The following is a 60,948-nucleotide window of genomic DNA, read 5'->3' on the forward strand; positions in this document are numbered from 1 at the left end:
TTAAAAAAAAGACAGGTCTCTTTCTGTAAAGACACCTGGTTGCTTGTGCCTTCAAAAGGAGAGACTTGAGGTGAAAATTTCTTTCCTTCTTAATATCTCAGGGCACTGCATTCTAAAAATTTATTCCTTCCCTAGTCATCTACACTTTCCCCCAGCAAGCTGGGTACTCATTTTACTGACTTCAGAAGGATGGAAGGCTGAGTCAACCTCGAGCCAGCTACCTGATCCCAGCTTCCACCAGGATTGAACTCAGGTCATGAGCAGAGCTTAGGACTGCAGTACTGCAGCTCTAACACTCTGTGCCATGGTGTTCTTGTGGGGTGAGGGCAGAAAGACTGCAAATTTGCAATCTTTAACTTCCTATGCCAGGCTTCAATTTGGGGCTGATTTAGGCACTCTCTGTACATAGAGGCCTTTCCTTGAGCTTGAAATTTATAGAACTAAAGCAGTAAATATTTAACAAAACTAGTTTAATCTCTCTTTCTCAGAGGTATTTGGTTCTGGCATTTAAAAGGTGAAAATAAAGGTACAACTCTAAATCTCCTTCTCAGTCATGGCAATAAATTGTATTTATTTAATTTGCATCCTGGCTGCATTTTAAAGGAGCTGAACCTAAGTTCTTTTGTGCTAACTGTAATGCAGTAGCCATGCACCACTGAATTTTAATACTGAGATAGCTGAATAGCCTTAACTGGATACACCACGAGGGTCTGGGAGGCATAAAAATAACATAAGTACATTTCTTTTTCTAGCCTAACCTAGACTAGAGTCTATTTTGCTAAACAGCCTCCTGACATAATTCCATTCGAGGAAACCCTTGGATTCCATCTGGACATTTGAACTCTGTATGATAATATCTAGCTCACTGAATTTATACCCAGTTAGCTAGTTACATTGAACACTCACTAAAACCAATGCTTTCAGGGCCACCACAATCTGAGACAAATTTACCCACTAGCCTTTGGAAGTACCTACTATCAATTTGTGAAAACTGACTTGGGGAACCCCTTGCTGCAGTGGTGTGGCTTGGTTTTCTCTAGAGTTTTCCTAATAGGCAGAGGCTTGACCAGGGCCTCTGTGCTAAAGGATTTATCCAGTCTGGTGGCAACCTACCTTTCTGGTGTTTCTGGGGGAAATACCAGACTTTGGACCTGTGTTGGACTATCAGTTGGCAAGTCTGCTGACCCACCTTGGCCAGACGGGTGGCAGACTTTGTCACACTAACAAAGACCTCATCTTTTGGGCAAGGCCACATTCTCTACAGTTAATTTTATTTCCTGAATGGGGTTGCCACGTCCAGACAGGACAGATTGCTAGAGATCTAAAATGGAAGTCTAAAGAAAGATGACATCCCAAGGGAACCAGGCTCTGAGCTCTCACTCACACCAAACTTCCATTACCCTGCAGAGAAAACTGAGTCTGCAGCCTGGAATCTTGTGCTGTGATTCCAGGAGATCTCCAGGCCTTCCGTTGAGAACTGGCCTCATCTAATTTTAATCCAAATCATTGCTCTTCTGTTCTTTTTTTTATTAAGGGGAGAGAGGTCCTTGCTACCTTACAAAGCCAGGTCTCTCCATTCTAAAAGACATTCAAATCCAAAAGTTAGATTTTTCTTGAAGGGGAGGTTTAGGGACAAAGGAGCCTTGCCTGCCCATGTGGAACTACCATTCTTTAACATTTCCCAGAATTATGGCTTCTAAGTTCCCCATGGCACCAAACATTTAGACAAGACAATTCTAGGGAAAAGAGAAGAAAAAGAAGAAGACATTGGATTTATATTCCACTCAAGAGTCTCAGAGCAGCTCACAATCTCCTTTATCTCCCTCCCCCACAATAAACACCCTGTGAGGTGGGTGGGGCTGAGAGGGCTCTCCTAGAAGCTGCCCTTTCAAGGACAAGCTCTGTAATAACTATGACTGACCCATGGCCATTTCAGCAGGTGCAAGTGGAGGAGTGGGGAATCAAACCCGGTTCTCCCGGATAAGAGTCTGCACACTTAACCACTCCACCAAACTGGCTCTCAAACAGAAAACAGGAGCTGCCAGTAAGGGGTCTGGCAGCCACGGAGCCCTGAGGGTTTACACTCCCTTTCTCTTGTGACCCAGCAAGATCTCCCTACTGGGAACTACACAAGAGAAAATCCCTCTCACTTAGAGGCTTCGTCTCTCATTCACACACACACCCCACAGAAATCCTCCCAGTTCCTAGCCTTTGTGCTTCAGCACCAGAATGGAGCCTACTGAACAAGGCTTAAGGGATGATCAGGCACTTCTTCCCTCCTAAGGAGAGGTAATCCGATTTCCCAAACAATTCATACTCACAATCCTGAAGATCTTCCAATTCCCTACACACGTTGGTTCAACCAGGCTCGGGTTCTTGATTGACTGACCGGGCACCCCCCCCCCCAAGGCAGAGAGAGCTGGACTCAGTCAAAAATGTGACCTTGGCGCCTAGTCCGTTCTTTCTGCCATGAGGGTAGAGGGCAGACGGTTATGCAGTCATCCAAGGGAAGGAAAAATCCTTACCTCGTCATTCTCCGGCCAATAGCAACCATTTTATGTAGCAGGTAAATAACGAAGCCCCACACATTGCTTGGTTTGAAGCGAGGTATTTTACTTTGATGTCAAAGTAGAACTTGTCAGCATATGCTCAAAATGACTAAGTTAAAATCATCAGCCTTCTGACCATTTTTATTCATCCCCAAAACAAGCAGACAAGCCCCCTCTTATCTAATTCAAATGCTCCACCTCCTGCTTTCCTTCCAATAATTTCTTGTAGTTTTCCCCTGCTCTGTCCCTCTGTGTTATCAGCAAGAAGCTCCTTCTCTGTGGGGCCCCTGTTATCTTGGATTCACACCCTTAGCCTGTCTGGTTTTAACAGTTTAGCAGAAGCTCCTCTGAGGGGCCTCTTAACAGTCACTCTAAATGTTGCATCAGACATTCTCTTTTGAAGGCACAACCATATTTTCCATTATTATTATTATTGAGGTATTCATTAATTATTCAGGGGTCCCTCTTCAATAACATGAGGTGGCTAATGCTACAGGTCTATCAGAGCAACAGTTTAAAAAATGAGCAACAATGTGACCATACAGCAGTGGTCCCCAGCCTTTCTTAGCTTGTAGCACCAAAGGAATTTTGGGAGGGGCGTGGAGAGCGCCACCACAAAATGGCTGCCACAGGAGTCAGAGCCAAAGACTAAAATGGTTTCCACAAATAATGAAACTGAATGCACTATGAGAGTCAGTTTGGTGTAGTAAAGTGCGCAGACTCTAATCTGGGAGAACTGGGTTTGATTCCCCACTCCTCTACGTGCAGCTGCTGGGTGAACTTGGGCCAGTCACGAGTTCTCTCAGAGCTATTTTCTCAACAGCAGTTCTCTCAGAGCTCTCTCAGCCCCACCTGCCTCACAGGTTGTCTGTTGTGGTAAAGGAAAGGAGATCGTAAGCCACTCTGAGTGAAGGGTAAAGTATAAATCCAATTCTTCTTCTTCTCCTCCTCCCCGCACTTTGCAGCCATGGGAAACCATGTCATTTGAGAGAAAGGAACCTGGAACAAGCCCTGCCTTAAAATGGCTGCACTCACTTTCTGAAAAGCTTGGTGGGAACCAAGGGAAGTATTGATTGTTACAATGGTGCCTCTGGGCACCACCTTTAAGACCATAGATTTATACCCCACCCTTCTCTTTGAATCAGAATCTCAGAGTGGCTCACAATCTCCTTTCTCTTCCTCCCCCACAACAGACACCCTGTGAGGTAGGTGGGGCTGAGAGGGCCCTCACAGCAGCTGCCCTGTCAAGGACAATCTCTGCGAGAGAGCTATGGCTGACCCAAGGCCATTCCAGCATCTGCAAGCGGAGGAGGGGGGGATGCCCACATTGGGGAGCCCCCTTACAGAGTATAAATATATATAACAGTGGAACAGAACAATGTGATAGGAGTAGGAATACCAAATGACAGTGTGAACAGCCGGCTGCCCAGTGGAAACAATTTAGGACTTCATGACATTATATCCTGATTGAGGTCTTTCGCCTCTATAAACCTCATCCTCCCCGGGTCTCACCCGCAAATCTCCAGGAATTTCCAAACCCAGAGTTGGCACCCTCCCGATAGCATATTATACACTGTTGGAAAAGAGAGAGGGCAAGAAGGATGGTCTGATTTGGTTGCCTGGCAGAGGCTGACTGGATGGGAGGCTGGCAAAAGAAAAACAAAATGGAAGACCAGAAGCAGTGCAAGCAGCTCTAAGCTGTGGAGTCCTGTGAGCAAAAGTTGTGAGATACTGGCATTTAAAGTTGTGAGCTCCTGCATAAATTAGTGTGCTCTGGGGTCATCCTTCCTGAGCTAAGACAAAAATGTGTGAGCTGGAGGCTAAAAATCTGTGAGCTAGCTCACACTAACTCAGCTTAGACGGAACTCTGGAGCAGGCGAGCAAGATAACGATTTTCTTCTACCCCCAACAGACCACCTGAGAAGACGACCTCAGTTTACCTACCAGTAGAGCCATCTTGCCTGTAAACAAACTGCTGAAGAGTCCAGGTTGTTTTTTCCCCTTCTTCTGACCTTGTGTGCAAGTCAGGATAGAATGCGTCTATTTTTACACTTGGAGATTAGTGATTGGCGATATCAACTTGGCAGGCTGCTGAGGAGACAAGAAGAAAATACCTTCGCAGTCTGAAGAACCAGAAAGATCTGCCTCAACAGCCATGAGCCGTTTCATTCGGCTTTAGACAGAACAAAATTGTCTTCTTGATTTGCTGGCTGTACTTTGAATGAAAACCCAAACATAGCTGGTATTTCTATATCAGGATATGAGTTTTAATAACCTAGTAAGGCTGCCAAACTTCTGAGCTTTGTGGCCTAAAGTTTCTGCTTTATTCGAAGCTCAGGAGATTCTGAGAATAGCGAATCACTAGATACTGGAAAGTAACTGTGACATTTACCACAGAGAAGGAAGAGACAGTGATATAAAGACACCATGGCAATAAGTATCTTCAAATGCCATTTTCTTGAGAGATCTCTGTCGTGCTCTTCCATTTGAACATAACCTTTCTAAAAATTTGTTTAGATTTATTATGCCCCACTTTTCTCTCCAGTGGGGACGCAAAATGACTTATCTACTCTGCCTCAGTTTTAGCCTCACAACAGCCAACCTGTGAGTTAGATCAGGCTGAGATAGAGCGACTAAGCCAAAGCCATCCAGAGAGCTTCCATGGTAGAGCAGGGATTTGAACCCAGGTCTTTCAAGTTGTATGCCAACAGTCTAAACCAGGGGTGTCAAACACACGGCCCACAGGACGCATCCAGCCCTCACAGGGTTCAAATCTGGCCCCTGAGTAACTTTCTTCTTCTGCTTTCCAGTTTTAACCTCCCAAATAGCTAGAGCATCCGGGAAAACCATAGAGTTTCCCCGGAAACACCTAGAGCAGCCCCACACGGGTGCCGCCATTTTGATGACGTCACTTCCGGGTGATGTCATTTCGCCACGCATGCGAATGTCCTCCACCAGGGGATGAAGAGGACTTGGCAACCCTATTCAAAACCACCCTGATCAGGTATTAGAACACTTGGATTGGTCCTTGGTGGAGTGATTTCAGATGACAAATGATAATAGCGCGCATTGGAAAAATAGCTCGCAGTTCAGTCCTGGAGGACGCATTGTCTTCTTGGGCTTCATTATCAACTGCAGTTGAGCAGTCTCTCTTTCGGATCTCCCTTTGAAATTCCTTTGTAAGAGCACCGCTCCTCTTAGGCCAGCAACTGAATGTTGTGATTTCTAATGACAAACTTATGTCCATTTATCCTTTGCATCCTCCTGAACTGAATCCTCCTGGACTTAATTGAGCCCTAGTTTTGCTGTCTCATTACCAACACTGGTATATCCATGTCTGCTATCCCTCTGCATATCACGCCTAATCACAGATATAAAAAAAAACAATCCAATCAAGCCTGCTATTGTCATTCACCTGCTATTGCCATTTGACATCTGAAATAACCTTTGTAAAGTTTATATCTCCAGTACCTCATGTTGCATTTTATGATGGCCCAGCCCAACAAAATAATATTTATGTCCAATCCAGCCATCATAACCAGAGCTTTTTTTGTTGCAGGAACTCCTTTGCATATTAGGCTACACCCCCCCCTGATGTACCCAATCCTCCAAGAGCTTACAGTAGGCCCTTTACTAAGAGCCCTGTAAGCTTTTGGAGGATTGGCCACATCAAGGGGGAGGGGGTGTAGTGTAATATGCAAAGGAGTTCCTGCTACAAAAAAAAAAAAAAGCCCTGCTCATTACAAATGAGTCCAACACCTTTGCTCTGAACTCTACACCGTGGTGGCTCTTAATGTATGGACACTTGCTGTCTAATTAGCAGCATCTTTATTAAACTGCATAGCAGCCTAATAACTCACACCAGCCTGATCTTGCCAGAGCCTAGAAGTTAAGCACAGTAGACCACAGGTAATGCTTGGATGGGAGACGACCAAGGAAGGTTGGGGTTGTTATGCAGGGGCAGGCACAGTCGGGCATTCGATTGGTAGAATAATAGAATCATAGAGTTGGAAGGGGTCATCTAGTTCTGCAGTCTGAGATCTAGCCAAGTTCTTGGGAATTGCAGATGGATCTCTGCATAATTCTCGCTGCTCCAAGCAATCGTGTCTTCTGGAGTTGAGCTGGTGTTATTTGCTCAGTGCCCAGAATGTCCAGATGTTTCTTAAGACTTCTAGGCACTGCTCCAAAGGCTCCGATGACAACTGGTGCGACAGTAACATTTCTCTCCCAGAGGCACTCTTATTCATAGGTTTTGATATTTCGTAATTTTCTCCTGTTCTTTCTTGTCTGTTCTGCTGTCTCCTGGGATTGCAATGTCAATGGTCCAAACCTTATTTCGCATTCCCCCACCCCTACAATTACGATATCAGGGGTGTTATGGTCTAGGTGTTTATCTGTTTGCAATCCAAAGTGCCAAAGAATCTTTGTTTCATCCTTCTCCATGATTTCACCTGGTTTGTACTCCTGCAGTCCCTTTAAATGCCCTTTGTTTGTCTATCCAGTAGTTTAATATTTTCGGGATTTTCAGGGCTTGTCCATTTTGGATAATCGAACAATATTTGAAATCTAAACCCAACTTAATCGAGAACCCCAAAATACTGATAAGGTATTTTCCAGGTATTTATTCAGCTTGGATTTAGCCAAATGCACACCTTTAGTTAGCTCTGATCACAGATAACTCTGGTCCAATTCCTGCTTGATTTTTTGTACAGGATATAACCAATGTTCCCTCTAAGTTGTGGAGTCCTGTGAGCAAAAATTCTACTTTGTGAGCTACTGGCATTAAAGGTTATACGCTACTGCATAAATTAGTTTGCTCTAGGGCCATTTTTCATGAACTGGAAGCTAAAAAATTGTGAGCTAGCTTGAGGGAACTTGGATATAACTCAGAGGTGGCCAAACTTGCTTAATGTAAGAGTCACATAGAATAAATATCAGATGTTTGAGAGCAGGCAGGCAGGAAGGAAGGAAAATAGATGAGGGAGGGAGGAGGGAGAGGTAGAAAAAAGCAACTTTAAATGCATTCTTCAAGTTGCCAGCTGGCTTGGCTTGAAGAATTGATTTAAAGAGAGAAATGTCTTCTCCAAGCCAGCCGATGGGGCAGTGAAGAAGAAGACTGCAGATTTATACCCTGCCCTTCTCTCTGAATCAGACTCAGAGCACCTTACAGTCTCCTTTATCTTCTCCCCCCACAGCAGACGCTCTGTGAGGTGGGTGGGGCTGAGAGGACTCTCACAGCAGCTGTCCTTTCAAGGAAAACTCCTACAAGAGCCATGGCTGACCCAAGGCCATTCCAGCAGCTGCAAGTGGAGGAGTGGGGAATCAAACCTGGTTCTCCCAGGTAAGAGTCCACTCACTTAACCACTACACCAAACTGGCTCTCTGGGGGGGGGGGCGTTGAGAGCCACACAATATGTGTGAAAGAGGCCTGGTTAGTACTTGGATGGGAGAAGTCAAGGGTCACGATTCAGAGGCAGGTGATGGCAAACCACCTCTGTTCCTCTTTTGCCTTGACAATCCTACGGGGTCACCATAAATTGGCTGTGACTTGACAGCACTTTCCACCACCAGAAGTTCATCTCTTGCTGCCTCTAGTTCTTCCAATGTTCTCTCCCCCCTGCCCACAAACCAGCTCAAGATTGGGGACCTCCCCAGCATCTCACCAACAAAAAGACAATTTGATGTCGTTTTTGATCTCCCAAACCAGCTTCAATAACCTTTTCACACCTTTGTTCATCTAATAGTCCAACAACAAGCAAGTGTTAGGCCCATGGAAATGGCTATTTATTTCTCCTCAAGCGGAGACACATGTCGGCTTATAGAGGGGCTGGTAAAAGGACCCTATTCTGAAAAGCCCCGGATTGGTGAATGCGGCAAATGCAGCAAAGGCAGTCATTATCCCTTTACAGCCTGAATGTTGAGTCACAATGACCAGAGCGCCAAGGGAAACCATTAAACTTGGTATTTCCAATCCTAGACATTTCATCAAGCAGTTTATAGGACGAATACAAAGGTAAGCGAGGCCAGCCATGACATTACCGAAGCACAACAAGGGACATTTGATCAATCTGTTTTAAAACGGAGCCATGATTACAGAGCGCTAGTGGACTCATTGTGAGCAGTCCGGTGCCTTCTGGAGATGGCGCTTGCTATGGCAATTGCTGAGGAGGTCTAAACAATCCATCCAAACTCTTCTTTTATATCCTTCGGGGCTAGAGAGTGTTATTTGCAATACACATGTCACGGAGGCCGTGTCGTGAAGAGCAGCAATATTTGCTTTCTCTCCGAGTTCTTTGTGTGGCAATCTGTCGGGTGCGGGTGTGTGTCCAGATGAAAGAAAACTCAAGCCACCTTTCTGTTAGCATCGCACCTAGCAAAATTCACTGCATGGGGCCGCTGGGTATTAACAGAGCAATTCTTCCCGCCCCGAAAGCAATCGATAACTGAGCCGTGATTACAGAGCCTTAGTGTACTTATCGTGAGCGGTTTCTGGCACATTCTGGAGCTGGCTCTTGCTATGGCAATTGCCAAGGAGGTCTAAATGATCTGCCCAAACTCCTCTTTTATATCTCTCAGGGCAGGAAAAGTGCTGTTTGTAATATACATGTCCCCAAGGCCGTGTTGTGAAAAGCAGAGATATTTGCTTCCTTTGCAAGCTCTTTGTCTGGCAATCTGTCGACTGTAGGTGTGCCCGAATGAAAGAAAACTGAAGCCACCTTCCTGATAGCATCACACCTAGCAAAATTCACTTCATGGGGCCGTTGGGTATAATAGAGCACTTCTTCCCACCCCCAAAGCAATCAGTAACATTTGTTCATAGCCTTGCTGTATCCTAATTACAGTATGAAAAGTAGAATCATTGGAAATTTGGCACCCAGCGTCTGTTTATAGAAGTGGATGTTGTGAAGGACCAGTGTGGCAAGTCCGGTGGACTGGCCTAAGAGGTTTTGCAAACAATAAATCACGCCCCCTTGAAATCAATATTTTCACAGGTTTCATTTCCTGACAACCTCCCATTGTCTCGCCCTTTAACATCTGACAATGATCGAAACTGTCAAGTGTCCGTCGTTTTTAGAGGTGATCAAAGTAGGGCGCATAGAGCTGGCGTGGGCATTGCCCCTGGCTGCCCGTAGGGAAGGGAGGGGGGGCTCTAAAGAGAAATTGAAATCAAAAGGAATGAGCAAAGTGCATCGGTGGAGCTGTCGACAGGAAGGAGAACAAATGATGGGTACTCATTGCAATCTCTTTTCTTGCTTGGTTTGCGGTCCAAAACTGCCTTAGCGTGGCAGAGTGTCGAACTAGGATCCGGGAGACCAAGATGCAGATCAGCACCCTGCTATGGAAGCTTGCTGGGTGACCTTGGGCCAGTCGCATGCTCTCAACCTAGCCTAACTTACAGGGTTGTCGTGAGGAATAAAACTGAAGAGAGGCGAATGATGTAAGTTGGGTCCCGGAGGAGAGATTAGATTTATACCCCCCCTTCACTCAGAGTGGTCTCCTTTCCCTTTCCCTCCCCACAACAGACACCCTATAACACAGGTAGGGCTGAGAGAGCTCTGAGAGAACTGCTCTTGAGAGAACAGCTCTGAGAGAACTGTGGCTGGTCAAGGTTACCCAGCTGGCTGCATGTGGAGGAGGGGTGAGTCTCCCATATCAGAGTCCTGGCTCTTAACCACTACACCAAACTGGCTCTCAAACTGAGAAGTAAGGCAGGGTATAAATGAAATTAAAAATACATGTAAATGGAAGTTTAAAATTACATGGTGCCTTGGTGTGCTGCTTTCAGAGTTTATGGATGGTAGCATTGCTTTGCAGTGGTTCTGCTGTACCTATGGGGTAAGCTTCAAAAGGAAAAAGGAAATACTACTAGTAGTAGTAACAGTAGTAAGGTATTGGATTTATATCTTGCCCTCCATTCTGAATCTCAGAGGGGTCACAATCTCCTTTCCCTTCCTCCCCCACAACAGACACCCTGTGAGGTGGGTGGGGCTGAGAGGGCTCTCACAGCAGCTGCCCTTTCAAGGACAACCCCTGCGATAGCTATGGCTGACCCAAGGCCATTTCAGCAGGTGCAAGTGGAGGAGTGGGGAATCAAACCTGGTTCTCCCAGATAAGAGTCTGCACACTTAACCACTACACCAAACTGGAGGAATGGGGTGCCTATTCTTTCCTGAAGGGTGTCAAAGAATTCTGGCCTTAGTGCCCTGACTTTGCTGGCCCAGGCTTGCCTGATCTCATTGGATCTCGGAAGCTAAGCAGGGTCATCCCTGGCTAGTCCTTGGATGGGAGACCGCTGAGGAAGTCCAGGGCTGATATGCAGGCAATGGCAAGCCAGCTCTGCTCATCTCTTGCTTTCAAAACCCCATAAGGAATCACCATAAATCAGCTAACCCCTATGCTATCATTAATAAAAGCAAACTGCTGAAGCAGCAGTATCAACTACCACTCTGGACCATCATCCTAGCCAGGGCTTGTTCTGTAGAAGCAGCCCAGCAAGAACTCATTTGCATATTTGGACACACCCCCTGAACATCACTGTTGTTTCACGCAGGGCTTTTTTGAAGAAGCCCAGCAGGAACTCATTTGCATATTTGGCCACACCCCCTGACATCACTGTTGTTTCACGCAGGGCTTTTTTGTAGAAGAAGCCTGGCAGGAACTCATTTGCATATTAGGCCACACCCCCTGATACCAAGCCAGCCAGAACTGCCTTCCTGTGTGTTCCAGCTCAAAAAAAGCCCTGCATACATCCCCAGTGACCTCTGCTCCATGCTCAGAAGATGGCAAAAACCTCCAGGATCCCCGACCAAACTGGCCTGGAGAAAAATTTCTACACCCCTTTCTCCATGAACTGCCTTCGTCTCTTTAAGGATGCCTTGCCCTTCGTGCTGAGAAGGACTACTCAACTTGTTCTTCAGTTTGGTGTGCTTCTCTTGTTTCTATGACATTATTTTTAGCCAGCTACCTTAATCCACCAATTTAATTTGCAGCAATTCCCTCCCTCCTTTTAATCTTGGCGCTAAATCAGATTTCAAGTGTCAAGTAAAAGGAATTGGGAAACTAGGACTAATCAGCCTTCATCTCCTGAAGACGAATGGATGCGTACGCACTTCCAAAAATGGCTCCAAGGTTAATGTCACTAAAGAGACTCCCTCTAGCATGTCAAGCAAACGAAAAATGCAGTTGTACGGCACCCATCCTTTTGTTACCGTGTTGAGCAGTTTCTAAGGCAGAGATAAGGTTGCGGTCCAAACCCAGCTGGTGTCTGAAAAGCAAGAGGACAGCTTGCGACCACACAGGGGTCCCTCCCTTCCCCCCACCCCCGCCCTCAGCTCTTTCCAATAAATGTTCTGGGACTCTTTGTTTTTCTGTGTCCTGGCATAACCTTACAAAGAACATGAAACTCACATGGTTAAGAGATGACTGCAAGATACTACCATTTTCAACCCAATATGTTGTTGGTTTCGGTGGGCTGGAAACTGTGCAGTTCTGTGGCTTTTTGCTACACACCTTGAGACTGGAGTCAGAGGAGGAGGGCTACGAAGAGGAGGAGGAGGAGGAGGATGGTGAGAGCGACGAGGAGGGTGAGGGGTCTGGAGACCAAGTCCTATGAAGAAAGGTTGAAGGAGCTGGTCATGTTTAGCCTGGAGAGGAGACGGCTGAGAGGTGATAGGATCACCGCCTTCAAGTACTTGAAGGGCTATCATATAGAGGATGGTGTGGCCCCAGAAGATAGGACCAGAACCAAGGGGAATTAAATCAAAAGTTTCCAGCTAAACATGAGGAAGAACTTCCTGAACATTACAGCGGTTCCTCAGTGGAACAGGCTTCCTCGGGAGGTAGTGGGCTCTCCTTCCTTGGAGGTTTTTAAACAGAGACTAGATGGCCATCTGACAGCAATGAAGATCCTGTGAATTTAGGGGGAGGTATTTGTGAGTTTCCTGCATTGTGCAGGGGGTTGGACTAGATGACCCTGGTGGTCCCTTCCAACTTATGATTCTACTGTATGGCAGCTGGACCTGGTGAAGCTCTTTTTATAGGTGCATGTGTGTGTGTGTGTGCATCTTGAAGTCATGGCAACCTCTGGTGACTGACTGCTACTGGGGGCCTGGAGGCTATTCAGAGAGGTGGCTGACTAAAGCCTGCCTTCACCTCCCAGCTGCTGGTATTCCAAGGAGGTCTCCCATCCAAGTACTTGCCAGAGCTGACCCTGCTTAGCTTCTGAGATCTGACAAGATTGGGCTTGCCTGGGCTATCCAGGTCAGGACAAGCTGGTGAAACCTTGAGCATATAAATCTGCCTGACATCAGGTTGGATCATTGGCCCTTCCAGCTTCACATTGGCTACTGAGACCGGCAATGGCTCTTCAGTCTCCCACATAGAGAAAATCTCTCCCTACCCCCACTACCTCAGACTTTTACCTGGAGCCAGGGGTGGCCAAATTTGCTTTAACGTAAGAGCCACATAGAATTAAAGTCAGATTTTTGAGAGCAGCAAGACGTGAACATCAGATGCTTGAGAGCTGCAAGACAGGAAGGCAGGCAAATAGAGGGAGGGAGAAGTGGAAAAAAACAACTTTTTAACTTTAAATACATTCTCCAAGCCACTGGCCTGGTTTGGAGAAGTGATTTAAAGAGGCAAACGCCTTCTCCAAGCCAGCTGATAGGGTACTGATGGCTTTGAGCCACACAACATGTGTGAAAGAGCCACATGTAGCTCTCGAGCCTCAGTTTGCCCTCCCCTGTTCTATATGCAAAGCAGAGGCTCTCTCGTGAAGCTTTTGCTCCTGAGCACATCACACTACCTCCTGTGATGGACAGGGGGCTGTCCTGTCTCAGAAGAGAAAAACAGCCACTCAGCTGAGAGTGCTGCTCCAGCGTCCAATCGCCTTTTGCAGTGGGGAAGGATGGAATTTTGGTGGAAAGAACAGAGGCAGTGGCCCCTTTCAGACAGCCTTTGTAATCAGTTCTAGTAGCAGGTCGCTAATGGAATTTTTTTACTAACAGGTTTCATTTACCTGTTAATAGAAAGCTGCTTGCATCCCATTGGCAAAGTGGGGCTGGGCCGTTTTTGAGGGAAACTGCTTTCTTCCATTTTCACCTCCTTGCTGTACTTCTGAATCACTGTGGTGTGCTTTTTAAAAATGTGTCCATAGCACTTCCCAGGGCTGTTTTTGTAGCAGGAACTCCTTTGCATATTAGGCCACACATCCCCTGATGTAGCCAATCCTCCAAGAGCTTACAGGGCTCTTAGTACAGGGCCTACCATAAGCTTCAGGATTGGCTAACGTAAGAGAAGCCGTGTTGGATCAGGCCAATGATCCATCCAGTCCAAAACTGTCACAAAGTGGCCAAAAACCCCAAGTGCCATCAGGAAGTCCACCAGTGGGGCCAGGACACTAGAAGCCCTCCCACTATGCCCCCCCAACACCAAGAATACAGAGCATCACTGCCCCAGACAAAGTTCCAGCAATATGCTGTGGCTAATAGCCACTGATGGACCTCTGCTCCATATGCTTATCCAATCCCCTCTTGAAGCTGTCTATGTTTATAGCCACCACCACCTCCTGTGGCAGTGAATTCCATGTGTTAATCACCCTTTGGGTGAAGAAGTACTTCCTTTTATCAGTTCTAACCCAACTGCTCAGCAATTTCATTGAATGTCTACGAGTTCTCGTATTGTGATAAAGGAAGAAAAATACTTCTTTCTCTACCTTCTCTATCCCATGCAGAATCTTGTAAACCTCTATCATGTCACCCCTCAGTCAAGGTTTCTCCAAGGCTACATCAAGGGTGTGTGACCTAATATGCAAAGGAGTTCCTGCTACAAAAAAAGGATTAGCTAGTTCAGAGGTGGGGAACAGTGGCTCTCCAGATGTTTTTTGCCTACAACTCCCATCAGCCCCAGCCAGCATGGCCAATGGCTGGGGCTGATGGGAGTTGTAGGCAAAAAAACATCTGGAGAGCCACTGTTCCCCACCCCTGAGCTAGTTGATACTTCCTACAACACCGCTTTCCCTCTGCCCTTTTTTGCTGTGTGATTCTCTTCGTTGCTATCCCTCTTCGAACATTCAATGTTGAGTGCTATAGCACTTCAGTGTTACAGCGGCACCACTGAGACACCTTGACTGCATTGAGAGACTATATTGGTCTAGTACTATAGCGCTCAACTTAGAATGTTTGGGGGGGGGGAGTTTGAAAAGATCACATGGGGAAAACAGCGGCACAGTTTGAAAAGGCCATAGTGCTTCAGAGACAGCTCATTAATGGGATGAAGTCTGCGGTATGAAACCCCCATCCCTGTATGCTTTACTCGGAACCGGGCCAACAACAGATAACATTCGTTTCAGAATGGTAATGTGCAAGGGACCAGCCTTAGTTCAGCTATGCTTTCAGACACACTGAACGACATTCTTTCGAACGTGCAGTACACATTAGTGATTGTTTGCAAGTGGATTTTGCCATTTTGCGCAGTAAAATCCAGTTGCAAAGTACACTGAAAGTAGATTGATAGTGCATGATTCAGCGACTTCACCGGATTAAGATAGGGAAGCGAGAAGGAAACAAAAGAAGATTTTTTTTCTTGCTCAATAAAGGCACAGTTGTTGGAAGAGCAGCCCAGTGAATGGCAAAGAGCCCTGTCAGATTCCTTCCAAATTAACCAGTGTTTTATATTCTAATAAGTAACTAAGGAGTACCTTCAAAGCCCTGCGGTCAAAAAAAGGATTAGGGAGATTTACTAAAACAAGTCACTCGCTGCTTTGCTGACTTTTAAAAACCATCTAATAGGAAATGTGGCTGCCTCTGTTCTTTGCATGCCTTGTTCGTGGCCCTGATACATCACAGAGTCGAGCATCAATGGGCATAAGGCCCCTTAGGGAGCAGCCCTAAGCAGGTCTACTTGCAATCAGGCCTCAGATTCAGCAGGAGCTCACAGGAGTGCAGCTGCTGAATCTTTCTGAAGCCTCCCCCTCCTCCCCTGTCCATTGAATAGTAGGTGCAGCTGCATAAGGTAGAAGACTGCAGAATTATACCCCACCCTTCTCTCTGAATCAGAGACTCAGAGCGGCTCACAATCTCCTTTACCTTCCTCCTCCACAGCAGACACCCTGTGAGGTGGGTGGGGCTGAGAGGACTCTCACCGCAGCTGCTCTTTCAAGGACAACCTCTGCCAAAGCCATGGCTGACTCAAGGCCATTCCAGCAGGTGCATGTGGAGGAGTGGGGAATCAAACCCGGTTCTCCCAGATAAGAGTCTGTACACTTAACCACTACACCAAACTGGCTCTCAATCCCTAGATTAGGACAGTGGGTAGCCAACCAGCCAGCCACCAGGAGCTTTGCCATGCCCCCAGCAGCCCTCATTAACCCCTGGAGAAGCCCACAGCACCCTATCTCCACTTCTTATGTGATTATGGGCGGCAGGTAAGCTTGCTGGCCTTTTGACTGGAGGTGGGGGCAGTGGCCAAGGAGAGCCCCAGGTGATTGAGGCCTGTTTGGGCTGGTTGGGTCTCTAGCCAGCCCAAGCAGGCCTTGCTCACCTGGGGCTCTCTTTTCTTGTGTTGGGTTGCTTTTGGTTGGGGGACATATGCTAATGAGTTATGCTAATGAGCTCCACCACCTGTTTTTCTACAAAACAACCCCTGCTCACAATAGCGTTCCATGTTAGTCAGTGGGGCTTACCCCCAAGAAAGTGCCCTTCAAATTGCAGCCTGTGTTCAGTTGTGGGTGGGGTTTTGTTTGGGTTTTTTTTGCATGGAGCAGGGGGTCACTGAGGTGCGTGGGAAGGGAAGTATTGGTGTATTTCCTGCATTGTGTGGGGGGTTGGACTAGTTGACCCTGGAGGTTCCTTCCAAGGATGACCCTGCTTAGCTTCCAACATCTGATGAGATCAGACTAGCCTGGGCCATCCAGGTCAGGGCAACCCCCTGTAATGTTCCTAGTGGGTATGAGGACACTGCAAAGCTATCATAAGAACATAAGAGAAGCCATGTTGGATCAGGCCAATGGCCCATTCAGTCCAAAACTGTGTCACACTGGCCAAAAAACCCAGGTGCCATCAGGAGGCCCACCAGTGGGGCCCGGGCCCTAAAAGCCCTCCCACTGTGCCCCCCCAAGTATCAAGAATACAGAGCATCACTGCCCCAGACAGAGAGTTCCTTCATTACCCTGTGGCTAATAGCCACTGATGGACCTCTGCTCCATATGCTTACCCAATCCCCTCTTGAAGCTGGCTATGCCTGTAGCCGCCGCCACCTCCTGTGGCAGTGAATTCCATGTGTTAATCACCCTTTGGGTGAAGAAGTACTTCCTTTTATTTGTTCTAACCCGACTGCTCAGCAATTTCATTGAATGTCTACAAGCTCTCGTACTGTAAGGAATTTCATTAAATGTCCACAAGTTCTCGTATTGCGAATGTCCACGAGTTCTCGTATTGCGAGCAATTTCATTTAATGTCCATGAGTTCTCACATACCATCCTCTCCCATGCAAAAGGGAGTAGGGACAGTTGCCCTTTCAGCTGATTCCTTCGTGCTAGAGCCCTCGCAGGCCTCAATGGGTGTTGCTTGGTTAGCACCTGCGCTCCCTCTAAGCTGCAGAGTCTTGTGAGCAAAAATTCTACTTTGTGAGCTCTCTCTCTCTTTCTCGGCTTGACTTCGCGAACGAAGATTTAAGAAGGGTGCAGTAGTCCACGTCTGCTGCAGGTGGCTGACAAGACCAATGCGGGACAGGCAGATCTGACCACAGTGGCTGCAGGGAAAAGTCTGATTTGGGGCTGGTGCTGTAGCAGTGCGATTCTTCCTCAATCTCCTTTTGTCCTCAAGACCAGCTATGCGTGCGTTCTCAAAGGAAGAGACAGCCTGGTGGATGGTGTGCCTCCATGCTTTGCGATCTGAGGCTAGGTCAGACCACTGGTGATGGTTGATGCGACAGGTGCCAAGGGATTTCTTCAAGGAGTCCTTGTACCTCTTCTTTGGTGCCCCTCTATTTCGATGGCCGGTGGAGAGTTCGCCATACAGGGCAATCTTGGGAAGGCGGTGGTTTTCCATCCTAGAAATATGCCCTGCCCAGCGCAGCTGCGTCTTCAACAGCAGTGCTTCGATGCTTGTAACCTCCGCCCGCTTGAGGACTTCAGTGTTGGTCACAAAGTCACTCCAGTGGATGTTGAGGATGGTGTGAAGGCAGCGCTGATGAAAGCGCTCAAGGAGTCGCAGGTGATGACGGTATAAAACCCATGATTCGGAGCCGTAGATGAGGGTTGTCACTTTGTGAGCTACTGCAGAAATTAATGCGCTCTGGGGGCATCCGTCCTAAGCGAAGACAAAAATCTGTGAGCTGGAGGCTAAAAATCTGTGAGCTAGCTCACGCTAACTCAGCTTAGAGGGAACACTGGTTAGCAGTAGTTTTTCATCTGGTGAGGAAAAGGAAGATCTGCTTCTGCTAACTTTCTCCATCCAATCCTTATATAAAAAAAATCACAACAAAGTCTGCTGCTTCCACTTAGGCTCAAACAGAGAAGTCTGGGCTTGAGTGAAAATATCTGGGAAAAGTGCCCAAACTGTAAGGGTTGAAAGCAGGATAAAGCGATCTCCACAGCCCCACACCCCACCCTCCCCCCCCCCGTCCCTGCAACACGATTAATCATCCTTGAGCCGTTACCACCAGCACCAACTTTATAATATAACCAACACATCCTTTTATTTTCCTTCCCCCCAGCAACCGCTCCGAGTGTGAATCGCTGGACATTTTATCACCGACGTCTGTTCTGAGCATACTGGAAACAAAAGGAGACGCAAACCTTGCTCAGAGTTCAGTGTGTTTTTTTTAAAAAAAATAAAATAAAAATAAATGGTTGCGAGAAGATTCTGCTTCACTGCAGGCAGTTTATTTCATCTGCTGATTAGACACAGGATGCCTAGGACCCACAATTTAAAAAGGATGAACAGGGAAAGGACAAAAAGGAAAACAGCAAAAAAAAAAAAAAAAAGGAAAAAAGATGCCACTAGCACCAGAACACATAAGACTTGATCACACATGCTAAATAATGCAATTTCAATCCACTTTCAAACTGGTTTTTGCCAGTTCCCACAATTAAATCCATTTGGAATGTGCACTGGTTTGAAACGGCATTATTTAGCATGTGCCATCGCAGCCATACAGTAACAAACAGCAGGCAAATTCAAATTCCAAATTACACCCTCCTCACCCCCCCTGTTTCTAATTCCAAAACTGTTCCTCAAAAGCAGGTGCTGGAAAATTGATTAAGAAAGCCAGTGTTCCCTCTAAGCTGAGTTAGTGTGAGCTAGCTCAGTTTTTTAGCCTCTGGCTTGTACATTTTTGTCTTAGCTCAGGAGGAATGGCTCCAGAGGAAACTGATTTATGCAGTAGCTCACAACTTTTATGCCAGTAGCTCATGAAGTAGAATTTTTGCTCACAAGATTCCACAACTTAGAGGGAGTATTGCCAGGGGATTGCAAAGTCCTGCCTCTGCTGTTTAAAGGTCCCTGCTTCTGTGCTGGTCACATTAAATGCTATCAATTCACAGCCAATTTATGGCAACTCTGTGGGGCAGGGGAGTCAAACATCTGGCCTGGGGACCATATTAGGCCCCCAAGCAACTGGCTGTCATCTTCTTCTCCCTCTCTTGCTTCCTTCTGTGTAACAGATTGGTTTGCAAGGCTTGCTCAATCTCACAGGAGCTACAGAGCAAAACCTCTATTTTCTCCATTGGCTGAGGAAGGGTTGGGGGAGAGCTTGCTTTGCCAGGCTGTCACAATCACACAGCAGAGATACGGAGCCAAGCCTCTCTTCCTTCTATTGGCTAAGGCTCCTTCCCCTCCTGGTCATGGCAGGAAAGAGCCAGAGCTTCCTTTGCCCAGTTCTCTGGATCCCATGGGAGAGATACAAAGAAAGCACCTTTAAGACCAATGAGTGCTAATGCTTTAAGCATGTTTTAAGTTTTTTTAAAAAAAGAAATCTTTATTTGTGTTTGTCTGTGTCCTTTATAAAGTTTATATCCCTGCTAACTAATCTTAAATAGGTACACATATAGCCCAGCCCATAGGCTTCCCAATGCCCAGGTCCCAGAGGGGGATCCCCCGGTTTTACAGGCTTCCCCCCTCCCCCAGCCAGCTGGCCGGTGGGGGAAGCCCCACCCCCAGAGCCATCATGCACCTCCATGAACGATTCCCATAGGGAATGATGGGGAATTGATCCACAGGTATCGGGGGCTCTGGGGGGGGGGCTGTTTTTTGAGCTAGAGGCACCAAATTTTCAATATAGCATCTAGTGCCTCTCCCCAAAATACCTCCCAAGTTTCAAAAAGATTGGGGGTCCAATTCTATGAGCCCCAAAAGAAGGTGCCCCTATCCTTCATTATTTCCTATGTGAGGAAAAGACCCCTCTTTCACCAGCATGGTTGCCAGGGCGCCTGGAGAGGTGAGCTCACACACCTTTGACCAGAGGGTGTGGGCAAAGCTATTCAGGAACGCAAAGGGACTCATGTGTACCAACAGCCTAAGTCTGCAGGCATTCTAAACCGGTATAGAGTGCTTGCCAACGTGCACGGACGTTTCCCTGTCACTGCTTGGGTCCGCCATGGTAGGGAAGAAGCTGCACCGCCACAGAGCTCTCCAGACGACCGGTGTTGAAGCGCTGAGCATGGTGTCCACTGTGTTTCGCTAACACCACTCGTAGCCATCTTCCTGCCAGGCTGGACTTCATTCCTTCATAGTGAGAAGCTCACGTACACACCCTGAGTCACCCTCAGCCCGCAAGCAACCCATTTGCCCCATGAATGGATTAATAGTTCAACTGTTAGTCCTGATTGCCTAGCAATACCCTAAGCAATAACTCTTGCCCAGAAGATGATGAGAAAAGAGGAAGAACATCTCCTGTCTCAACCAAGTCTTTGTCTTACCCGGGTGATACCTAGGCCAGTATTTGATTCCCTATTGTCACCTCCCCAGATAAGCCCACTTAATCCCAAGTACCTAGCCATTTCCATACTGACACCCTTGGAGCCGCCCCAGGCCTTATTGCAACTTGGAAATTTCCAGGTTCACAGGACTAAGGTGAAGTTCATTGGTTAAAGCTGACACCCAATTGGATGTCACCAAAGGACTCACCATTGGCTCTGCTAATGTCCAGCCTTCATGGTCATCACAGAGCCTCCCATCTCCCCTCCCCGTCACCTCCCAGCCCCTAAGGGGTCTAAGGGAGTCTATTTAACCTCTGACCCAACTCCACTCATGTGTGCTTCTATTCAGCAACCCACCTTTCGCTGTATAGATCCATCCCCGATTCCTGATCAGTTTCGGGTCCTCCCCCATTCCCTCAACTGTCGCCATCGGAGCCTTCCTTGGAGTCTGCGAGAGGTAAATATTCCCCTATCAATCTATCTGTATTTCTTAGACCTGTGTGAATGTGTGATTGTTTTGTATTTTTATCTTGTATGAAAGAACTATTATTCTAAATAAATTACAATTGGTTTTTATTAAATTAGAGTCCTTTTTATTGAGCATTTACCTTCTGGATGGTTGAGCCTGGTATAAATTGGTAAAAAGATTCCTAATGAGCCAGGTGCCCACCTAACTAATTCCCCAATCTCGTTTTGAGGGCATTTCGGCTTACACCTATGGAAGGAAGGCATTTAAAAATTTGTGCAGTCCCCTTAAATGTGATGGCCAGAACTCCCTTGAAGTTCAGTTATGCTTGTCACACCTTTGTTCCTGGCTCCGCCACCAATGTCTCCTAGCTCCACCCCCAAAGTCCCCAGATATTTCTTAAATTGGACTTGGCAACCCTACCAGCCCAACATGGCCCAGCCAGGTCTCATTTATGTCAGATCCAGCCCTCATACCAAATGAGTTCGACACCCCGGCTTTCGAAACAAGAGGCAAACAGAGGTGGTTTGCCATTGCCTGCCTCTGCATTAGCAACTCTGGCCTTCCTTGGTGGTCTCCCATCCAAGTACTAATCAGGACTAAGCTTGCTTAGCTTCTGAGATCCAACGAGATTGGGCTAACAGGCCATTCACTTTTGCTCTTTTAGCCATTCACCATACCCTTTAAAAAGAAAGAACTAGTAACCAGGGTAGACAGTACAAGGAAGGAGAAGCACGCTCCTGGTTCTCGTCTCTGCCAGGAATTTGAGTCACATGTTGGACCAATTTTACTTTATTTGAAAAGATCCATTCAAAACAATTTGGGGGCCATCAAAACAACAGGCAAACAGGTTTCTGAATTTCGGTTCCTCTTTTGCTATCCAGACTACGGATGGTTTTGAACTATATTGGGTTGGAAAGTGGCCTAGAAATGTACTGAAATAATGTCAGTTAAGGTCTGTCAGCAGTGAGAGGAAATTGGAGGGGCTGCTTTCTCAGCCTACCCCCCCCCCCCCCCCCCGCCGCCTGTGCTGGCAACAACTAACAGTTTTTCCAAACACTTTTCGAAAGCAGCCTCATGTAGAGCACAAGGCAGCGGTCCAGCTGGAATTATCACTAAGGCATGGGCCAGATTCTTTCAGACTAGAGAAGGGTGCAAGCTGAGACATATTTATTTCCATCTCTGGTATGAGGCTTTCACCTCAAGGAATTTTGCAGCTTACCTGCTCCAGCAATGGCTGATTCTTGCTGCGGATCGCCTGTCAAGCACACACCCTGCCAGGGTAAGAAATGGAGTTCCTTGGAGTTCCTGAAATTGAGAGGTGCCATATTGGGGAACAGGGCTCTGAGAAGCCACAGGGGGCTCTCAAGCCACTGGATATCACTGCTCTACTGGTTCTTTTTATAAAAATTCCCCACATCAGTGACTTTTTACAAAGTACTCAAAAGCCAAAGGCTTGCAGACATGAAATATAGCAGCGCTATATGCTTTACCAGCGTAATCAAAACAAGAGGATGTCACACCCTTAAGTCAAACCATCTGGAGCATATGGTTAGAGGGCATTTGGTGTAGCGGTTACGTGCTTCTCCACTTACAGCTGGTGGAATGGCCTTGGGTCAGCCATAGCTCTCGCAGGAGTTGTCCTTGAAAGGGCGGCTGCCATTGGTGGCAGCCACAAGTATAGCCACCTTCAAGAGAGGTTTAGATAAAAATATGGAGCACAGGTCCATCAGTGGCTATTAGCCACAGTGTGTGTGCATATATAAATTTTTTTGCCACGGTGTGACACAGAGTGTTGGACTGGATGGGCCGTTGGCCTGATCCAACATGGCTTCTCTTATGTTCTTATGCTGTGAGAGCCCTCTCAGCCCCACCCACCTCACAGAGTATCTGTTGTGGGGGAAGAAGATATAGGAGATTGTAAGCTGCTCTGAGTCTCTGATTCAGAAAGGGTGGGGTATACATCTGCAGTATTCTGGGTGGAAAAAGGCAAGTGGTCTTGCCTATAGGCTGAGCAGATTCTACTGTTTCATCTGTGATAAACTTTGTAAGTGGCTGGTTTGGAAGGACCGTTTCCATTCCTGAGATATAGATGATGGTGCGACAAATCAGACCCACTTGTGATGAGCTAAGCAATGGGAGGGGGAAGTAGGCAGGCACTGAAATCTATTGTCAAATAAGTAACTTCGAATGAACTTTAGACCACTCTTTTTTTTTTAAAGGAGATGTTTAGAAACCATGGGTTCCTTCCCCCCACCCCCTCTGGGAAGTTCGAATACATCAAAGCAAAGATTTCCCGCAGAGACCTTAAGAGATACAAGCTTCTTGATCCTGAGAGCCAGTCTGGTGTAGTGGTTAAGTGCGTGGACTCCTATCTGGGAGAACCGGATTTGATTCCCCACTCCTCCACCTGCAGCTGCTGGAATGGCCTTGGGGTAGCCATAGCTCTTGCAGAGTTGTCCTTTAAAGGGCAACTTCTGGGAGAGCTCTCGGCCCCACCTACCTCAAAGGGTGTTTGTTGTGGGGGAAGAAGGTAAAGGAGATTGTGAGCTGCTCTGAAACTCAGAGTGAAGGGCGGATACAAATCTAATATCATCATCAATCTTCTTCACCTTCTCATCATCAGTGACCGCAATGAACACCACAACCACCGAGGAAGAGTAGGTTTTTAGACCCCACTTTCGCTACCTTAAGGAGTTTCAGAGCAGCTTACAACCACCTTCCCTTCCTCTCCCCCCTCCAACTGCACTTTGTGAGGTAGGTGGGGCTGAGAGGGATCTGAAAGACCTGTAACTGGCCCAAGGTCACCCAGCAGGCTTCGTGTGGAAGAGAAGTGGGGAATCAAACCCAGTTCTCTGGGCATGAGAATGCTGTTCTTAATCACTAAGGCATGTTGTGAGGCAGGTGGGGCTGAGAGAGCTGTGACTGACCCAAGCTCACCCAGCAAGCTTCAGGTGGAGAAGTGAGGAATCAAACCCTGTCCTTCAGGTTAGAGTCTGACACTTTCCACCTTTGTAAGGAGTCTCCAAGCGACTTACAATCACCTTCCTTTCCTCTCCTACAAGAGGCACCTTGTTGTGAGGTTGGTGGGGCTGAGAGAACTCTTGCAAGAACTGCAAGAGGCCCAAGGTAGAGAAGGAGGGGGGAAGCAAATCTGGTTCTGCAGATCAGAATCTGCTGCTCTTAACTACTACACCACGCTGGCTTTCTAGTAGCATCTGTTAACCCAGTGGCTTGGTGAACAGCAACAGGACACAAACTGGAGCCCCCACATATCAAAATAGAAAGTTAGCTCTTACCAGGCCTCATTTTGGGCAGGAGCTCACAGGAATGGAGCTCTGGAACCTCTAGATTTTATTGTGCTCTTTCTTTCTTAACCCCGCCCCCCCCCCAAAACCCCTTGCTTCTGGGCTCCATTGTTCAACCCCTTCTGAGAATTTTGCTGAACTCTAAGATTTGACAAACTTTCTAATATTTTTCCCCAGAAAAAATGGGAAAATAACCAAAACATATAAAGCAGACAGATGGAAATCTTCTTCATGCCACTGTGGCCACATAGGAGAAAGTAATTTTAAAAGTATGATGGGAGGAAGGCATTATTAGTAGAGCCAGTTTGGTGTAGTGGTTAAGTGCTTGGACTCTTATCTGGGAGAACTGGGTTTGATTCCCCACTCCTCCACTTGCAACTGCTGGAATGGCCTTGGGTTAGCCATAGCTATCGCAGGAGTTGTCCTTGAAGGGGCAGCTGCTGTGAGAGCCCTCTCAGTCCCACCCATCTCATAGGGTGTCTGTTATGGGGGGAGAAGATATAGGAGATTATAAGCTGCTCTGAGTCTCTGATTTAGAGAGAAGGGCGGGGTATAAATCTACAGTCTTCAGCTTTATTATGACAATTATAATTCAAGAAGCATCCGAAGGTAGGTGCTGAGGTGATATCATTTAGTACACCTTCCGGTGATGTTAGGGGTGTGTGGCATAGGCAAATGAGTTGCACTAAGGAGTTCCGTCACCTCTTTTTCTACAAAATGACCCCTGGCTCTTACACAAACACACACACATAAAATGGCAGATTTTTTTTTATTAAAAAAAGCTTACTCCACGGAACGTTTGTTTAAATTTATGCTCCACATGAGCTCAAGAGCTCAGAGGATTTATTTTAACATTTTTATTCAGTGCTTCCTGGAAGAAAGCTAGTCCATAATTATAATTTACATTTCTAATTGAAGTAAGGGGGGGAAAAAACAATTTCACGCGACGGTATCTTTTTTTAAAAGGCACACTTCTTCACTGTGCTTCTAACAAGGTCTTGATTATTCTGCTATGATTGTTACTCAGTGCCAATCCACCTGAAGAATTTGAATAAATGGAGCAGTGGACGCTGTTAAGATTAAATATCAGGAGGAAATATCAGTAAGTTTAGATCACTGAGGGGAATGCACTGAAAGCAGAGAACTGCAAAATGTCATATTCTATTATTTTAGCACCGAACAAGATGTGCAGGATTTTTAAGAGACGGGTCTGGGTTCCCTGGACCCAGCTATGGTTCCCCACAGCCACACAGCAGTTGTGGGGGATGGCCTCCCCATCCCTTTTTTAAAGGGGGGGGCCCGTTTGGACTTGGAATGCCACTGCATTCTTACGTGCCCAGGGAAATCTTGATTTGGGGGCAGGAAGCAATTTTTTTCAGGCCAGTTTGGCCAGGGATCCTAGAGATATATTTTTTTTTGGTCATCTTCTGGGCATGGAGTAGGTGTGTGTGTGGAAGGGAGAAGGTATTTCTGGTGTGTGTGTGGGGAGGGAGGGGAGGTATTTCTGAATTTCCAGCATTGTGCAGGGGGTTGGACTAGATGACCCGGGATAAAGGATTCCTTCCTGCCACTCCAAGTCTGTGCACTGGAATAGCAGTGGTGGTGGAAGGAGGGTTATTTTCCTCTTGTGCTGCTCTGTATGTGCAGAATACTCACATGGAGCAGCAAAAATTGGGAAATAAGTCCGCCCACGCCCCCCCCCCCCCAAACTGGTCACTGCTCTTCCTCCCTGCCACAGTGGCATTCTGTGCTCTAGCAGGCTCTCCTTTATTTCTCTGAGAGCCACTCCTGGTGGTTGCAGTGAACTGGACTCTTTAAAAACCTGCACATCTAGTCTGTCTCTCAGTTTTAACCGAGACACAGTGTTCCTGGGTTGGGCCATGGATTTATCTGCAGTTACAACCATAACATGAGGACATTTCATTGTTGTACCCCGTGAAACATACTGCAAACCAGACTGACTGAAGAACAGTTCAGGAATTCTGTTTTCTCTTGCCTCTGAACAGGACAAAACAACTTATTTTTCTGTGTAGCCTTAGGCTGGAAGAGGAATGAAAACCCTATGGACAGGAGCTCAACCAATGCAAGGCTGCAAATCATTCACGTTCCCTCCTGTTTCTTCCAGCCAAATGCTGTCACGCTTGTAGCACTGTCACCAACTACCATTTTAGCGGTTTTTGTTTCCGTACTTCTTCAGTTTTCACATAATCGTCGTACAGTTCTTTCAGATGCGAGAACAATTCCTCTAGATTTGATCCCGTCAGAGCAGAGAGGGGGATGACTCGGTGTGGCACTCGCTCCCTAAGCAGAGGCAAATTCTTCTTTGACTGGGGAAGATCGAGTTTATTCCCAATGATGGCGTGAGGCCTCTCTGACAAGCCTTCTTCGTACTGCTCCAGTTCGTATTTTAAGTCTTGGAGCTGAATCCACGGCTCAGACACGGAGAGATCCAGCACGTACAGAAGGAAGCGGCAGCGTTCGATGTGTCTCAGGAAGGCAATGCCCAAGCCCCTGTTTTCATGGGCTCCTTTTATTAGGCCAGGGATATCAGCAACTGCAAAAAGGGTGAAGACGGAACACAGCAATGTGAGCAGGCCCATTCAGGTAGCGTGAGGGGGGTCACAAGCAGTGTTCCCTCTAAGCTGAGTTAGCGTGAGCTCACAGATTTTTTAGCCTCCAGCTCACACATTTTTGTCTTAGCTCAGGAAGGATGACCCCAGAGCCCACTAATTTATGCAGCAGATCACAATTTTAATGCCAGTAGCTCACAAAGTAGAATTTTGGTTCACAAGACACTGCAGCTGAAAGGGAACATATGAAGCTGCCTTATACTGAATCAGACCCTCGGTCCATCAAAGTCAGAATTGCCTACTCAGACTGACAACAGCTCTCCGGGGTCTCAAGCTGAGGTTTTTCACGCTACTTGCCTGGACCCTTTTTAGTTGGAGATGCCGGGGATTGAACCTGGGACCTTCTGTTTACATTGGTCACAAGAACTTGTAAACATCATGTGCTGGGCAAGGGCTCAGAAAACAAGAGGCGAATGAACATAATTCCTCATGCAAGTGTTTGGCAGTTTGATAAAGTAACCAAAAAGGCTGACAAAAAGCCTAATTCTAATGAGTTACATATGTTAAATGGACAAAGCTTTAATGCACTACAACGCATGAATGATAAACAAAAAAAACAACATTAAAACCAAATGTGTTTCAACCACAAGGCTTCCTCAGTGGTGCAAATTACTAAAATACGTGTCATAAAGTAAAATTGATCAGAATGCAAGACACACCATTTCTGACCTAAGCCTGAAAACACACGCACAAGAAGTTGGACAGTTCCTTAATGAGACAAGTCCCACTTCATTATTGAAATAAATTAGGATGATCCCACTGAGCTGCAAGCGTGGGACAGCACAGTCAAGTGGCAAGAGGAGGAGGAGCCACGGTCTCTGGAACCGTCGGTGCTTCAGAAATCCTCTCCACCATGAAACAGCCTCACATACCACAATGTCCTGCTGCTCCTCTCAGCATGCATGAAAAGTGATGGGAAAGACGTGAGGCCCTTGATTGCTACACATATGCTTTAGGACAGGAGTGTCAAACTCATTTGTCACGAGGGCTGAATCTGAAATAAAGTAGACCTTTTCAGGCTGGGCCGTGTGTTTAGCTACTTAAGATTAGGTAGCAGAGATATAAACTTTTTAAAGGACACAGACTAACAGGACTAAAGTTCTTTTTAAAAAAAACTTTAAATAAAACATGCTTAAAACATTAGCACTTGTTGGTCCTAAAGGTGCTTTCTTTGTATCTCTCCTGTGCAGTCCAGGGACCTGGGCAAAGAAAGCTCTGGCTCTTCTTTCCCCAGGGGACCAGGAGGGGGAGGAGCCTCAGCCAATAGAAGGAAGAAAGGCTTGGCTCAGTAGCTCTGCTGTGCAATTGAGAAAGCCTGGCAAAGCAAGCTCTCCCTTCCCCACCTTCCTCCCCAAGGGAGCAGCCTCAGCCAATGCCAATGGAGAAAATAGAGGCTTTGCTTTGTAGCTCCTGTGTGACTGAGGAAGCTTTTCAAAGCAAGAGGTTATGCAGACGGAAGCAAGAGAGAAGGAGAAGGAAGCAGATGACAGCCAGTTGCTCAGGGGCCTGATAGAAGCTCTCCAGGGTCCTGATTTGGCCCATGGGGCACATGTTTGACACCTGCTTTAGAAAATAATCCTTCACTTACCCAAAGAAGTCTCAGAGTGGCTCACAATCTCCTTTCCCTTCCCCTTCCCACAACAGGTAGGTGGGGCTGAGAGAGCTCTAACAGAAACTGCTCTTGAGAGGAACAGCTTGGTGAGAACTTGTGACTGAGTCAAGGTCACATCAGCAGGTGCATGTGGAGGAGCGGAGAATCAAACCTGGTTCTCCCATATAAGAGTCTGCATGTTTGAACCACTACACCAAACTGGTGCAGCAAAAAAGAGATTTGGGGGGGGGGGGGAGGGGGGTTCCTTAGAGGCTTACAGCTCACTTGAGAAACCCATGGGCTGAAGGCCACTGATCTAGGTTATCCAAGTATTAACAGGAGGACATAGCACAAAAATCAGTTGTCAGAGATAACACACCGCTTTGCTTATACCCTTTCCATAAGAAAGGCTAACGAGCTCAGTCAAAAACAGTCAGCGGCGTTAGCAGTCTTACAACGGCGTACCTGCAACTTGCTCGTAGTTTTCATAATGGACAATGCCTACATGAGGATTCAAGGTTGTGAACGGATAGGCCGCCACTGCTGGCTTTGCATTGGAGATGGCTCGTAACAGTGAAGACTTCCCAGCATTAGGAAATCCCACCTGGAACAAGGAGGTTCAAAATCAATAGTAGCAGTAGTAGATGAAGAAGAAAAACAACAAGATGATGATATTGGATTAATATCCCACCCTCCACACGGGATCTCAGAGTCTCAGAGCAGTCATGATCTCCTTTACCTTCCTCCTCCACAGCAGACACCCTGTGAGGGAGGTGGGGCTGAGAGAGCTCTCACAGAAGCAGTCCTTTCAAGGACACCTCTGTGAGAGTTATGGATGACCCAAGGCCACTCCAGCAGCTGCATGTGGAGGAGTGGGGAATCAAACCCGGTTCTCCCAAATAAGAGTCTGTGCACTTAACCACTTCACCAAACAGGCCAACCTGAACTACCTGAAAGGCAACCATCCCTGACAATGCCGTGCTGCTTTCCTCATGAGTTGCCATCAAACGTCAGACTGCACAGGTTGGTTGTGAAAAAGAAAGCACCCTCATACTTTTCTATACATACCTTAAGTAATTATGTAGGCCTATGGGAAAAAAGCCCTGCTTTGAACGCCTGCAAAAATGTACATCACGCCAATGTCTAGAAGACCAATTTCCCTCTTGCCCTAGCCCTGCACTTCAAGTCAATAATGGCAAGATGAGATTTTTAGGCTCTTGGCTGTTATTGGCGACACAAGCCTGCGAATCAATAGGTCTAATTAAGATATCTGACAGCCAAGAAGTAGGGGGAGAAAACCGATTACTCCATATACCAAATTTAACACAATCTGCATCCCCCTGAAGAAGTTACAGAGATCCTTTCCTGACTTGATTTCTTTGGACCTCCAGAAGCAAAATGCACCCACCATCCCTGCGTGGGCCATAGTCCTGAGTTCCAGATGCAGAACTCTTTCCTGGCCGGGTTCTCCTTCAGTAGCTGATACGGGCGCTCGGTTGAAATTGTCCAGAAAGAAACGGTTGCCTTTCCCTCCAGCTCCCCCATAGGCTGCAACGTATTCTTCACCATGCTGGTTGAGATCGGCCACGACTTGGCTATCCTCCTTCACCACAGTACCGATGGGAACCTTGGAAACATAAGAGAGACTCAAACAAAAGAAAAGGCCGGCCTTCTATAGTTCCCTTTAGCCTTCATGGGAACAGAAACCTTGGATACTGTGCTAGCCAGTTTAATGGACTCTCTCGCATGCATGAAGCGAGGCATGAGGAAAGGATCCAACTCAATATGACCTTCAGATGTCTTGGACTGACGTATCTATGGGACTACCTCCTCCACTATAATAATAATAATAATAATAATAATAATAATAATAATAATAATAATAATAATAATAATAATAATAATAATAAGTTTTATTTATATCCCGCCCTCCCCGCCGAAGCAGGCTCAGGGTGGCTGGACGAGCACTACACTATGTCGCTGGAAGAGCACTACACTCTCGTGGTCGAAATCTACTGGTGATCTCTGGCCCTAAAGAGGTCTGGATGTCCTGGCCCCGAGCTGGTGGAACTCTCTGCTGGAAGGCACCAGGGCCTGTAAAGCAGAGATGTTCCGCCAGGCTTTTGTTTGAGGACAGCGAAGGCTGCCAGGCTGGCACCCCCCTCTACTTAAGGGGGGAACTGCTCCCAATGCCTGGAAAGCAGAATTGCAGCACACTATAAAGTATGTTCATTGGGTTGCAATTGTTTTAAATTACTGGTTTTATTGATTTCACGTGTACTTTTTGTTGCACATCACCTAGAGCCCGGCATTGGCCGGGATGAAGCAATTCATAAATTTAAACAACAATAACAACATATTGCCTAGGGGGAAAAAAACCCAAGTCACTTACCTTAATGTAAGTGCAGTGACCAGCTGAACCATAGCAGTTCTTGCTTCCGCCTCTTTCTCCACCGACACCTCTGTAGATTGGGAGAACTGATGCCAAGGATTTGATTTGCTGGTCCACTGTAAAACAAAATTCAGGACTGTGGAAGAAACGGGACATGTTTTTGGCAATTCCCAAACGGCAGCCAGGACCCACCCATAATTCCAGAGGCTGCAAAGGCTACTGTGGCGATGAATACGGGGACACAAAATGGTAAAGGGACTTCTCTGGTGTTCCTCTTGCTCTCCTTTGTAAACATTATTAAAATGCTAACAGTGTATTGCTGCACCTTCAAATAGATCAGAAAGAAGCGTAAGTTATTAGGAAGGAGAATATACACCGGTGGTGGTGAAGTCACAGCTGACTTAATAGTGCCTCCATCTGGTCTTCAAGGCAAGAGATGTTCAGAGGTGGTTTGCCATTGCCTGCCTCTACGATCCCAGTATTCCTTGGAAGTCTCCCATCCAAGGGCAAAGTGGAATTTGCAAACTTGTACTTTGTTCCATTGACGCTTCATGACTCTGCCATACTTATTCTACATCATTCTGCCATTTTCAGCTCCTAAACATTATTTGTTTGCTTGACTCCAGCTAAAGTGTGGCTCAGTCTGGTTCTCTCGCAGTCAGCCTTTGCGTTTCCCATTTCAGCCTTTTGTATTCCACTCACATCTGGTCACCCATTTTGTATTTTTTTGGCATGTGAATACAAACTTGTTGATCCAGATTCGTTTTAACTGGGTATGGTTTCCCGTGTAGTATAGTGATTAGAATGTCAGGGTCAGGCATGGAAGACTTAGCTTTAACGCTCCATCCTGCCATTAAGATGAATGGCCTGGAGCAAGTCACTGTCCCTCAGCTTAGCCTAGCTCATGGTGGGGAGGAACCAGGTGTGGAATTCTAGCAGGAGCTCCTCTGCATATTAGGCCACACACCCCTGATGTAGCCAATCCTTCAAGAGCTTACAAGGCTCTTTTTGTAAGCTCTTGGAGGAATGGCTACATCAGGGGTATGTGGTCTAATATGCAAAGGAGCTCCTGCTAGAATTCCACACCTGGGAGGAACAATGTGCAAAGTAAAATGGAATGGAACCCAAGTCTGTATTAGTTACTGTGGTGATCTTCTTGTTATATTGGTTCAGTGTTCCTTATTAAGTTGAACACAAACTTCTCCCTCCAATTCATCTCTGAAAACTTTCGTCCTTATTACTTCTTTTTAAAGAAATTATTGCCAACTGATATTCAGCGTAGTTATTATCTTCCATTGTTTAAATACATCTCAAAATACATCTATTTAAGCTACCCGGTAGCCTAGTTGTTATGATTTTATTTCTGATACTCTCCCTTTTCTTCCTCCAGGTTTTAATTATTTTGTTTTTGTTATCTGTATTAGATTCCAAGTCTCCCTGGGCAGGCCCCAATTTCTTATATATCATGCCTGGTTGTCTGGGTGCTAAACAAATATTATTGCTATTATTACAGACAGATAGCACTGCTAAGCGCCTTAAGACAGCTTTTTACAACAAAATGGAACTGAGATTACAACACAGATAAGTACATAAGAAGCTTAAGAAACTTTCTGGAATGCATATTAAAATGTACAAATGACGAGCGATGTCAGACAAATAACCACTAAACATTTTACAGTGTTCCGTAAACGGTTCAGCGATCAACTTTTAAAAAGAATGGCTCATCATCGCTTGTAGAAAAGGTTGTCTCAACGATAATACTTTTGCTTTTCATTTGTGTAGAAACTGCCTTTTCAAAGCTGCAATTTCAACATAATTGCTGAGCAGAAACTATATGGGCATACTGGAGTTCAAGTGTTTGAGTTATGCAATTATCTTCCCAACAGCGAGTTAAGTAAATCGAGAAGCCAAGCTGATCAAACGAAGAATTACTGCCCAAACTCCAAAGCACTTTAAAGCCAATATAGGTACCATTAGCTTAATTGAGGCACAGCCATGGGCACAGAAGTTTGGAGAACCAGCAGAAAGCCCACTAATGATGCAAGCCTTTGAGCACCAACATGGAAGTAACGCCCCAATGAATGCAAGGAAAACTATGGCAACTAAGAGCCAAGCCGAACGTGACAGTGTCCCTGAGTCTGCCAAGAGGGGATTGGATAAATTTATGGAGCAGAGGCCCATCAGTGGCTACTAGCCCCACAAGGTACAGATGGAACACTATATCTGGGGCAGTGATGCTCTGTATTCTTGGTGCTTGAGGGGCAACAGTGGGAAGGCTTCTGCAGTTCTGGCCTTGCTGGTGGACCTCCTGATGCCCCCTGGGTTTTAGCCACTGTGTGACACATACAGTTGGACTGGATGGGCCATTGGCCTGATCCAACATGGCTTCTCTTACGTTTTTATGTCTGGAGGAGTGATGCTCTGACTTTTTGGTGCTTGAGGGGCAGCAGTGGGAGGGCTTCTGGGGTTCTGGCCTTGTTGGTGAACCTCCTGATGGCACCTGGGTTTTGGCCACTGCATGACACAGAGTGCTGGGCCATTTGGGCCATTGGCCTAATCCAACATGACTCCTCTTATGTTCTTTTGTTCACCATCGAGACACCTTCGCCATTTTAGGGCTCCATTCTGATGGGGATCATGGGGGAGGGGCACCTGTGTCCCTCCACCAGTGTTCCCTCTAAGCTGAGTTAGTGTGAGCGAGCTCACAGTTGCTTGGCTTCCAGCTCACACATTTTGTCTCAACTCAGGAAGGATGGCCCCAGAGCAAACTCATTTATCCAGCAGATCGCAACTTTAATGCCGGTAGTTCATGAAGTAGAATTTATGCTCACAGGACTCCATAGCTTAGAGGGAGTATTGCCCACATGCAATACTGGGGGTCTTGAGAGCAGTGTGAGGGGATGACAGGAATGTATCCTACCCACATGCCATGGATCTGATCAGGATTGGGCTCCCACAGGTTTTGTAAGCAGAGGGAATTTCATCCCTAAAATGGCAGAGGCATCTCTGTGATGGACTCAGGGAGACTCTCATGTCTGATTTGGCCCCAAAACGTAGCACACAAGCCATGCATCAGGGCAGAACTGTGAGGATAATGCTGTAATGTATGCACATTTAATTGGGTCTTAATGTATCGCTTAGCTCTGCTCTGGTTAGACCTCACCTAGAGGTCTCACCTCTTGTGGCCTTCTTACATGCTGAGGGAAATGCTGTTCACCCCTTTGGAGTCAGGAAGCCATTCTCTCCAGATCAGTTTGGCCAGGGACCCTGGAGGATTCCCCCCCACCCATGTTCTAGGCATGGAGCAGGGGTCCCTGGGGGCGTGGAGGGGAGGTATTTGTGTATTTCTCGCATTGTGCAGGGAGCTGGACTAGATGGCCCTTTCAACTCTATGATTCTATAAGCAGGCACAGAAGAAGTACACTGAAACTTGATGTTTCTGGTTTTTGTCTTAAATATCTCTCATCAGATTAAAGGAAAAAGATGCATCTAGTCACTGGCCTAACCAACGGAACAACCTGCGTACAAACTAAGCCAGTTTGGTGTAGTGGTTAAGTGTGCAGCCTCTTATCTGGGAGAGCTGGCTTTGATTTCCCACTCTTGGGTCACAATTCTCTTAGAGCAGTTTTGGGAGAGCTCTCAACCCCACCTACCTCACAGGCAGTGTTCCCTCTAAGCTGAGTTAGCATGAGATAGCTCACAGATTTTTAGCCTCCGGCTCACACGTTTTCGTCTTAGCTCAGGAAAAATGACCCCAGAGCACAATAATTTATGCAGTAGTTCACTAACTTTAATGCCAGTAGCTCACAACTTTAATACCAGTGGGTCACAAAGTAGAATTTTTGCTCACAAGATTCTGCAGCTTAGAGGGAACATTGCTCACAGGGGAAGGGAATGGCGATTGTAAGCCTCTCAGAGACTCCAAGTGAAGGGTGGGGTATAAATCCCACTACCACCTCCTCCTCTTTCATTCCATGGATTCCAGGGGGATTCAGCTCCCTTCGCATATTAGGAAGCAGAACATTGCTTCCATGCAGCATATGATATGAGGATTGGCTGTTTACTGCATCAGAAACTTCTGTATGGAGAGCTCAATCACGATCGCTTGGCCCCGTGGCCTGCCCACGTTTATCCTGAGAAAGCCACCACAATAAGGCCACTGCTTCTTCCTCCCAGTCTGGAGCCCCCCCCCCCCCCCCCGGGGCTTGGGAGACTTGGCTGTTAAACCAACAAGCACGTTCAAGGTTGTTCTGAAGTGCCTGCTATGCTGACTCTCAAGGAAACTATTCTATCCTGTTTAGGCTCTTATGCTGCTCTCGTTGCCACAATGCTGAAGTGCATTCTGGAAATATAATGAAAGATGTGATAATGTTAGCCTTCAAAGAGGGGAGGGGAGGATGTCATTGACATTCATGAGTAAAAAGCAAGGTCACAGAGATAGGCTTTATACTAATTCCACCGAGTAAACTTTGCGCTCTCTCTTTGGGATCTCTATGGCTATAAGTAGCCTCTCAAAGCAGTCAATTTGACCCAAGGTATTATTGAACTCAATTGTGCCATCTTTGCAGCAGAATATCCTCCCCCCACCCCGTCAGCTGAGTAAAAAAAACATGTTCATGCATGCAGCTTTCTAATCTGTCACTGAGCTCTGAAATAGTAACAACTAATCACAGATAGCTGTTTAACCAAATGATATTTGTTACCTTCTTTCATAAGAACATAAAGAAGCCATGTTGGATCAAGACAACAGCCCATCCAGTCCAACACTCTATGTCACAGTGGCCAAAAAAATCCAGATGCCATCAGGAGGTCCATCAGTGGGGCCAGGACACTAGAAGTCCTCCCACAGGACACTAGAAGCCCTCCCAAGTACCAAGAGCATCACTGCCCCAGACAGAGAGTTCAATCTATACCCTGTGGCTAATAGCCACTGATGGGCCTCTGCTCCATATGTTGATCCAATTTCCTCTTGAATTTGTGTATGCTTGTAGCTGCTGCCAACTCCTGTGGCAGTGAATTCCAAGTCTTAATCACCCTTTGGGTGAAAAAGGACTTCCTTTTATTGGTTCTAACCTGACTGCTCAGTAATTTTACGGAGTGCCCACAAGTTCTTGTATTGTGAAAAGGGGAGAAAAGTATTTCTTTCTCTACCTTCTCTATCCCATGCAACATCTTGCAACCCTCTATCATGTCACCCCTCAGTTGACGTTTCTCCAAGCTAAAGAGCCTCAGGAACAGTAGTTACCTATAAAGCCATAAATGGCCATGGGTTATGAAGATGAAGGGCAACTGACTACCATACAAAGATGCCTGATAGTAAAGAGCTTCTGATGCCCTGTTGTGTGTACCTTCACTTTTGGAAGTAAGGTGGCCAATTATGAGGGCCGCAGCCTTTCCTACAGTAGCACCTTAATATTGAAGCTGCTTCCCCATTCTTGGGAGATAAAATCAAGCATCCAGCCCCAGATGAAATCCCTCTTGTTCTCCAACACCTTTGGTTAGGTTTTTTTTCCAGTTCTGCTCTTACTGAGCTCATTAAAGGACGGATACAGAATGCTGCTATTTTTAAAAGATTTTCAATTGTAAAGATGTGTTGTTGACAACCAAGATCAAGTTAATGCATGCCACAGTATTCCCCTATATGGAAGTGAAAGTTGGACAATAAAGAAAGCAGGCAGGAAGAAAGCAGATTAATTTGAAACAAGGTATTGGAGGAGAGTTTCATGGATACTGTGGACTGCCAAAAAAAAACAAATAAGTGAGGTCCAGATCTAAGCAAGTTGAAACTCTTGCTAGAAAAGAAAATGACCAAACGGAGGCTATTGTACTATGGTCATATGACGAGAAGTCACTGGAAAAGACAACCATGCAAGGAAAAGTTGAAGGCAGCAGGAAAAAAGAAAGACCCAACATAAGATGGATTGACTCAGTCAAGGCTGCTAGCGAGAGGATGTTTTGGAGGTCACCAATTCAGAGGCCTGCCATAAGTTGGAAGTGACCTGACAGCACTTCACACACACACACGTAATTTGTGATGTTTATTATGGGAGTTTGATTTTCTTTTTTCCCAAGTTACAAAAGTTACTTATCCCAGAACACTAAAGTAGCTGTCTTCTCCCCCAAAAAGGAAATCCTTCAGTGTTCAGATGGGCTCTGAATGGGGAAGAAATTCAGCAAGTGAAGGAGTTTTAATATTTGGGTATCCTTTTCACATCTAACCTGAAATGGGGGCCTCATCAGTAGCTGATAAAGAGAGAAGCAAAAACCTGTGCTGACAGCATACTAAACTTTTTCCAGAATGGCAATGCGAACTACGTTCCAGGTGCTGTTCAAGTCTTTAACCTAAAAGTCATTCCTCTTATCCTTTATGGAGTAGCCATAAGGATTGTCTCAGTACATGGACTATCTTCTTTTATGTTTTCTAAGAAAATTATCAAACATTCCTCACTGTGCAGCAGGTGGGTCTCTCCATCCAACACTTGGCCAACCTTCCTTTGAGGCAAGGGCTTGGTTACAAGCGTTTAGACCAGGGTGGCCAAACTGTGACTTGGGAGCCACAAGTGGCTCTTTCACTCATATTGTGTGGCTCTCAAAGCTCCTACTGCCCCATCAGCTGGCTTGGAGAAGGGAATTTCTCTCTTTAAATCACTTCTCCAAGCCAAACCAGCCGGTGGCTTGGTGAAAGCATTTAGAGTTAAAGTTGCTTTCCCCCCACACCTCTCCCTCCCTTCTCCCTCACCCATATATTTGCTTTCTTTCCCCCTTTCTTTCAATTTTTCCTCCTTCCTTCCCTCCCTTGTGGCTCTCAAACATCTGATGTTCACATCTCGTGGCTTTCAAACATCTGACATTTATTCTATGTGGCTCTTATGTTAAGCAAGTTTGGCCAACCCTGGTTTGGACCGTTCATCAAGTCATACTTGAGCGGGAAGGACTACATGGCACTCCTGAAAAAAGACTCTTACACTTCAATGTAGTTCAAGACTGTTTTTGAGAAACTGCTGGCTCTCAATGTTAACCTGGACACCATCCAGGCCCTGAGTTTTCATGCAGCATTTGCTTTGGTGGGAAACTGTGTAAAATCAATCGATCACCAAAGCTCTGCCATCAGAGCACACTGCACCTGTTCATCCCAATTTTTTGGTATTCCACCTCCAGAATCTCTTCCCTGCTATATCTATCTGTTGTCTTCATAAAGTCTCTCAAGGGTGTTCATTCTGGCTAGGCTCAAATCAAATTTAATACGGTCAGAGACCCATCCAAAAAAGAAAGAAAAATAAGTAACAAGTGGCATTAACCCCTCCCCCCCCAAAGTATACAATTCAGCTTGGGCACAGTATAAAATATTATACATTTCAATTTCCATTTCTAATTATAAAACCAAGTAAATTGAAATATTTCATAGACGTTTAAATATTTTTTTATCCATTAGTGATGGGATGGAGTGGGACGAGAGAAACAGAAGGGGAAGGCACTGATGAGGCAAGGGAAAGAAAAAGGAAGGTAGGGAAGGAAAGGGTGTGTCAGAGAGGTGGAGATGTGAGGGCAATCTGACCAGACTAAATGCTCACTCCTTGGCAGTTATGAGGGGCAGGTTCATGTGTTTACCTTACTCAGAACAAATCTGTCCCGGCCCCTTAGGTAAGACTGACACCACAGCACATACCCTTCTGGACTGCAGGCTAATCTCAGAAGGCATTATATTTTACTATGTTTGCAAGTTCATTGGGATGTATATTCCTATGACATAGTTACCTTTTTACTTTCTGACAGGGATCCCAAAAGAAATTACAACTCTAGCAGTTGTAATTTTTTCTTTAACTCTGTTTGTCTACTGGGTGATAAGTGATTAACAAGAACTGTCTACACTGCTTAAGATCAATGTATCATACAGCTTTTACTGGATGAAAGGAAATGTTACTCTTTGTAATTGTTCTTAATTGGAAGCCACCCCCAAGAATTGTTGGGCAAGAAATAAAATACATAAAACTATAAATGTCACTCACAGATATCCAGCATCAGTCAGGCTTTATTATAGCCCACAAGCCACAACAGAAGCAGAAAAAACACTGTTAACTGAATTAATTGCCTGCAGGTGAGAACACATCTGTAAGAGCTTTTCTCATTTATCAGCCACTCCCCTCCAACTCAACTCTGAGAAAAAGCCAGCAAAGAATTCAAGACAACTTCATGAAAACAGTTGTTTTCAAAACAAAAGAGGACTTGCACAAAGGATAATTAATATCCTCTTACCTTTCAAGATGATATGCCCTCCGTCCCCTCCGTTTCCACCATCAGGGCCTCCGAATGTTTTTCTAGGTTCACTGTGAAAACAGCTAATGCCATCTCCTCCTTTCCCCCCTATCACCTGCACTTTTCGATGGTCTACAAAGCACCGGGTCTGCCGCAGGGGAAAAAAAGGCAGAGAAGCAAATAAGGATGCTGCTCGAATAAGCTCAAAGTCTCGGAGATCTTTAGTAGTAAACATATATTTTTTTTAAATTACACTTTCACTTGATAATCAACCTGGACTGCATTTACAGACCTGGCCAGATACAATTATTCCTCCACCGTTCATTCCTGACACCTTCAATAAAGGAATCTTGTCAGGTGTTAGGAATGACCCTGCTTCCCTTGAGACCTTTTGAAAGCCACTACCAAGTCAGAGTAGACAATGCTAGGCTGGATGAACCAAGTTGGACTATGAGGTTCTAGTATTGACCTTTCAGGCCTTGAGCGATCAGAGACTCACATATCTGTGGGACCGTCTCCTCCGGTATGGACCCAGGAGAACGCTACACAAGCAATCCACTTGTGGTCCCCAGCCCTAAAAACATCCAGCTGTCCTCAACCAGGGCCAGGGCCTTTTTGGTCTTGGCCCCAACCGGGTGGAATTCTCTGCCAAAGACCATCAGGGCCCTATAGGATCTTATGTAATTCTGGAGGGCCTGAAAGGCAGCAATGCTCTGCCTGGCTTTTGGCTGAGGACAGCAACTCTTTCCACTCTGGCTGGCACCCTCTCCTCTTCTCCAATTTGTTCTGCTCCTCTTCTCCTCCACCCAAGAGGTGGCCACAGTCCAGAATGGGAAGAAATTGTGTACTTTTGCGCATCTAATTATTTTAGATTGCTGCACTGCTTATGCATTTTATTTTATAGCTTTTGATGTTTTAATTAGATGTTGCACATTGCCCAAAGCCCTGCAGTTGCAAGGATTGGGGCAATTCATAAATTTAATAAATTATTACTACTAGACCTCACACACATAACTCTCTTCCCCCCACCCCTGTGGGATATTGTCCCGTCCTATCAGTCTCCAGCCAGTGGTTGAAAACATCAATATTCTGCCTGGTGTTCACTCAATGATCCCTCCTTCCTGTCTTGTGTTTTAATTTTCCGGTTTGGGTGTGATTGATGTATTTCAGCTCCGGTTTTACCTGGATTTACAATGTATTATTTATTTATTTAAAACATTAGTCACTTTCTCCCTTATAGCGCTCAAGATTGCTTACAAAATTAAGACAAAATACATTCAAAACATAAAACCAAAATTTACAGTCGCTACTAAGGACTGCTACTAACCAAACACAGCTCTAAATAAAATCTGTCCTCCACTGCTTCCTTGAGACTGAACCTGAGGGGCCAGGTAAGCCGCCCTGAGCCACCTTGGTGGGAAGGGCGGGATATAAATCATAAATAAATAAATAAAGGTACACCTCCCTGGGGAGGCTGTTCCATAACTGCGGAGCTGCAACTGAAAAGGACCTCTTTCACATACCCACTGGGATCTTAATTCCCAGGCAGCTACATCAGGAAGAAGACAATCCGTCAGATAACCAGCGCCCAAGCCTGTTTATCATGTTCATTCTGTGCATTAGCTGTCTTGAAGGTTCTTATGGGGCAGAAAGGCGGAATATAAATATTGTAAATAACTAAAAATAAATAATAGTGCAGGCCTTTGATTCAGCAGGAGCACAGCTCCTGAACCTTTCTGAGGGTTCCCCCTCCTCCTTCCCACCTTGTCCACTGAATAGTAGGTGCAGCTGCATAACAATCCCTGGATGAGCTCCACCACCTATTTTTCTACAAAGCGATCCCTTATGGGTGCATCAGATGTACTGTCTGGTCCCTTTCAGGGATACTTTGGGCACCTTGGATGAGTTCTCAGTAAGAAATAAACCTTTAGGGCAAAGGCACTGGGATGAATGACAAGTTAAGGAAGCAATGGTTCCACTGCAAGGACATCTGTTTTATGTAACAGACTACTATGGGAAAGGGGGCAGGGCTTCTGTGCTGGAAAGTTCAATCAAGTCACAGCTGAGTCGTGGCAACCCCGTAGGGCTTTCAAGGCAAGAGATATTCAGAGGTGGTTTGCTGCTGACTGCCTCTGTGTATCGATCCTGGACTTCCTTGATGGTCTCCCATCCAAATACTAACCAGGACTAACCCTTTTAGCTTCTGAGAGTTTCTGAAATCAGGATTTCCATACTTGATTTCATAACTATATATATATATATATATATATATATATATATATATATATATATATAAAAGTCATTCCGCTCTCATTTGCCACAGCTCATTTTTCCTGCATTGGTCTTCCGAAACAAATTGGCACTTTGCACTTTCCATCAATTCTTACTAAACCGGCTTTAAATATATTAAGACTACATAGACTTAAGATTTTTTTTTTTGCTGTTACTGAGTCACACTGCCCCTCAGGATCCACTTAAGATGCATTGTCCGAAAACATCTGGCGACAGACTTGCTTAGAATCACACACTGAGCAGAAGCCTTTAAGAAATGCAGGATGCTCTACCCATCACCAAGTCAGCTCAAGCAAAGGGGCAATAATTATGACATGCGAGGCTCACTTCACTTAGCAACTACGTTTGCCATGGCTACAAGGTTCCCTCTAAGCTGCAGAGTTTTGTGAGCAAAAATTCTACTTTGTGAGCTACTGGCATTAAAGTTGTGAGCTACTGCATTAATTAGCATCTTCTGGAGTCATTTTTCCTGGGCTGAGACAAAACTGTGTGAGCTGGAGGCTAAAAATCTGTGAGCTAGCTCACGCTCACTGAGCTTAGATGGAACACTGCCTATAATGTACAAAAAGCACAAAAGGTAGATGAGTGCCCCCATGCTGTTGGAGCTATTGGGCACATGACCACTGAGGGCACAGGGACATCATCTGCCCATCACCTTTGAATTATTTCCTGAAGAAAGGACTGGTGGCAACTCAGCAGACAATAATAAAGTTGGCGCGAGGCAGTTTACAGCCATATTTACAAAACTGGCTTTTCACCTCAGCTACTTTTATCTTATAGACTTGAACAAGCTAGAGGGCTTATTAAACATAGAACGGAGGATATAGAGCGACAGTCTGACATCTCTAGTGCATCAAAACTTGGGGTGTTGTTAAATATCAAAAGCACTATTGAGCAGGCATCATATCTGACGTCAGAGGAAAGAAGAAATTTTAGAAGGGCATTTGCTTTAGCTAGATGTTCTGCCCTTCCATCTGCAGTTATGCAAGGGAGGTACAATAAAATCCCCTACTCTGAAAAGCTGTGCTCATGCCCTTTAAGCGAGGTTGAATCTGTAGAGCAGGGGTGGCCAACAGTAGCTCTCCAGATGTTTTTGCCTACAACTCCCATCAGCCCCAGCCAGCATGGTCAATGGCTGGAGCTGATGGGAGTTGTAGGCAAAAAACATCTGGAGAGCTACCGCTGGCCACCCCTGCTGTAGAGCATGTTTTTCAGTTGCCCATATTATAGCGAGGCTCGTTTTAGAATTATTACTCCATTAATCAATAGGATACTTGGTTATAATAATACAAACAAAGCAAGTCTTCATTAGTTCTTATCAGATAAAAATCCAGAGATCACACATTCAGTTGCTGAGTTTTGTGCATTAATTCTAAGACTGTGGGAATTGCATTTTAAAAGTTCTTAAATATAGATCTCTATTTTTGCATACTACGTCTGTTTTTACTTTTCCATATTATGTTTCCACTGTATTCTGGTCCTGAGGCTGTAATAAACTATGATGATGAAACTATGATGATGAGTTACAAAGTGAAGCAGAACCCTTCCTCCCCTACCCACCCCCCATCAAGTTGCGACCACCTTATGGCACCCTGTAGGGTTTTCTAGCCAAGAGATGTTCAGAGGTTGGTTTGGCACTGCCTGCCTCTGTGTAGCGACCCTGGTATTCTTTGGGGGTCTCCCATCCAAATGCTAACCAGGGCTGAACCTGCTTACCTTCCAAGAACTTATGGGAGTCAGCTAGCCTGGAAAAACAAGCTCTGCCTCTCCCCACCCCCTTCCTCCCCAAGTGTGTGGACTCTTATCTGGGAGAACCGGGTTTGATTCCCCACTCCTCCACTTGCACCTGCTGGAATGGCCTTGGGTTAGCCATAGCTCTGACAGAGATTGTCCTTGAAAGGGCAGCTGCTGTGAGAGCCCTCTCAGCCCCACCCACCTCACAGGGTGTCTGTTGTGGGGGGAGAAGATATGGGAGATTGTAAGCCGCTCTGAGTCTCTAATTCAGGGAGAAGGGCGGGGTATAAATCTGCAGTTCTTCTTCTTCTTCTTCTCTGTAGCTCCTGTGCGATTGAGCAAGCCTTGCAAAGCAAGCTGTTATGCAGAAGGAAGCAAGAGAGGGAGAAGGAAGCAGATGACAGCCAGTTGCTAAGGAGCCTGATAGGAGCCCTCTGGGGGCCTGATTTGGCCACCGGGCCACGTATTTTACACTTCTGACTTACAATGTATGATGTGCAAGTCCACACCTCCTGAAATTTTGTATCAGCTGCCAAAATATAAGAACCCTTTGTATATGGCCAGCTTAGTAAATGTCAGTGTATATGAGGCAAACCTGACAACTGAGAGCCCAGAAGGTAACAGCGTATGACTTAATTTGCCTTTAACGACACACAACACAAATAATTTGACATTTTGGAAAAAGCATGAGAGCACACATCTTTGGAGGCTGGGATTGACAGTTACCATGCAATTATTACAGAATATTAACTAACAGACATCTACTCAACAGCTACAGTAACTGAACCTGCTACCAGCTTTCTGAATGGTTTCTTTTAGATATTATATATGGAATCCAGGAACAAATAACGTAGACAGTGTGGTTTTCTATTTCATTTTTTAAAAATGTACAAGCTTTTCAACTTTTTATTCTAAAATACTGACTGTCAAACTGTATCCTGATGAAACCTGAGGGTTCCTTGTAAGCTTATCAGGGGATTATTCAAGGAGAGGATGGGCAGCAGCAATACGTTTCCCTGACCAGAAGAAGATGATGATGATATTGGATTTATATCCCGCCCTCCACGCCAAATCTCAGAGTGGCTCACAATCTCCTTTATCTTCCTCTCCCACAATGGACACCCTGTGAGGTGGGTGGGGCTGAGAGGGCTTTCACAGCAGCTGCCCTTTCAAGGACAACTCCTGCAAGAGCTATGGCTGGCCCAAAGCCATTCCAGCAGGTGCAGGTGGAGGAGTGGGGAATCAAACCCGGTTCTCCCAGATAAGGGTCCGCGCACTTAACCACTACACCAAACTGGCTCTCAGACTAGCTCCTTCACTACAACATTTCCCAGCAAAGCAGTAATTTGATTTATACCCCACCCTATCCCACAAGTGGGCTTAGGACGGCTTACAACAGAATCCATCTAAGCAATAAAAACTGTAAAAACACCAGTAAAAACAATAACACAAAAGATGGCACAATAAAACAGTAACAAAACCCCATGCCTTATGTCAGATAAAGATGGGTACCACACAAAAAGCTCCAGTGTCCAATTCATATCCAGCAGAACACTGCGGAAGGGGGCTTAAACAAGGGAGCCCAGAAAAATGCAAAAATTCTCCTGCGTTGCTGCAAGAGAGCAGCCCTGGTTATGTTTAGTGTGTATTCTCGGTTCTCTGGGAGTGCCACTGAGGCCTAACAGCAGGGTCAGTGACTTGATCGCACTCAGAATACACTTCAGAGTCGGGGCCCCATGGCAGACATGTAGCCATCGCTCAGTAGACAAGGGTACATATTAAAAAGAGTAATTCAAGACAAAAAGCTTGAAAACCACTCCTGTAGTACTGCAGTCCAAGCTCTGCTCACTAACCTGAGTTCAATCCTGGTGGAAACTGGGTTCAGGTAGATGGCTTGAGGTTGACTCAGCCTTCCATCCTCCTGAGGTCGGTAAAATGAGTACCCATCTTGCTGGGGGGGGGGGGGGAAGTGTAGATGACTGGGGAAGGCAATGGCAAACCACCCCGTAAAAAGTCTGCTGTGAAAACGTCGTGATGCGACATCACCCGAGTTTGGAATGACTGGTGCTTGCACCGGGGACTACCTTTTTAATTTGCCACAACATGGATGACCCAGGCTAGCCAGATTTCACTACTGGATCTCAGAAGCTAAGCAGGGTTGGCCCTAGTTAGTACTTGGATGGGAGACCAATGAGGAATTCTAGGGTTGCTACATGGAGGGAAGCAACGGCAAATCAGCTTTGAAAACCCTATCAGGATTTAGGTAGGAAAAATCCAATGCATAATTATAGGATGGGGGAGACTTTTCTTGGCAGTAGTGTGTGCAAAAAGGATCTAGGAGCTTTTTTAGACCATGCGCTGAACATGAATAAGTCAACAGTGTGATGCAGTGGCTAAAAAGGCAAATGCAATTTTGGGCTTTATTAACAGTACAGTGTTCAGAAGTGGTGGTATCGCTTTACTCTGCTCTGGTAAGACCTAACCTAAAGTATTCTGTTCAGTTTTGGCCACCATAGCTTAAAAAGTATATAGACAAGCTAGAATAGGTCTAGAGGAGGGTGACAAAGATGGTGAGGGGTCTGAAGACCAAGTCCTAAGAAGAAAGGTTGAAGGAGCTGGGTATGTTTACCTAAAGAGGAGGCTGAGAGGCGATATGATCACCATTTTCAAGTACTTCAAGGGCTGTCATACAGAGGATGGTGAGGAATTGTTTTCTGTTGCCCCAGAAGGTAGGACCAGAACCGGTTGAAATTAAATCAGAAGAGTTTCTGGCTCAGCATTAGGAAGAACTTCTTGACCATTAGAGCGGTTCCTCAGTGGAACAGGCTTCTTCAGGAGGCTTCTTCGATGAAATTGCTGAGCAGACACGTTAAAATGGATAAAAGGAAGTACTTCTTCACCCAAAGGGTGATTAACATGTGGAATTCACTGCCACAGGAGGTGGTGGCGGCCACAAGCATGGCCACCTTCAAGAGGGGGTTAGATAAAAATATGGAGCAGAGGTCCATCAGTGGCTATTAGCCACAGTGTGTGTGTGTGTGTGTGTATGTGTGTGTGTGTGTGTGTGTGTGTGTGTGTATATATATATATATATATATATATATATATATATATATATATATATATATATATATATATGGCTGCTGTGTGACACAGAATGTTGGACTGGATGGGCCATTGGCCTGATCTAACATGGCTTCTCTTATGTTCTTATGGTGGGCTCTCCTTCCTTGGAGGTTTTTAAATTTAGGGGGAGGTATTTGTGAATTTCCTTCATAGTGCAGGGGGCTAGACTAGATGGCCCTGAGGGTCCCTTCCAACTCTATGATGCTATGATTCTGCGATGCCGTAAGTGAGCTATGAATCAACAGCACTTTTTACCACCACCAATATATCAGAGCCATAAAAAAGAGAGATTGTGTAAACAGGAAATGGTTGAGAGAACACTGAAACAAGGTTCTCTGTACCAAGCCAGCCCTTGTACAAAAGGTAACTAGAGCTTTAATTAAAAACTGATCTAATATTTTTTCCTGGATGAGAGATGGAACAAAAGTTCACTAATGATCCCCCATCAGGCTATGGCCCAGTAGTTATAATGGGAGACTGTATCTAATTAGTTCTTGACTATTCTTTGAGCTCTTCTGCTTGCTGTAATATAGGCAAATAATTGCTGTCTTCTCTGGTTCTCTTTCTCCCATCTCCTTCCCGGTCCTGAAATCAATTGAGTCTTGCAACAAGCGCAAAGGACATTTGCTTATTTTTTTTTTTAACCCAAGCTGAAACAGCTGGAAGGAGATTGTTTATCACATGATCATACGATGCCGCTGAAAAAGGTTCACTTTTTGGACACCAAAAGTAATTCAGGCTTAGAGGATACAAACAAAATGCAGATGACCAGCTGTGCACATAAGCACTGACAGCATTTAAAATATCACCTTTTCCCCAATTTACGTAGCATCACCCAGTGGTTAAAACTGTAAACTGCTGCTTTAAATTACTTAGGTACAAGAAAACTTTGCCTTTACTATGTCCATTGTTGCCAAAAAGATGCAACTTGAAGTCTTTCACACAAAGAACTAACTTCAATAACATTTCTCTCTCTCAAGCCAAGTGGATTCATGGGACTTCTGTCATCTCATCCTTCATGTGCGCAGGAAGTTATTTTATATTGAATCAGACCATCAATCCATCAAGATAAGCATTGTCCATTAAGACTGACAACAGATCTCCAAGGTTTCAAGCAGAGGTGATTCACACCACCTAATGCCTGGGTCCTTTTAAACTGGAGATGCTGGGGGTTGAACCTGGGCCTTTCTGCAAGTCAGGCAAATGCTCTCCTGCAGAGCCATAGTCCCTCCCCATTCCTCAGTGGAACAGGCTTTCTCGGGAGGTTGGTGGGGTGTTCTTTGGAGGTTTTTAAATAGAGGCTAGATGGCTATCTGACAGCAATGCTGATCCTGTGAACAGATCATAAGGTTCACAGAGTTACTTAGTTCTTGCGGACCTTTCTTACATGTCCAGAGAAATGCCAATTGCCACTTTGGGGTCAGGAAGCAATTTTCTCCAGGCCAGTTTCTGGAGGGATCCTGAAGGGTTTTTTTTTTTTTTTTTTTGCCATCTTCTGGGCACGGAGCAGGGGTTACTGGGAGTGTGGGGGAAGAGGCATTGCACAGGAGATTTGGACTAGATGACCCTGGAGGTCCCTTCCAACTCTATGATTTTATGATATTCTGAATCACTAAACACTTTGTTCAGATTGAAGGCCAATCAGTACCAGATAAAATATATAATTCTCAGCTGTGAGACAGGCTATGATCTAAGCAAGAACTCATTTGTTCCCAAACGCAGGATACACAGGGCTGCAGCTATCTGGCTAAAAAGCACATAGGAAAGTGGCATGGCACAGTATACAGTGCATGCATCTCATATATAAAACTGCAGGCTCGCTCACTGGAATCTTCATTTTAAAAGGATTTCAGGCAACAACTACTCAGAAAGACCATGAAGGGAGGAACAAATTCTTAATCTGACACAAACTGGGCATCAGCTGCTGATTCTGTCGACATGAGGAACAGAAATGACCAGTTAATTCTTAAAATTTTCTACAGCTTTGCTTAATATTTCCACCCGCAAAACAAAACCATGAAACAGCATTAACAAGGACGGTGAAGATATGCAACACTGATTATTAATTAGTGGAACAATAATTATTAGGAAATGTGAACTGACTGACCCTCATTAATTCCTGCTGAATTGGGTAAACCAAGCACATATTCAAGTGGCTGAAAATTCAATCAATGGGTTTAATAATGCTGCAAAAGTCAACCCATTCAGAAGGATTCTTTTATTTTTACATTTATATAGAATAGCCAGTGCGATGCAGTGAATACAATTATGGGCTTGGGACAAGGGAATTAGGTTCAAATCCCTGTTGATCTATGCTGCTCAGTGAATGTCTTTGGACATCGGTCACATTCTCCCAATCTAATGTCTCTCATAGGATTGCTGTGAGAATAAAATGGGAGAAAATCTACATATGGCACCCTGAGTTTTTAAGAAGGGTGGGATGCAAGTACCACAAACTAATAACCACAGCGTCCAGTCCAGTCCTTTTACATTTATTCAGAAGCAGAGGTTCGAATCCAAAAGCACCTTAAAAGTAAAAGTAGTCCCCTGTGCAAGCACCAAGTCGTTACCGACCCACAGGGTGATGTAACATCAGGACGTTTTCATGGCAAATTTTTCATGGAGTGGTTTGCCATTGCCTTCCCCAGTCATCTACACTTTACTCCCACCAAGGTGGGTACTCATTTTACTGACCTTGGAAGGATGGAAAGGCTGAGTCAACCTTGAGTTGGCTACCTGAACCCAGCTTCTGCTGAGATTGAACTCAGGTCGTGAGCAGAGCTTGGACTAAAGTACTGCAGCTTTACCACTCTGCACCGCGGGGCTCCCTTAGAGACCAACAAAATATTCAGAGCATAAACTTTCAAGGGCCAAGGTTGCCTTCGCAGATACTTTTGACTCTTGAAATCTTAGACCCTGAAAAGACTGTTGGTCTCTAAGGAGCTTCTAGACTTGAATCTCATTCTTCTACTGCAGATCAACACGGCTACCTTTTGAAACTGCTCAAAAATCTAGTCTCATTGAGTTCAACGGGACTTACAAATAAGCTTGCCTTATGGAACTTATATACAGGATAAACTTCCAGCAACTGATTTATGTAACTCAGGTAGGTTCACATATTGAAAACACTTGTAAGCAGCACACCTGATGAGAGAAAATCATGACTTTTTTTTTTTATATATAAAGCATGGCTGACATGTATTTTTATATCTGCGGGTTCGATGCCATGCTTATTTCCTGCCAAAGGATCGGGGTAGTTCTTGCCAATTCTCCCTTCTCGCTGCAGACTCCTGCATTGGAACCGATGCCGTTCCTGGGGAGATGCCCTGAACTCACAGGGGAGGCATTTTAGTGCGATGCAGTAAGAGGAGGAGGTATAGAAACTCCATGCTGTGAGCACAGCTTCCTCCTCAGGAACTCTGGATACAAACCATTTATACAACCATCATGTAAAAATTTTAACTAGTTCCCGCCCCCCCGTATTTTCCTTATATATAGAAAGATCTTTTAGACGTTTTGTTACAGAAAATCTGAGGCAGGGGACTCCAACAGACAGTTAATAAAAGGAGAGGAATTATTGTTCTCACAAGTGCTGCATGCTTTACATATGACTTGTCCCTAATCTGAGCGTTTTGTTCAGAATTTACCAGCTTCTTTTCAGAAATGTTTCTTTTATGGCCCAGCCGCCGGGACTTGGAACACTTTCCACAACTTGTGCTAAGATAACGGTGCCAGCTCTTAGCTTGTTTTTGCAATAAGCAACTGAGTATGTATGAATACGAGGGACTGCAGCTCCTTTTCAACCAGGTCCCAAGGATTTTTGCTTGCAGCATATTTGCCTGGAACAACAAAAAGAAAGGAATTATCTCCAGAGCAAAGTGACAGAAGCACTAATGTATTGAGAGGAAGAGAAACATCGCTGTAAACAACACAGCAAAACCCAGAGCAAATTCCATCTTGAAAAGAGAAATCATGCGCAGCTGTTCCCGCTTCTGATTTGCAGCAGTTGCCAAAGGGTCAGGAAATCAAGCACGCTTAACTTTGATGAATGGCTGCCCTTTCAAGATCATCCTCGCAAATGCCTTGGTTACTGCGGCCCTCCCTCAAATCAGACCTAGCATTTGATGTACACAATAACGATACCTGCCCCCCCTCTCATCCAAGCACTAATCATGTACATCTCACTCAAAAACTATTCACTGGATCAAACTGGCACGTCAAGGATGTAAGCTGAGGGCAGCCAGGCTTTGGCAAGCAGTGAAACAGCCGGGTGGCGATTTCACCTTGCATGTATTGAAGCTCGTTCCCAGCATTCTAGAATTATAGAGTTGGAAGGGCCATCTAGTCCAGCCCCCTGATCAATGCAGAATCAGCCAAAAGCATCCCCTACAAGAATTTGTCCAGCTGTTGCTTGAAGAATGCCACTGTGGGGGAGCTCACCGCCTCCAAACGTTCCCCCCTGCCTTATCCAGCCGGAATCTTTCCACCTGTAATTTAAACCCATTACTGTGAGTCCTGTCCTCTCCTGCCAACAGCGACAGCTCCCTGCCCTCCTCTAAGTGACAGCCTTTCAAATGCTTAAAGACAGAAGAGGGCAGGGAACTGTTCCTGAATGTCACATTCTAGCATGACCAAGCATCAGAACTCATAACGCTCTGGCTACCACAACTACCTGCCATCCAAGCTTTGGATATTAAATTTTGACATGCACATCCTCACCCCTCTATCCAACACTGGTTCCAAATTTTTCATTTTTAAAAAATTCATTTATTAATTCCATTTATATTCCGCCCTCCCCGCAAAAGCGGGCTCAGGGCAGCTAACAAGCCAGGACGGCATCCTAAAAATACGGTAATCAACATTAAAACAGTAAACTATTAAAACATTCAAACAATAGCATTGGTGCTATATCAAAGCAGAACATAATATTAAAAAGGCTAGACGGTGTTCCCATAATTCTCTACATAAGACGGTAAGAACATAAGAGAAACCATGTTGGATCAGGCCAATGGCCCATCCAATCCAACTCTCTGTGTCACATAGTGGTCAAAAAACTCAGCTGCCATCAGGAGCTCCATCAGTAGGATCAGGGCACTAGAAGCCCTACCATTGTTGCCACCCCCCCTCCCCAAGCAGCAAGAATACAGAGCATCACTGCCCCAGAGAGTTCCAACAATACGCTGATGGACCTCTGCTCCATATGCTTATCCAATCCCCTCTTGAAGCCATCTATGCTTGCAACCGCCACCACCTCCTGTGGCAGTGAATTCCATGTGTTAATCACCCTTTGGGTGAAGAAGTACTTCCTTTTATCAGTTCTAACCTGACTGCTCAGCAATTTAATTGAATGTCTACGAGTTCTCATATTGCGAGAAAGGGAGAAAAGTACTTCTTTCTCTACCTTCTCTATCCCATGAGATTTCTGATGACATCAGTCGACGGCTCGCAGGAGTGTGATGATGGTAGTATCATTCTGGAGAGGTGACATTTCTCTTTAAATTGCTATATTAGCTCTGTGTCCTCTCTCAGACCCAGCATGAAGTCCTTGCCCTTATCTTCAAAACCTTCTACCGTCTTGCCCTGCTCTGAAGCTTCTGCCCTGGCATCCCAAAAGAACCTTCGCTACTCTCCACTCCACCATCCTTGGCCATCTTCCTTCTAAGGATCCTGCCCTTTCTCCTGTGGTTCCCTACATGCCAGAAACTGCCTCCTGGCATGATGCCCCTCTCTCACATCCTCAAATCCCTCTCACAACTCACTTTTCTCATGAAGCCTATAGTGCAGTCCCCTTCTGAAACTATCTTAAGCACCTGAAAATAAAACAAATGCATTTTTCCACAGTTTTTCCACAGTTCCCGGCCTTTGCTGTCTCCCTTAGGTCAAATTATAGATTGTAAGCTTGGAGCAGGGACCTGTCTTCTTGTACTCTATAAACAGCCATACGTATTGATGACACTATATAAATATTCAGGGCTTTTTTTTTTTTTTTTAGAAAAAAGCCCAGCAGGAACTCATTTGCATATTAGGCCAGACCCCTGACATCACCGTTGTTTAACATAGGGCTTTTTTGTAGAAAAAAGCCTAGCATGAACTCATTTGCATATTAGGCCACACCTCCTGACGCCAAGCCAGCTGGAACTGCGTTCCTGTGCACTCCTGCTCAAAAAAAGCCCTGTAAATATTTATTTTATTCATTTGTAACCCTCAACTTTCTCCCCAGTGGGGACCCAAACACAGTTTACATCATTCTCTTCTCCATTTTATCCTCACAACAACCCTGGGAGGAAGGTTAGGCTGAGAGAATGTAACTGGTCCAAGGTCAACTAAGCAAGGTTCTATGGCACGAGTGGAGATTTGAACCCGATTCTTCCAGATCCTAGCCCAAAACTTTTAACTGCTACACCATACCGGCAATTTTTATGAAGTATATATGAATATATATGAAGCTGCCTTATACTGAATCAGACCCTTGGTCCATCAAAGTCAGTATTGTCTTCTCAGACTGGCAGCAGCTCTCCAGGGTCTCAAGCTGAGGTTTTTCACAACTATTTGTCTGGACCCTTTTTTGGAGATGCCAGGGATTGAACCTGGGACCTTCTGCTTCCCAAGCAGATACTCTACCGCTGAGCAACCGTCCCTCCCAAATAGGTACACACAAGGCCTGACCCAAGACAGCCTGGGCCAACAAGGTCTCATTTATGTCAGATTTAGCCCTCATAACAAATGAGTTTGACACCCCTGCCCTATGGGAATTGATCTCCATAGGGAATCATGGAGTGGCCATTTCCCTCCCCTCACTGCTTTCTGATAACCCTGAAGCAGGGGGAGGGCCTCCAAACCAGGGGACTTTATAATACACTTTATAATACACTTTCCTTAAGAGCTCAAACTAAAAACTGATGCAAGTGACTGTGACACTGTCACTGCCCCAGTGACCTCCATGTGTGACAATTTAATTCTCTCGAAAGAGATGAATGGATGACCATGTCCTACCGCACTCCCCCTAAAGGAGCAGGTACATAGCTTGGTGATGCTGCTTGACCTGGGCCTACTGTTGGATGAACCGGGGGCAGCAGTGGCCAGGGGCACCTTTCACCAGCTTTGGCTGGGTGAGCCAGCTGCAGCCTTTCCTGGGTGGGAGTGATCTTGCCACTATGGTGCATGCCCTGGTAACACCTAGATTAGACTGCTGCAGTGCGCTCTTTGGAACTGTTGTGGGGAGGGGAAGGGAAAGGAGATTTGTAAGCTGCTCTGAGATTCCCTTCGGGTAGTGAAGGGCAGGGTCTAGATCCAATCTCTCTCTTCTTCTCAAATAGTTGTCAGGGCTGACCCTGCTTAGCTTCCAAGATCTGTTGAGTCTGGGCTAGCTTGGGCTATCCAGGTAAGGGTATGTACCTCAGAGGGAATTATAATATAGTGCAGAATGCGGCAGCCAGGCTGCTACTTGGTCTCCCAAGACGGGAGCATATACGGCCGGGGCTACGCGGACTGCACTGGCTGCCGATTGTATACCGGATCCAGTACAAAGTGCTGGTCATAATCTTTAAAGCCCTATATGGCCAAGGACCGACCTACCTGAGGGACCGTCTCTCCCCATATGAGCCCCAGAGAGCACTGAGGTCAGTAGGCAAAAACAGACTGAATATCCCTGGGCCAAAAGAAGTTAAACTTCAAAGCACCCGCACTCGGGCCTTTTCAGCCGCGGCCCCACAACTCTGGAACCAGCTCCCAGAGGAGGTGCGGGCCCTGCGGAGCTTAGACCAGTTCCGCACGGCCTGCAAGACCGCCCTCTTCAAACAGGCGTTCACCAATGACTGAGCTAATGTTTACTGCTAAATTAACAATGTTTACCGCCAATGTTAGTTTTAGGAATGTTTTGATTATTGATTGATTGGTTTTAATGTGAACTTAATGTTTTATTATTGTACTGTTTCACTTTTAAATGTTGTTAGCCGCCCTGAGCCTGCTCCGGCGGGGGAGGGCGGGATATAAATAAAATTTTACATTACATTACATAATCAACCACAGAACCCTGATAAGCTGGGGGAACGGGTGATTCACACTTTAATTATACAATACTTATATAAAATATTATAGATGCATTAAAAAAGTGTAAATGTAGCAAGCATGTATTGGTAAACATGAGTCAAATGCATCTGGATCTTATGCAAGCTTACTTGAAAGTAACTACCTCTGGACCTGTAGCCTTTGTCTTCTATTCACACTCGGGCCTGTCAGTCTTGTGCTCCTCCACATTTAGACCTCCCTATAATACCCCACTATTCCTCACCAAGCAGCTGCTATTTTTATTTAAATGGAACCCTCAGCATATACAGCACAGACAGTTTCATAAGCAAAATGAGAGGTATCCACCTGAAGAAGGTTACAACCTATGTTTTACCACAGCTGGAAATATAACAGTGAAAAGGAAAGAGAGGGAGAGATAAGGGTAGTGGGGGAGAAGTGTGTGATCAAATGCAGTTACATCTATTTTGGTATAGATCAAGAGGGATATCCGTGTTCAGTGTTCTCTCTAAACTGAGTTAGATTGAGCTTGCTCACAGATTTTTAGCCTCCAGCTCACACATTTTTGTCTTAGCTGAGGAAGGATGGCCCCAGAGCACACTGATTTTTGCAGTAGCTCACAACTTTAGTGGCAGATGCTCACGAAGTAGAATTCTTGCTCACAAGACTCTGAAGCTTAGAGGGAACATTGGCCATGTTATCTGTCCATAGCAGTAGAAAAGAGCAAGAGTCCATTAGCACCTTTAAAGCTTATGATAGGGAAATTCTCAAGGGTCCCACAAAGGGTTCAAAGAGAGACAGTGGACTTTAGCAGAAAAGAATTTACGTAGTTCAAACTACAGAGGAATCCTTACTTAAGACACTGAAGGTAAATTCTCCAAAGTTCTAACAGACACACCATGCAGTACATAGCACCATCTTTCATCTCCAGTTAACCTGTGACTTATTCACTATGTATTTACTGTGGTAAATATAGTAAATGGTAATGAAAACATTTTCATTTCTGTAACACATTTCAGCAGCCTAACAGATTACAGGCATTATTCATGGCAGACAATTGTTCATAGTTTATGACTTTGTCTTCTAACTTCTGTATCTTATCTCTGAGGCTAGGCTCAAGGCAGACATCACCATCCAATTGTTTTATCTTCTTGAGTACAGTACTAGATCTCCTTGAAGCAGGCACATACATTTTAAATATAATATCTCCTAAATGATGTTAGCAGCATTTATGACATTGGCAGAATTCAGGAATTCAGAACGTACAAAAATTTTAAGTTTTAAGGCACACAAAATGGAGTTGTTTTTCGTTCATTTCTCCATCACTTAACAAAATCAGTGGTAGGATATGAGCTTTCATGAGTCACTGCTCCGTTCAGTGAACAGTGACTCACAAAAGGAGGCCAAACTGAAGAGTACACGTGAAAGGGCCTTTTTGATCGCAGCTCCCCACTGGTGGAACCAACTACCGGATGAAGTGCGGGCCCTGCGCAGGGCCTGCAAGACTACCCTTTTTCAAATGGCCTTCACTTAAATGTGGATTGATCCACTATATTCGGCCATCATAAACTACCGAGGATAACATCTAGAGTATAGCACTGTACTTCCGGGGTTGGAAAATGCCGAGCTGAATTGTTTCTCAAAAGGGAAGCAGGCTGGGGCTTCTGTTCGGGGTAGTGGGGGGCAAATTAATGCCTACTGCCTACTTTTCTCAGTCAGAGATCAGTCCAAGATATGCACAGGAAACTCTGAGGAGATTTACCTTGGCTAAAAGGGAGTCCCGGGGGGGGGCTCCTTTGAGGGGTCTCCGGAGACGAGTTGCATATTCATCATCTGCAGAAGTTTCCAGAGTCATTTATTTGACATAAGCTCAACAGGATCCTAACCTTCTTTGAGACTGCTAAACATCTAAAGCTATACAAGACTGGTTTTGGATCTGGATAACTGCAGAAAAAGGTACTGATGACTATCTTTATTCCGGGACTATTTAAAGTTAAAATAAAATCAGAAGGTGGGAAACAGAGATTCAGAAAGCTTGGAAGAAGAAGGGGAGAAGGGGCGAAATTTGAACTTTGTAAATTTAAAGGACAGTGCTAAAAAGTGGAAAGGAATTTATTGTTTTGTCTACTTGCGGTTTTGGTGGAAAAGCCCCATCGTCACAGATTTGCAGCTCCCACAGTCAACACAGGAAATACGTCAAACATCGCGAGATCTTTTTACCAGTGAAAACGGGATTTAGTGGCAAGAAAAGCAGGAAGTGTTGGATGGAAAAGGGAAATCATTGAAGCAGCTAGCCTACTCTAGGATTATAATACCATAGAAAAACATTGGCGGCCATTGCTAGGAGGTCAAAATTTAAACAAAGTTTTTAAAGTGTTCGGAACATTAAAAATTGGTGAAGCTGACAGAGGTGACAATTATAAGGTAAATACTATTGGACATTATCACTGATTTTAGAAGCCTTTTGAAGGAAATTTTTTTAAAGGGAAGCAGAAAGTCGCGACCGCCATTTTGGAAGAAATAAAATTTTAAAAATTAATATCTGAGCCCAGGAGGCTCTGAGGACAGTGAAATTAGGCTTATTGAAAAGGGCAAGCCTTACTCTATCAAACCTGATAGTTTAAATTTAATTTGGAGAGGTCAAAATTTTTGGTGTTTTTTTAAATGTCAGAGTATATGTTAACCCGTGCAAGGACTGCCTCAATGGAGAAAATGCAAGAGCAATTAGAAGCAATGGAAGCCAGGATGATGAAAGGGGTGAGAGACGTGATAACTGCTTCTAAAAAAGAAATTAGAAAAGACATTGAAGAGCTAAGGAAAAATATAGAAGATCTCAGAAATGAGACTGTGGTAACATCAAAGAAAGTGCAAGAGGTGGAAGAAAGAGTGAAAGTACATGATTCCACCTTGCTAAAAATGCAAGAAAAGGTGGCAATTCATGACTACAAATTGATGGAAACCCAGATACGTCTGAGAGGAGTACCTGAGGATGAAGAGAATGATTTGAAAGGATATATACCATATTTTTCGGTCCATAAGACGCTCCGGACCATAGGACGCACCTTCCTCCTGGGGGGCGATCCGCTGCCTCCGCCTCCGATCCTGGCACTTCTCCCGCACCTGCTTGCCTGGCTCCAGCTCTGCTTCCAGCAAGTGCTGGGATCATTCCACACTGCCCCCACCGCAAACCCAGCGCTTCGTGAGCGCCGGCTGCGGAGGGGGCAGCGTGCTTCCTCCATGCCTGTCTGCCTGGCTCCAGCTCTGACGCTTACAGCAAGCACCAGGATCGCTCCCTCCGCCCTCCGATCCCAGCGTTTGCTTTAAGCATCAGAGCTGGAGCCAGGCAGACAGGCACGGAGGAAGCACGCCGCCCCCTCCGCAGCCGGTGCTCGCGAAGCGCTGGAAGCAGTCTGAGATTCTCTTTTGGGCTTGCTGTTGTCTCCAGAGAGACAGGAGAAGGACTATCTGAGCACTGGAGACTTAATCTGTTTGTTCCATGATACTCTGGCAGTCCCTCAGAGAAGAAAATCAGTCGTTCAGGTTCACTGCTGCCCCCATTTTCCCACCTCCTAAGAATGATAGCTTTTATTGATTTCCTCTCCTTTTGTTTATTTAAAATAATTATATCCTGTACTTTCAGCAAAAAGGTAAAAGGTAGTCCCCTGTGCCTGCACCAGTCGTTTTTGACTCCGGGGTGACACTGCTTTCACAACGTTTTCATGGCAGACTTTTTACGGGGTGGTTTGCCATTGTCTTCCCCAGTCATCTACACTTTCCCCCCAGCAAGCTGGGTACTCATTGTACCGACCTCAGAAGGATGGAAGGCTGTCAACCAGGAGCTGGCTACCTGAACCAGCTTCCGCTGGGATCGAACTCAGGTCGTGAGCAGAGGGCTCTGACTACAGTACTGCAGCTTTACCACTCTGCGCCATGGGGCTCACTTTCAGCACAACTCCCAAAAACAGGTTCTGATTTCTAATTAAGCAACTAATGAAATAAAACAAACAAGTCTCCCACATAATTCACTGAACAGAGCAGCAACATTATGATACAGAAACATTGCAGTAATAACAAAACCAGTGCTTCAAACATTTAGACCCAGAATTTTTCTTGTAAAATTTATATATACATATATTAGATTTCATTTAGAGCCAATGAAGTGCAGTAGTGAGTTTCAGAAGACTTGGGGATGTAAGTTATTAAACTATCCAACTTCACTTACCATTTATATATTTCTGTGAACAATAAGGCAGCTTGTTACTGAGACTCAAAAGCAGAAACTAGAAGATCTGCTAGTAGATCTCCTGCCCTGAATCGAAGGCTTTTTCCAATTAATGTTTAAATGATAATTTGAATGGTTGAAACACTACTTCTAAAAACACAATTTGCATCCTTAACTAGAATCTGGGACACCTGGATTTAAATCTCCATTCAGCCATGCAGCTTGCTGGGTAACCTTGGGCCAGTCACTCAGCTTAATTTAACTCACATAACAGCTGTGAGGAAAAAATTGAGGATGGGTAACCATGCATGCTACAATAAGCTCTTTGGAGAAGGGACAGGGTAAAATTACTTTAAATACACATTTTGCAAATAGTAAAAGAAAAGTAAGGTATACATCAGCTGCCTCACAGAAAGAAAGACGGGTGGGATAAATGCTTTTATATTCTGTCAAATAATGTCCTGTATACATTTTTCAGTGGAAGATGAGAGCCAGTATGATGTAGTTGTTAGAGGGTCAGATTATGTTCTGGGAGACCCAGGACTAAATCTGCACTCTGTCATGGAAGCTCACTGTGTGACTTTGGGCCCATCAAACACTTCCAATCCTATCTACTTCGCTGGCTGTTGTGAAGATAAAAAGGAGAGAACAATGTAAGCTCACTTCAGCTTTCCTTTGGGAGAAAGGTGGGACAGAAATGTAAGTCCCTCCAATGTTGTACTGATAGTTTTACTAGCAAGCAGTTATGATCTAAGGTGAACTTGGGCAGCTGCTGTGTAAACATACTGGGAAGCTGCCTGAGGACTCTTTTCAAGGTGAAGTGCAGAGCACTAATATTGAAATAAACAAAATATATGCATACATTAATACAATCTAGCAAGTTGTTTTAGAACAGGCTCATCAACAGGACTACCAATTGCTGTCTGCCTCCAAGCCACGAAAAACTTTACCTGATCTTTTCCACCTTTTAAGTCTTTACCAAAGAGCCAGACCAAAGGCAGACTAATTCATCAGTTCCATGTGGATGGAAATGGCTTACATTTGTCAATTTCTGGAATTTACAAAAACGGCAAGGAACGGGATTTGTTGTAATCTAAACTGTATGCTTAGTTGGTATACTGCACTTGTATCATAAAATAAAATTAAAAATAAGGTACTTCAACGACAGCTCCCTGTCCTGTTGAACAACTCACAACCAAAAGGTTTCCTGCACAAAAGTAATGTATGTATAGTTTTCCTGCACAAAAGTAATGTATGTAGGATTGCAAAATGAGACTGAAGTGTCTTGAAGGACCAGACGAAAATTAAGTATTTAACAAATGCCATCACCACTCGCCTCCTCAAAAACTGAGGCGCCCCCCCTTCTCACCTCTTCTGCAGCGCCTTCCACTTTAAGTGATTAAATGAAAATAACTTTACCTTCTTTAAATTGTATAAAACAAACTTCCTTGAAATTTTTTACGGTAGGAAAGAGACGGATAAATAAAGACACTTTAAAATGAAATCTCACCCGCGCCTCAGCCTACTGCAGTCATCTCCTGACGGCTTTTGCCGGTAGAGAATCACGTGACTAACGTAAAAGCTGCGCGCCGCGGTTTTTTCTCCTTTAAAAAAAATAGCACTTCAATGACATCACCGCCGCCACGAGCGCCCTCTCTGGTTTTTTTTTTTTTTCTTACGCCAGGTTATTGCGCAGGCTCAGTTGCGTAGTTCTTCTTTGGGCGGTTTACCAGGCCCCAAGCGCGCATGAGCATCGGCTGCCTATCTACTTGCGGAAGACTCTTACCGCTCCTGTGTGTTTCTGCTACGGCGTCGTTTCTCCGTCTCCTGGAGACTGGTGACGGAACACAGTAGAAGGATTCTGATTGGCTGAGGAAGCACAGTAGGTGGAAGAATCGGAAAGTACGGGAAGGACGGTCAGAGGCGTCGAGTTTTAGGTTAATACCAAGTTGCCAGCTTTTTTTTCTGACTGGGCACCAGTGCCCCAGGAAAACCCTCTGTTATTCTAAACAGCCTTCTCCTTCTTGCAGTTCTTCAAACCCAAACATCCCTTAGGATTGCCAGCAGTGTTTCCTCTAAGCTGAGTGTGAGCTAGCTCATAGGTTTTTAGCCTCCAGCTCACACGTTTTTGCCTTCACTCAGGAAGGATGGCCCCGGCGCAAACTAATTGATACAGTCGCCAAATCGCTCGCTCACCACTTTAATGCCAGTAGCCCACAAAGTAGAATTTTTGCTCACAAGCCTGCACAGCTTAGAGCAAGGGTGGCCAAACTGTGGCTCTGGAGATGCATGTGGCTCTTTCACACATATTGTGTGGCTCTTGAAGCTCCACCACCCCATCAGACAGCTTGTAAAAGGCATTTGTCTCTTTAAATCACTTCGCCAAGCCAGCTGGCAGCTTGGAGAATGCATTTAAAGTTTGCCCTTTTTTTCATCTCTCCCC

The 60,948-nt window shown here is 45.3% G+C and overlaps 1 protein-coding gene across 2 annotated transcripts; it reads right to left on the minus strand.

The window, feature by feature from the left end:
* Positions 1-24,995: 24,995 nt before the first annotated feature.
* MTG2 (mitochondrial ribosome associated GTPase 2) lies at positions 24,996-60,121 on the minus strand. 2 transcript variants are annotated; one of them, XR_009555043.1, is made up of 8 exons: positions 60,016-60,121; positions 49,906-50,097; positions 39,107-39,254; positions 30,854-30,969; positions 29,870-30,088; positions 28,927-29,065; positions 26,158-26,794; positions 24,996-25,744 (listed from the first exon to the last, which is right to left on the minus strand). XR_009555043.1 is itself a non-coding variant. In XM_060230686.1 (7 exons), the coding sequence occupies exons 2-7, from the start codon at positions 50,089-50,091 to the stop codon at positions 26,400-26,402; spliced, it is 1,203 nt and encodes a 400-aa protein (XP_060086669.1). In that variant the 5' UTR covers positions 50,092-50,097; positions 60,016-60,121; the 3' UTR covers positions 24,996-26,399. The 2 variants fall into 2 exon arrangements, 1 of the variants encoding a protein (XP_060086669.1); XM_060230686.1 differs by having other exon boundaries at positions 24,996-26,794.
* Between the last annotated feature and the right edge of the window lie 827 nt (positions 60,122-60,948).

Source organism: Heteronotia binoei, chromosome 2 (assembly GCF_032191835.1).
Source record: "Heteronotia binoei isolate CCM8104 ecotype False Entrance Well chromosome 2, APGP_CSIRO_Hbin_v1, whole genome shotgun sequence".
NCBI lineage: Eukaryota > Metazoa > Chordata > Lepidosauria > Squamata > Gekkonidae > Heteronotia > Heteronotia binoei.

Excerpts from the sequence above, each read along its gene's own strand:
- MTG2 (XM_060230686.1), bottom strand. The coding sequence starts at position 50,091 with ATGCTGCAAGCAAAAATCCTTGGGACCTGGTTGAAAAGGAGCTGCAGT. Across the intron at positions 39,255-49,905 it reads ACATTTCTGAAAAGAAGCTG|ACCCGGTGCTTTGTAGACCA; the intron begins GTAAATTCTGAA and ends CCCCTGCGGCAG. Across the intron at positions 30,089-30,853 it reads GTCACTGCACTTACATTAAG|GTTCCCATCGGTACTGTGGT; the intron begins GTAAGTGACTTG and ends TATGTTTCCAAG.